The 60,948-nt window shown below is 38.7% G+C and overlaps 6 protein-coding genes and 3 pseudogenes across 13 annotated transcripts; 5 read left to right on the top strand and 4 right to left on the bottom strand.

Moving 5' to 3' along the window:
- Positions 1-448: 448 nt before the first annotated feature.
- On the top strand, positions 449-40,136 carry LOC116194545 (MADS-box protein SVP-like). 8 transcript variants are annotated; one of them, XM_031523388.1, is made up of 9 exons: positions 26,914-26,983; positions 35,576-35,776; positions 37,245-37,317; positions 37,866-37,924; positions 38,092-38,191; positions 38,377-38,417; positions 38,721-38,761; positions 38,950-39,085; positions 39,930-40,136. In XM_031523388.1, the coding sequence occupies exons 2-9, from the start codon at positions 35,595-35,597 to the stop codon at positions 39,946-39,948; spliced, it is 651 nt and encodes a 216-aa protein (XP_031379248.1). In that variant the 5' UTR covers positions 26,914-26,983; positions 35,576-35,594; the 3' UTR covers positions 39,949-40,136. The 8 variants fall into 8 exon arrangements, with proteins under 8 accessions (XP_031379250.1, XP_031379248.1, XP_031379247.1 ...); XM_031523387.1 differs by lacking the exon at positions 26,914-26,983 and adding an exon at positions 26,990-27,155; XM_031523385.1 differs by lacking the exon at positions 26,914-26,983 and adding an exon at positions 34,371-34,549.
- Positions 10,482-12,640, top strand: LOC116194541 (annotated as a pseudogene).
- LOC116194542 lies at positions 26,695-31,145 on the top strand (annotated as a pseudogene).
- Positions 40,137-41,195: 1,059 nt separating the features above from the next.
- LOC116198111 (guanosine nucleotide diphosphate dissociation inhibitor At5g09550) lies at positions 41,196-44,444 on the top strand. The gene is made up of 13 exons (XM_031528454.1): positions 41,196-41,378; positions 41,804-41,866; positions 41,961-42,044; positions 42,151-42,258; positions 42,348-42,520; positions 42,666-42,777; positions 42,860-42,940; positions 43,022-43,084; positions 43,228-43,329; positions 43,479-43,603; positions 43,690-43,900; positions 43,997-44,071; positions 44,205-44,444. The coding sequence occupies exons 1-13, from the start codon at positions 41,292-41,294 to the stop codon at positions 44,259-44,261; spliced, it is 1,341 nt and encodes a 446-aa protein (XP_031384314.1). The 5' UTR covers positions 41,196-41,291; the 3' UTR covers positions 44,262-44,444.
- Positions 44,445-44,620: 176 nt separating this feature from the next.
- LOC116198112 (nicotinamidase 1-like) lies at positions 44,621-46,195 on the bottom strand. Its single transcript, XM_031528455.1, has 5 exons — positions 46,009-46,195; positions 45,637-45,820; positions 45,386-45,519; positions 45,083-45,268; positions 44,621-44,975 (listed from the first exon to the last, which is right to left on the bottom strand). Exons 1-5 carry the CDS (start codon positions 46,147-46,149, stop codon positions 44,874-44,876), a joined length of 747 nt encoding a protein of 248 aa, XP_031384315.1. The 5' UTR covers positions 46,150-46,195; the 3' UTR covers positions 44,621-44,873.
- Positions 46,196-48,751: 2,556 nt separating this feature from the next.
- Positions 48,752-51,428, top strand: LOC116195375 (fructose-1,6-bisphosphatase, chloroplastic). The gene is made up of 3 exons (XM_031524524.1): positions 48,752-49,336; positions 50,074-50,470; positions 50,859-51,428. Exons 1-3 carry the CDS (start codon positions 48,923-48,925, stop codon positions 51,257-51,259), a joined length of 1,212 nt encoding a protein of 403 aa, XP_031380384.1. The 5' UTR covers positions 48,752-48,922; the 3' UTR covers positions 51,260-51,428.
- A 354-nt stretch (positions 51,429-51,782) lies between these two features.
- Positions 51,783-53,718, bottom strand: LOC116195377 (annotated as a pseudogene).
- Positions 53,719-53,849: 131 nt separating this feature from the next.
- Positions 53,850-55,358, bottom strand: LOC116195376 (costars family protein). The gene is made up of 2 exons (XM_031524525.1): positions 55,205-55,358; positions 53,850-54,301 (listed from the first exon to the last, which is right to left on the bottom strand). The coding sequence occupies exons 1-2, from the start codon at positions 55,283-55,285 to the stop codon at positions 54,119-54,121; spliced, it is 264 nt and encodes an 87-aa protein (XP_031380385.1). The 5' UTR covers positions 55,286-55,358; the 3' UTR covers positions 53,850-54,118.
- A 2,022-nt stretch (positions 55,359-57,380) lies between these two features.
- LOC116197262 lies at positions 57,381-58,486 on the bottom strand. The gene has a single exon (XM_031527346.1). The coding sequence runs from the start codon at positions 58,450-58,452 to the stop codon at positions 57,601-57,603; it is 852 nt and encodes a 283-aa protein (XP_031383206.1). The 5' UTR covers positions 58,453-58,486; the 3' UTR covers positions 57,381-57,600.
- Positions 58,487-60,948: the final 2,462 nt, after the last annotated feature.

Raw genomic sequence — 60,948 nt, 5'->3', positions numbered from 1 at the left:
CCTTTTATATTTATAGAATTCCTTTCTTTTCTTCTTTTGAATATTTTAGCTTTCGGTGTGTGTAAATGTTTGTGACTGGTCAGATTTTGTGACTCTTATGTCTTCCAGTATTCTTGGCAATATTTTCTACTCATGAGCATCTTGTAGGGAGTTCATTTGGTCTTTATATGAATAAAAAATGTCCTGCGATTATTTTCTAGGTTTATGAGATTTACTCACTCGCGATCATATCTGCCCTCATACGTATATAGATCTACATTTTTTAACTAGCAGCCATTCATCACCATCATGCAGAAATTACATGGGTCTAAAAGATGAGTTTTTCTTATATTGGGATTTAATCAATTGACAACGGCCATCAATATTTACCAATGCCTAACTACCATTTCGAAATTTTTTTTATATTTTGCTCTGATAGGATAATGTTTTATGATGTTATGTTATAGGTTGAGGAAGAAACGGAAGGATGACAAGGAAGAGAATAGAGATAAAGAAGATAGAAAACCTGAGCGCGAGGCAAGTGACCTTCACAAAGAGGAGAAGAGGGCTCATCAAGAAAGCTCACCAGCTCTCTACCCTCTGCGATGCCGAGATCGCCCTCATCATCTTCTCTTCCACCGGCAAGCTCTTCGAGTTCTCCAGCTCTAGGTATTTAAATTAATTTTTGCCATATCACTAATTCTCTCCCCTAGCTAGCTACTTAAAATTGTATTATATAGTGTAATTAGGCAATCTTTTGCTAAGGCTTCTTTCTTTTTTTCTTTTTTTTTTTTTTGAGGAAGGTACTCATAGTATTTTGTATATACGAATTCACAGATCTTATTCCGAAGAGTCTGAGACATAGAGGACCGGTCGAGGGGAAAAAAGAATTGTTAATACATATATATACATATTTTGTTAAAGCTATGTATCAAAGTACTGAATGAACAAATCAATGATCAAGACTGCCTCCCATATGTACTGAAGAATCTCTGGGTTTTGGTGAAGTTAGATCCTTAAAAACTGCTGATTTTAATTTCTCAAAAATTCTCTTGCATATCTTCTCTAGTTCTCTTTGTTCTAATTAATTTATCACCCAAGTAATCAACCGGAAAACTCGTTCCTGCTAATGTACTTTGTAATGTAATATTTAGAAGCTTGTGCTATTCTTAATCAATGATCTCAAATGATGAGATGTGTCGTCGATATGCACATAATGAGTTGTTCATCTGGATTTTCATAGATAATCACACAGTTAGTACAATATTTGGGAGTCCAGCCTGCTTATGCATGTTTACTTTCGGAGAATTTTCAATTTTCCGAGAAAATCTTCAAAAAAGTAGATGACTACAAAAAATATGTCTACTTACATAGAATTGAAATGATTTTTCTAAGAAAATTTTCTGTTCCACTATTCAAATTTGTGGAGATTAGAAAACTCTTTTTGTATTTCTCCAATTTTTCATTAGGCAATTCTCTTCTTTTCTAACTTTTTATGACTTCCCTTTCTTCTTTATCAATCATCATTTATTTTCACAAGATTTGAGCCCCAATACTAAATTAGTGATTGATTTACTATGAATTACGATTTTCTAACTTTAACATTAATAAACATATTTTTATATTTTTCAATGGAGAAATAAATTTAGAAAAGGAGAAGAAAAGTGAAAGTTAGTTTTCTAAAAGTAAACAGGCTTGTACGCTTCCCATATGTGCATAAATCATGCATTTTTCAGATTATGTTCAAATTATTCATATGTAGGGGGGAAATCTTAGAAATATATACCTTAGATGTAGTATATCATGTATATACAACCATTGTTAACTATTATGAAAAGTCTTATCACGCACAAAGTTTGCATTATATGGTTGTAGTTGATAATATTTCATATATAACATGCGTATACAGATATCTATCTTTCTGAAATTTCATTTTTTGTACTTCCAGCATTCATTTGTATTCATATTTATATGTGATTGTGAAACCAGTGTATATCTTGTCAAAATTTCTTTTATCGATCGATTTCTCAAGAGGTTTCGGCCGGTGGAAAGTAACCCAAAATATATTTAAAATTACGATACAAATGTTTCTCTTCTTGTTAGCTCTGATATCGATAAATAACTCGACTTGAGGGCTGAGCCATTCTTCCATTTTTATTGTCCTAGTATTGAACAGGTAATCGAGAGGCATATCAATCTGCAATCGGAGAAAAGCCTCAACCCCTCTGCTCAGCAACGGGTAAATTAAATTAATTAGGATTGCTTCACTCTTCTCTTCTCACTTACTGCAGCATGAAAATTTTCCGTGAAAATTCTGATCTGGTTACCAAGATCCGATTGATAGTCTAGTGTAAGTGGATTTTCACAGTCCAATACAGGTCTCATATTAATGAAAGGTTGTGTGGTTAAACCAACATGTTGGACTATGCATGTAGTGTGTTTTACAGAATTTCTTTCAAGCGTCACTGGAAATGACCTACTGACTAAAATCGAAATACCATAAACTACAATCTGTGTCTTCTCCTCTTATGCAAGACAGACGTTTAGAAATTCCCCTCTAGTATTACATACTGAAAGAATAATCTTCATGTAGCAGTGAAGAACTTCTCAAAAGCTGGTTCCAATGATGCAAAGGTTAATGTCATAGCTCTTCTGAGCTAGCCACCAAAGCTTTGGAACCCTCATGAGATTACTTTGGACAAAAAAATTCTGAACCTATACTGTGCCGGTCTCCACTTAGTTTGGACGAAAAAATTCTGAACCTATAATGTGCCGGTCTCCATTCGATCAGCTTATGTGCACAATTACGAGTTCCGGATTCAAATTTTCAGTAATTCTTGTTTTAGTACACAGTACAAAAAAATAAGGTTTAATATCTGAATACAAGGTCTCAGTTGCTGGAGTGGCGTTGTCTTAATGCAGGTAGATGATATCCAATGTGCCTTAAGGAAGGATCTCACCGATAGGGCTCGCGAGCTAAGGTATATATACTGTTTTCGAATATCTGTTGTTTGAAGGTTGCATTTGTTGTCATTACTGGAGACAATCGGTCCACGAATCAAGTATATATATATATAGACGCATGAAAATACGTAATCGTTCCTTACTTTATTATAAGCTAGTAGTTTAGCCTTTTTCACCGTGAAGTGAACCAGTGAAAATTCATTTATATGGGGTCGGGAAGGACAGGTACTTGAGGGGGGAAGATCTACATGAATTGAATCTTGATCAACTAAATCAACTTGAGAAGTCACTCGAAGCCGGTCTGCTCGGTGTTTCAGAAACCAAGGTATACGTATGTACATTTTATCATCAGCATCCCTATTTTCTTCCCTTTTTCTCGTTCGAGGCCTCATTACTTAGCCTGCTATTTTTTTTGTAAAGATTAATTAATGCACTGATGTCTGTAGCAGTTTGTTACTAAATATCTTTTTCTAACATGTGGGACGATGACTGCGTTTCTTGTCGCACACAGGCCGGAAGGATCATGAACGAGATCAGTGCCCTAAAAAAAAAGGTTTGTTATGTAATTAATTAAGCTCTCCATTAGGCAATCAAATGTCGGTAACCTTAACTAAGTTCGTAATATACGCAATTCTTTTAGAATTTCATTGTCATACTTCAAATGTTTTCTTTTCTATAAATAAACGAATATGTATCACGTATTTGAAGTCATATAATTCGTGTTATCCTAATTTTATTTATTTTTACCGTTGATTTCGGCCGTTGAAATTATGCAGGGAGCACAGCTTCTAGAAGAGAACAAGCAGCTAAAAATGGTATTAGAAAAGAAAATTTATTCAATGGTTAAATCGTAAATATATATATATATATATATATATATATATACACACGCACACACATCCATCTTGACAAGAAGCTAGATACTGCATATATTCTTTTCGATTTGCTGTTTTTATTATAGGCTCCTCCAGTTTTGTGGCTTTTTTCTATTATGCGCCAAGAAGAAAGGGTTATATATATTTTACAGATGGTGCAAATGCAGGAAGCAAAGAGAGTTCCTCGAAATAACCATTTGTCAGGAGATTATGATCACTCGTCAGCTTATTCCAATAACAACTTTGATACATCTCTCAAGCTGGGGTTAGTTTGCTCTAATTAATTGTTTTCTTGGGACGATTGATGTATGCGTGCGTCCCTCTTGAACATCTTCATAATCTCTCTTAAAATTTATTCCTGCACCTGTTTTCTTACTAGATATGAATATATAGCACAGTTGATTAGAGGTGAAGAAAAAGCAAATTCTCACACTAGCCAAGAAGATTATAACCTGTAGATTTTATGGATTTGGATATCACCACCTATCAACTTGTACTTTTAAGTTAGAAGTAGATTCAATCTCTTATATGTTTGGGCTAAATTTAACTCTTACTTTTACAATTTATTTATTACAATTAAGACGTTGTAATATGACTGTTCCTTGTGAACTTCTAGTTAACATCTCTAGTGGGGTTTCTAGGGTTACAATATATAGCATATTCTTATGTATATATATGTTGAATATATATGTTGGGAAAGAATTTTGGTTATTACAAAAGTTTAGATTGACATTGTGTCTGTGGCACGCAATTCCCCCCATTGAATGTGTCGGGGGCCCGCAGGATATTGTGACGTCCGATGGTGAGAAGTGTGATGTCACGATAGTATAATTTCGTACTAGAATTTCCCTACAAAACATATAGTCCACTGAAATTTTACCTGACAAAGCTTAGCTTTTCACTGTTTGCATAGTCTTCTCGTACATATATACACATGAAGGATTTTTCTTCGGACTTAAATTTTAAAAAAATGTCGTCGTCATCTGATGATGAGGACGACATTTTCTTTTTTTTATCTTCTTGGTTTACTTTTTCTCGACAAGGTCGAAAGCATTAAACCTGAAGCATTTCATGTTGGATTGCAGGTTGCCTTTCCCACAGTAGATTGTCAGATCAATGACGATGGATTTCCATTATTCCATTTGCAATTTAAAAGAGTCCTTCAACAATGCGTCAATAGAAGGATTACTATCGAGTCGTTATCTTATCGACGCATATTCGTAAGTCTCATAAATATATCAATAATTTCCTAGAGTTGTTGACGCAGCTACAACACGAGTAACCGTCACAGACCCGTTGATTCGCGCACGAATACCGAAACTACGACCTTCTATACCTGTTGATTCTACGAATACCAAGAAATAGGCATCAAACTCGAATCGATCCGAGATTGGACAAAGCACGAAAACTCTGAATTTTATTGATAATCCAAAAGACGACTCAACTCTCCTTTGCTTAGGGCTTACATCGTTTAAGTAGAGAAAACGAGAATATATCGAAAGAAATAAAAATATTCTTAAAGATAAACTATTACCTAAAAATATTCTTAAAAATAAACTATTTCCTAAAAATATTCTTAAAAATAAACTATTTTCTAAAAATATTCTTAAAGATAAATTATTTCCAAAAATAGAAAAAAAAATCCCTAATTAATATAAAATTGCCCGTTTGAGGCCTTAAACGATCGAATTCGGTCCAAATCTCGTCTTTTCACAGCCAAAGGCTGTGAGTTTTGCTCTGGAGGCCGTTTCCTTCGAGATAGGATTGTCAAAATCTATTTTTCTCCAGGTACTGACTTACCAGGTCGTTTGTCACATCATTCTCCCATGGGTTGAGAGAATTCGCCCTAGGAGTCTAGAGATAAAATCAGCAGCATGATTTTCCCCATGCCCATCGAAGTCAAAATCAAGAATATATTCCATTATCTCAAACTGATAAACGACATTGCTATCAAAAGCTAAACGTGGTCCAGAGCGGGTGCAGTCAAGGTTCCCACTATCAAGATTCAGCAAACATTCACCAAGATCGTGCAATTCCTTGATAGATATAGTTATCGTCACCGCTGCCCCAATCCCAATTCCTGTCACAGTCTCCTCCTCCTCGTCGAACTTGGGCTCTCCATCGCCTCCGGCTACAAAAAATGCTTCATCGGATGGATCCTCTTCAGAAAACAAAGTCGCGTCCCTTTCAGAATTGGAATCATACTCGATTTCTTCTCGATCAGGGTTAGAATTCGGATTAGGGTTTCTCCGATTCTGATTCTCCAAAAGTGCAGCCATCTGCTGTGTGAACTGCTCCATCATACGATCCATCCTCTGCTCCATCCTTTGATCCAACTGATCTAGCCTCTGCTCCAGATATCGCAGATTTTCACGGTCATGAACATCTTCCACACGATCCCTCCTCCTGGGCGGCATCATTGATCCAAGATCAACCGTAGGCTTTGATACCAACTGACGCAGCGTACAACGCGAGTAACCGTCACAGACTCGTTGATTCGCGCACGAATACCGGAATTACGACATTCTATACCTGTTGATTCTACGAATACCAGGAAATAGGCATCAAATTCGAATCGATCCGAGATTGGATAAAGCACGAAAACTCTGAATTTTATTGATAATCCAAAAGACGACTCAACTCCCCTTTGCCTAGGGCTTACATCGTTTAAATAGAGAAAACGAGAATATATCGAAAGAAATAAAAATATTCTTAAAGATAAACTATTTCTTAAAAATATTCTTAAAAATAAACTATTTTCTAAAAATATTTTTAAAGATAAATTATTTCCAAAAATAGAAAAAAAGCCCTAATTAACATAAAATTGCCCGTTTGAGGCCTTAAACGATCGAATTCGGCCAAAATCTCGTCTTTTCACAGCTAAAAGGCTGTGAGTTTTGCTCTGGAGGCCGTTTCCTTCGAGATATGGTTGTCAGAACCTATTTTTCTCAAGGTACCGACTTGTCAGGTCGTCTGCCGCATCATTCTCCCATGGGTGGAGAGAATTCGCCCTCGAATTCATCCTAGGAGTCTAGAGATAAAATCAGCAGCATGATTTTCCCCATGCCCATCGAAGTCAAAATCAAGAATATATTCCATTATCTCAAACTGATAAACGACATTGCTATCAAAAGCTGAACGTGGTCCAGAGCGGGTGCAGTCAAGGTTCCCACTATCAAGATTCGGCAAACATTCACCAAGATCGTGCAATTCCTTGATAGATATAGTTATCGTCACCGCTGCCCTAATCCCAATTCTTGTCACAGTCTCCTCCTCCTCATCGAACTTGGGCTCTCCATCGCCTCCCGCTACAAAAAATGCTTCATCAGATGGATCCTCTTTGGAAAACAAAGTCGCGTCCCCTTGACAATTGGAATCATACTCGATTTCCTCTCGATCAGGGTCAGAATTCGGATTAGGGTTTCTCCGATTCTGATTCTCCAAAAGTGCAGCCATCTGCTGTGTGAACTGCTCCATCATACGATCCATCCTCTGCTCTATCCTTTGATCCAGCTGATCTAGCCTCTGCTCCAGATATCGCAGATTTTCACGGTCATGAACATCTTCCACACGATCCCTCCTCCTGGGCAGCATCGTTGATCCAAGATCAACCGTAGGCTTTGATACCAACTGACGCAGCGTACAACGCGAGTAACCGTCACAGACCCGTTGATTCGCGCGCGAATACCGGAACTACAACCTTCTATACATGTTGATTCTACGAATACCAGGAAATAGGCATCAAACTCGAATCGATTCGAGATTGGACAAAGCACTAAAGCTCTGAATTTTGTTGATGATACAAAAGACTACTCAACTCCCCTTTGCCTGGGGCTTACATCGTTTAAATAGAGAAAACGAGAATATATCGAAAGAAATAAAAATATTCTTAAAGATAAACTATTTACTAAAAATATTCTTAAAGATAAACTATTTCCTAAAAATATTCTAAAAAATTAACTATTTTCTAAAAATATTCTTAAAGATAAATTATTTCCAAAAATAGAAAAAAAAAGCCCTAATTAATATAAAATTGCCCGTTTGAGGTCTTAAACGATCGAAATCGGCCAAAATCTCGTTTTTTCACAGCTAAAAGGCTGTGAGTTTTGCTCTGGAGGCCGTTTCCTTCGAGATAGGGTTGTCAGAACCTATTTTTCTCCAAGTACCGACTTGCCAGGTCGTCTGCCGCATCATTCTCCTATGGGTGGAGAGAATTCGCCCTCGAATTCGCCCTAGGAGTCTAGAGATAAAAATCAGCAGCATGATTTTCCCCATGCCCATCGAAGTCAAAATCAAGAATATATTCCATTATCTCAAACTGATAAACGACATTGCTATCAAAAGCTGAACGTGGTCCAGAGCGGGTGCAATCAAGGTTCCCACTATCAAGATTCGGCAAACATTCACCAAGATCGTGCAATTCCTTGATAAATATAGTTATCGTCACCGCTGCCCCAATCCCAATTCCTGTCACAGTCTCCTCCTCCTCGTCGAACTTGGGCTCTCCATCGCCTCCCGCTACAAAAAATGCTTCATCGGATGGATCCTCTTCGGAAAACAAAGTTGCGTCCCCTTGAGAATTGGAATCATACTCGATTTCCTTTCGATCAGGGTCAAAATTCGGATTAGGCTTTCTCCGATTCTGATTCTCCAAAAGTGCAGCCATCTGCTGTGTGAACTGCTCCATCCTTTGATCCTGCTGATCTAGCCTCTGCTCCAGATATTGCAGATTTTTACGGTCATGAACATCTTCCACACGATCCCTTCTCCTGGGCGGCATCATTGATCCAAGATCAACCGTAGGCTTTGATACCAACTGACGCAGCGTACAACGCGAGTAACCGTCACAGACCCGTTAATTCGCTCGCGAATACCGGAACTACGACCTTCTATACCTGTTGATTCTACGAATACCAGGAAATAGGCATCAAATTCGAATCGATCCGAGATTGGACAAAGCACGAAAGCTCTGAATTTTATTGATAATACAAAAGACGACTCAACTCCCCTTTGCCTGTGGCTTATATCGTTTAAATAGAGAAAACAAGAATATATAGAAAGAAATAAAAATATTCTTAAAGATAAACTATTTACTAAAAATATTCTTAAAGATAAACTATTTCCTAAAAATATTCTTAAAAATATACTATTTTCTAAAAATATTCATAAAGATAAATTATTTTCAAAAATACAAAAAAAAAGCCTTAATTAACATAAAATTGCTCATTTAAGGCCTTAAACGATCGAATTCGGCCAAAATCTCGTCTTTTCACAGCCAAAGGCTGTGAGTTTTGCTCTGGAGGCCGTTTCCTTCGAGATAGGGTTGTCATAACCTATTTTTCTCAAGGTACCGACTTGCCAGGTCGTCTGCCGCATCAGTTGTGCTATTAAGTTTTGATTTAACGAAATTTTTTCCCAATTTCAAGCGCATCTTTATGTTTGCTGCTGTTCAAACAAGTCTCGGATATTATTTATCATTATCGGTTGTTATTATGATGCCAAGATGGATTTCATATGCATCCTTTTAATTGACGCAGCGAGTGTCCACGTTGATGGAAGAGGAAATGAGATCAGCATGTATAATAATTCCACTCTGGAGGATTTTGACTTCAACAATTATTTATATATAGGGAAACAAATATACTATACATGGTTGAAGGGACATATGACATTGGTATCCGAAAAATAGGGGATAAAAAAAAGGAGGAAAAAGAAAAGAACCGCCAACCAATCCGTGAGTACAGCCATGGGTATAATTGTATATCCATGGTGTGCATGTACCAAATGCCCGAGTGAAAACCCATAATCTATAGGGCAATTTTTAGTTCAAACGGCTAAATATTCTGTCGGAATTTTCATACGAAACGTTATTTTTATTCTATGAAATGTTATTCTCTAGGTATAAAAATATTTCATACAAAATATCAATCAACTGATTCGTACATGCGGTCGGCTGATTATTTTGTATGAATCGTTATGCTCCTTGTAGGAAACTTTATTCTTCAAGTACGAAAACATTTTGTATGGGACACTATGACTGAATATCCAGCCGATAAGCAATCGCAAGAGCACCGGCGTGAATAAGCTTCAATATGCGGTAAATCTAAATCATACTTAGTTTCGACTTGCACCACGTGACTACTCGCCTGTGCATAGAAGACTTAAGTTATTTTAATAACTATTTGGACACACCAATCCTACAACCTCGCAAGACCCTTATAGACCCTATAACCGGAAAGAACCTGCAACAAGACGGTTGGTCATATAATGGTCATCTACATAGAACATTATCTTGTGTTCCACGGGGTGTCCGGATGTTTTGTTATGGACGAGGTATACAATGTTTCTATGGGGTGGGCTACCATTCCATGTGTACGATGAAGAGAGACAGGATCACCTCACGCTTCCAATGACCACTTCCGGATCACAACCTTCCCCCTAATGCCCAAATTTCCCTTTCTTATATTCTCCCGAATTTCTCTTCCTCCTTCCTCCTGTCTTTGTCAATCATCTGTGTCTGCCTGTCTGTTCATCATCTGACAGTGGTCGAACAAAGTATCCTCCATAGATCAAAATGGATGAAGAGTACGACGTGATAGTGCTGGGGACAGGTCTCAAGGAATGCATCCTCAGTGGGCATGTTACTGCATTGATACTGAGCTAAGGAAACTATTCAGAGATTATTTGGCCAAAAGGGTTTCTTCGAGCTCCATTGGAGGGGGCGCCAGACGTTACTGCTGTTCTTCTTCCTCTGCTTCTTCATCTGCTGTTGCTTCAGAGTCTTACCTCAGAATCCCGCATTTCTCCAATCGAGTATGTATCAATTTTCAGACGTCTCTCTCTTATATAATTGAATTTGGATACTTACTTATCGATAAAGTTTGAATTTTTTTCCTAATCTGTGTAAATTTTTGGTTGAAACATTAGGCAGCGGTTATACTTAACACTGACGTTTTCACTTGCTACTAAACGCGTCTAATTTTATTGAATAGTCGAATTTCACCACGCTGAAGCTAAAGCTTGAGTTGGTGTATGGAATAAATCTGGTTTTCGAAGGATGAAACTCGAAGACGGGATTGTTGAGAATCCATTTTACTGGTAAATATGGTCATCTTATTGGAAAGGCCGGGAAGGGATGCTGATCCTTTTATTCATACAAGAAGAGGAAACGTAATGTGCATCAAATGGGTCTCAAGGACAGCACAGGGGTTATAATTTATTGCAGCATGGAGTTTATTTCATTTGTTCTTGTTTTTATCTTGCTTTGTTTTGATCATTGTGATTCAAAGGGGAGACTGCTGACTGGAGCCACCATAGGATTGGTAATAGCGGGCGGAGCTTATGCGAGTACTGTAGATGAGGCAACTTTCTGGCACCTTTTGATCTCTGAATACCAGTTCAATTCTCTTTACCTTATTTAATCATGTTCTTCTTTTCCGAGAACTTTTCATTTAAGTTTTCCAGTTCCTTGCTATTCTTTGTTCCACAGCGGTTGGCTATTCTCAGCGACCAAACTCGTCAATCCATTGTTTGCTCTCCTGGATGCTGAATTCGCTCATACACTTGCAGTATCAGCTGCTGCACGGGGCTGGGTCCCTCCCAAGGGATAAACGGCCTGATCCTTCAAATTTGGGACTGGAGGTTTGGGGAAGGAAGTTCTCAAATCCTGTGGGTCTCGCTGCTGGATTTGATAAAAATGCTGATGCTGTCGAAGGTTTATTAGGGATGGGCTTTGGCTTTGCCGAACTTACTTTAGCACAGCAAGAGCTAACATTTTCTTCCATTTTTTCTTTTCTTTGGGTGAATCAAGGTTCAAGCTGCCCGTGATGAAATGCAATGGGCTGAGGACGGTTCACCTCCATTGCTTGTCAAGATTGCTCCAGACTTGTCCAAAGAAGACCTTGAGGATATTGCTGCGGTGTGTATAATTTATCTTTCCTTCTATAACACTTTTTCTCTTTCTCGGGAGCTGCTGTAGGTTGCCCTTGCTCTCCGCCTCGATGGACTGGTAATTCCGACCTCAATCATGGAACTGTGTAAAAGTTTATCATTTGTCACGTATTTTAGTTCCATCTTTATGAGCTGCTGACATGTCATGGTAAGAATCAAGTAAAAAAATTTGGAATTTGGAAGGAAAGAGTGCTTAACGACAGGCTTACGCATTGTTAACCTCGGTCTCTTTTAAGTTCTTGAATTTGTAACTTTTCCTTTGTGATTAGATCATATCAAACACAACAATTTCACGGCCGGATCCTGTCAAACAAATATCCTTAGAGAAATGTATATTTTAACGAGGGTATGCTCTCTTTTTCTCTCTCGCCTCTCGTTAGTACCTGTTAAAGAAGATAGTACATATTGGAAAATGAACTTGACGATTCCCCCCAACTTTTTGCTCCTGGGGAAGATTCCTCTGATCGGCTGTGGTGGTATAAGCAGGCAGAGGTGGTCTTGTTTCCATTTATTCAGCAATTATCTCGTTAGCACTCATACCATTTGTGTATTTTATTGCTTTAAATTCGTTACACTCTCCAAATCAGTGGTGAAGATGCATACAAAAAAAATAAGAGCGGGTGCGACTCTGGTTCAGCTTTACACAGGATTTGCTTATGGGGTCCTGCTCTCATTCCAAAGATAAAGGTACATCTTCTGTTGAATAAATTTACATTTAGAATATTGAATCATAAGGCCATAATACCGTTGAAGGTTTGCACTTTGCTTGTGCTTGGGAATAATGAATGAACCCTTTTAAAGCACAGACTGTTCATCCAAGACATTTAGTTGAAGGTAGTTACGAGATATTGGAGTTTAATGATAAATCAAAATTTTCTTATCATGTAAGTGATGCGATAATTGAGTTATTATAAGTTGTCCCTTTTGGTGGGGACTGCCCCTACTGTCCTGGATCAGACCGTTTGACCCCCTCAGACAGTCCCTCCCAGGACCTTAAAGTTTTCTCTCATGATACCACCAGAAACATTGGGAGCCCACCTCTTAAAAGTTCTAATTGAATGTGCTTGTTTGATTGTTTTAGTCTTACACCGAGATATCTTTATCCCATATCAGCTACGGATCCTTTGAAAGAAAATATCACTCTCTTCTGATTAATGTTTGTTTAAGGTTATAGCATGGTCGTATTGAATTTTATTCCAGGCAAAACTATCCGAGTGCTTAGAAAGGGACGGTTTTAAGAACATATTAGAAGCAATGGGGACAGATTGCAGATAGTGTTTGCAGGTTTCCCTTCACTCGGCCTCATGATCTTCACCCATTTGAATATATATATATATATATATATATATATTTACTCAACTTATGAAATGTTTTGACTTCAAATGTATTTCCATTTTTTCGTCATTCCCTTTTTTATTTCGCCCTTCCTCGTTGTTGGGCTGTAGATATTTCTCCTTTTGTATCATACGAGAATTTTGTTGTCCGTTAACAATGAAGTTGTGAAGGGATAATAGATTTGTGCTAGCAGATTCTTTGCAGTACCCTGCAAGATTAATTTCATGATTTGACATAGATTACATTGTACTTGACTGACTAGCATTGCGGCTTGCCCATGGTCTAGAAGAGGATGGGATGCACTCTCGATGGCCCAACTAAGTGGGACTGTGCTATTTTAGATTTCAAAAAGGGTGATCTAAGTTTGGACACCGTGACGAATATGGAGTGACGCCACTTGAAAGTTTTAAATGACTGAAATGACAAATCACACGGAAGATTGATGATAATCGATAACAAGATGAATTATGAGGAGCTGAATATGGTACCTAACTTGGAAAAGGATCGGTTATAAGGAAGAAGTGAGAGATGTCAAAATTCCTTCTCTCTCTCTCTTGAATTTTAACATAAGTTCTCGTAAACACCACATAAAAGTACACGTGGGTTGTACAGTGGGCTACGCTGTATGGGTCCCATGCCTCAATTTAATGCTAAAGCTGGCCCATTCGTGGGATGCAGGCTGGTTGGTACTGGGGCCCTGTATTGTGCCTATGAATAGTCTCTTTCTTTCATTTATCCTTACATCTTTTATATTTTTTTTATTATAATAATTTGATTATGTCTTTCGCTTTTTTTTGAAAAAAATAGGGAGTTTATTATAATGGACTATCACACTCTTCCTGGGCCCCAAAATTTTTATCCACATAACTACCCTCACAAGACGCGGCCCCCCATTAAGACACTTAGTGGACATCATGGGATAGCTTATATGAACTCCCCGATTCGTGTACACCCTCCTATAGATATTTCTAGCTACGTATAGAACTCATACATATTGAAAATCCAATGAGCTTACACGGGTTTGAGCCCATTTCCACTTATAAAGTCAAGCTGATAAGTGTTGGTACGCAAGTTTTATATAAACCAATATATTTTTATTCATCTTTTCAATGTAGAATTAATATCCTTAACACCTGCCCTCACGTGCAATTTGTGATCTATTTTTGCTTGCACGTTTTCACATACCCTTAAACACCTACCCTCAATAAATGACATTGAACCGGGGCTTCTTCTTCTGTACTCGAGTAATGGAGGACTTACACGAGGCGTCGTCTTAGCTGCACTCGGACATATTGGGCTTGACGTGGTGTGGGTGTGTATATGTGCGTTAGCACGCATATGCGTAGTCTAAACTCTGATACCATGTAAAATACTCACCAGGTCTATATGCAATGGGCCTTATCTCCAACCCAAAAACTCGAGTTGATTGGTTTTGGTATTCAATTTCTTATGAACTTGTAGAATTCCTCTATTTTCGAGACTTAACTCATTATTAACTCTCAACACCCATCCTCTTATATTTCTGATGTGAGACTTAACTCATTCTTAACTCTCAACACCCGCCCTTATGTTGCCATGTGCCCTTAAGCACCTACCCTCAACAACTGACCGCGAGCCGAGCATTGTTTTCCATCACAAAGAGATGTTAAACCCACACATGTGCGTGCGAAAGTATAACCCACTTATATGGATTTGGGTTCATTTCCACATAAAAGTTCAAACTGATAAGTATTGGTATCGAAGTATCATATAAATCAATGGATTTTGATTCATCTTTTTATTGTGAGATTAATATTCTCAATGTTACCTTGGTTGAACTGTAGTTGCATGGGAGGAGATTCGAACTCGAGACGCCCAACACAACTGTCCCAAGCCTTAGCATCAGGTTGTCAGGCCTTGATGGTATATGTCTTCCCCTTGACTTGGTCTTAGAGAGGGGGTCCCTCTGGAATCTGATAGGGTTTCTTATCCTCAGAAGTAAACGGTCCTGATGCCCTTTAACAACAATAAAAAAGGAAATGTATGTGTGTGTATATATCTATACATATATTTACCCACATAAATATATTATACTTTATATTGGCTTCCACTGGAGAGTGCAATTTTTCTAGAGCACTTTACCAATTTCTAAACTTAAGAGTGAATCATCAACTTAACGAGAAAAACAAGGAAATTATAATATATATAATTTGATATACTTTAAAAAACTACAATATATGAGAAAGGAGGTGTAGTGCAGTAGCTAATTTTTCTCACTTGGTAATCTAGAAGTTCCAGATTCGATTCTCATCAGTTGGACTACTCGTGCCCTTTTATTTAGATTTCATTTCCATTTTCTTGTACGAGGCCATGAGTCTTCTATTGTTACCGAAAAAAAAAACTACAATATATCTTCAATATTTTTAAGAACTTGTAGATTAAGCAGAGGTTATTCTTTTATGTTGTGTATGTAATTGTAGTCTATATAAATAAAAGCACCCTTCGCACTAATCATGTATGTGAGTATGAGTGTTTCCATTAATCTCCTTTCTCAAGTTTTTGTCCGGTATCAAAGTGTAGGTTGGATAATATATCGCACGCATTTAATAAATTCTGCGCTAATGGGCATTCAGAACTAATCAAGGCAAATATATAAGGGGAGTATTGGATACGAAATATATAAATCATATAACATTTTAGATTAGACGGTTATAATTAACCACATAGATGCTAGTTCCACCGGGCGCAACGGAAGCGAAAAGGAACAGAAATTCAAAATTTCATACCCGTGAAACTAATTCCAAGACCTACTAGAAGAGTAAGAGTAAATAAAAGCGTACCTGGAATATTTAAAGTTGTCGACCGAGCGTCCCACGCGTGACGCCTCTACTGGTATCCACACCGACTTTGTCGACGAGTTTTCGAGATCGGCGGTGCTAGCGACCAACACTCGAAAGAAACACCCCGATGCGACACCCGAAATTTATTAGACTAGTAGGATTAATTCAAATTGAACAATTCAACTTGAATTTCCTTACACTTATACACGTACACCCATATACATGTATATATATCTCTTATATCTAAACATGCATGCTGCCCCTTTTATAAGCAATATGGGGAAGACAAATTCAAAGCCCCACCGATGTGGGATTAAGAAGAATCAAGGCTCCAAGTGACATGTGTAAGTCTAGGTGACATCATTTAATTAGTCCATGTGTATAGCTAAGTGTTATCATACAATTGGCCCATGTTTCTTTCTATAATTGGCTCCAAGTGGTTCCATAAAAATAACCACTTAGCACACCATTAAATCTAATAAATCGGGTCTAATTAATCGGCAAATTTAATCTCATTAAATATCCGATTAATCGGTCGCACCATAAATCATTTAATCTTTATTAGACAATTTTGTTGTTTCAAAATATCTCGTCAAGTTAGTCGTAGTGTGTGACCCTGTAGGTTCCCAATTACGTTGATAGTAATATCGAAATCTCTATTTTAATATTACAAACAGTGAGCGGCATCTAGCAATGCATCACTGTTACTCAAGTAATCGGAAAGTCAATTTCTCGACGAACCTCGTGACCTATATTACCGTGTAATATAATCCATTGTCCCCTATATCTCTATTGAGCCCAAGGCATGGTCGATGACATCCTTGTATGGCTCAATATTTCTCTTTCTTGGTTTACCGGTTAAGTCTATCAGAACAAATGAGCTCGATATCGTTATATCGACTCATTTGGGTATGCATACACTTTTAGACTTAACCACCAAGTGGCCGTGAGATATCGCTCCCGTTTTGTAGGAGGGACAAATCCTATCTTGGTCACTCACATTCTTTTCCATGCTTTGTGGCATACCCAATAACTATCTTTATAACCAGCCAGTTACGGTGGCGTTTGACAGTATCAAAATATACGACATTACACGTAGGAATCCATGGTGACCTCAAGTCAAAGGACCATTACACTATAGTCACTTTGAGATATACTAATGACAGTCACGTAACAACCCATGTAGCAATCTCATGGCGGGTCAGTCCAATACACATTACTCTTAATGTATACATGTGGTGTGATTTGATATCTCCATATCCATGACCTATGAGATTTGGTCATCAATCAACACTCACACTAGTCTAACCGTATTACCGTTGTCCTAATTAACGATAATACTTTGACTATGGACATTTAGGAATAATGTTCAGTAATTATAGGATCTCACAATCAAGTCACACTTGATGCCTATTGAACCTACTATTCCAAGGACATTATTGTGTAAAATCATATTTAGCGCAATCTACACAATAACAGATATGCCTCGTAATATAATGAAATAGATATCATATTACAGAACTGATTATAGATTGCCTCTAGGGCATACACCAATTCCCAACAATCTCCCACTTGCACTAGAGCCAATCTGGCATCTGTCTAATGCCAATAGATCTAGTGTGAGCCTCGTGCTTGCGCTGCACAAGAGGCTTCGTAAGTGGATCTGCGAGATTCTCATCTGTTGGTATTCTGCATATCTTCACATCTCCTCTGTCGATGATCTCGCGAATGAGATGGAAGCGTCTGAGTATATGTTTGGATCGCTGGTGAGACCTGGGTTCCTTAGCTTGCGCAATGGCTCCATTGTTGTCACAATAGAGATCCACTGGGTCTACGATGCTAGGAACCACAGCAAGTTCTGTCACGAACTTCTTGATCCAAACGGCCTCTTTTGCAGCGTTAGAGGCAGCAATATACTCGGCCTCTGTGGTAGAATCGGCTACTGTCTCCTGTTTGGAACTCTTCCAACTCACAGCACCTCCATTCAGGCAGAACACATACCCTGACTGCGATCTACTGTCGTCCTTATCGGTCTGGAAACTAGCATCGGTGTAACCTCTTACAACGAGCTCTTCTTCGCCTCCATATACCAAAAACATCTCCTTAGTCCTTCGTAAGTACTTAAGGATGTTCTTTACTGCAATCCAGTGTCTTTCACCTGGATCTGATTGGTATCGACTCGCCATACTCAAAGCATACGAGACATCTGATCGAGTGCATAACATAGCATACATGATGGATCCAATAGCTGACGCATATGGAATCCTATTCATGCGGTCCCTCTCCTCTCGAGTAGAAGGACACTGAGCCTTCGAAAGGCTTATGCCATGTAACATAGGCAGCGACCCTTTCTTAGAATCCTGCATGCTAAATCGCCGAAGCACTTTATCTATGTATGCACTCTGACTTAGGCCAAGCAGTCTCTTGGATCTATCTCTATAGATCCTAATACCTAGCACGTAGGTAGCTTCGCCTAAGTCCTTCATAGAGAAACACCTTCCCAACCAAGTCTTCACAGACTGTAGGGAAGGAATGTCATTTCCAATCAGAAGTATGTCGTCTACATACAACACCAGGAACATTACTACGCTCCCACTAACCTTCTTGTAAACACAGGGTTCATCTTCATTCTTGATGAAACCAAACTCTTTGATTGCATCATCAAAACGAAGATTCCAGCTCCTAGAAGCTTGCTTCAGTCCATAAATAGACCGTTGTAGCTTACAAACCTTTCCGGCACAATGTGGATCGACAAAACCCTCAGGTTGTGTCATAAACACATCCTCGAGGAGCTTCCCGTTCAGGAAAGCAGTTTTGACATCCATTTGCCAAATCTCATAATCATAATAAGCTGCAATTGCAAGCAAGATCCTGATGGATTTAAGCATAGCTACCGGGGAAAAGGTTTCGTCATAGTCAACACCATGAACTTGTCTGAAACCTTTTGCCACAAGTCGGCCCTTAAAGGTAATCACATTACCGTCCATGTCAATCTTCTTCTTGAAGACCCACTTACACCCAATGGGTTTTGCCCCTTCAGGTGGATCAACCAAAGTCCATACTTGGTTAGTGTACATGGACTCCATCTCAGATCTCATGGCCACCAGCCATTTCTCAGAGTCAGAGCCTATTACGGCTTCCGCATAGGTTGTAGGCTCATCATTATCTATGAGCAATACGTCATTATCTTGAGTCACGAGAAATCCATATCTCTCGGGCTCATGACGTATCCTACCAGACCTACGAGGCTCCTGTGTCACTTGTGCAGAAGATTGTGCCACAACAACTTGTGGTACTTGTTCTGCAACATCGCCCGTCGATTGGTCAATGTCATTTTGTGGTAGAACTTCCCCAAGTTCTAATTTCCTCCCACTAGTTCCTTTGAAGAGAAACTCTTTCTCAAGGAATACCGCAGTTCGAGCGACAAACACTTTGCCCTCGATGGGATTATAGAAATAGTATCCTCGAGTTTCCTTAGGATACCCCACAAAGTAACATTTGTCCGATTTAGGGCCAAGCTTATCCGAAGACAATCTCTTCACATAAGCTTCGCAACCCCATATTTTTAGAAAAGACATCTTGGGACGCTTCCCATACCACATCTCATATGGTGTCCTTTCAACTGATTTCGACGGAGCATTGTTTAATATGAGAGCAGCTGTCTGTAGAGCATATCCCCAGAAGGAGTCAGGTAAGTTTGCATGACTCATCAAAGATCGAACCATATCTAATAAAGTTCGATTCCTCCTCTCAGCTACACCATTCCATTGTGGTGTTCCAGGTGGAGTCAGTTGAGATAAAATCCCACACTGTTTAAGATAGTCAGCGAACTCATAGCTCAAATATTCACCTCCTCGATCTGATCGAAGAACTTTAATGCTCTTACCCAACTGATTCTCCACTTCATTCTTAAATTCTTTGAACTTTTCAAAGGATTCAGATTTGTGTTTCATCAAAAACACATATCCAAATCTACTGAAATCATCAGTAAATGTAATAAAGTAGAGATACCCACCTCTAGCAAGCTTGTTCACTGGTCCACATACATCGGTATGTATGAGAGCCAAAAGATCACTAGCTCGCTCACCTTTTCCGGTAAAAGGGGCCTTAGTCATTTTCCCCATTAAGCAAGGTTCGCATGTCTCGATCGATTCTAAATCAAACGAGTCCAGTAATCCATCCTTATGGAGTCTAGAGATGCGATTCTCGCTAATATGGCCTAAACGACAATGCCAGAGGTAAGTCGGGTTCGAATCATTAGATTTGAGCCGTTTGGTTTCCACATTATAAATAGGCGTATCTAGATCAAGAACATACAGACCATTACTTAAATGTGCACTGCCATAATATACATCATTCATGTACATAGAACAACACTTGTTCTTGATAGTGAAACAAAATCCCTTCTTGTCCAAACAAGAAACAGATATTATGTTTCTACTAATAGCAGGTACATAATAACAGTCGTTAAGATCTAATACAAGCCCAGTAGGCAAAACTAGGTGATAAGTCCCTACAGTTAATGTAGCAACTCTTGCTCCATTTCCAACTCGTAGGTCCACCTCGCCCTTTGTCAACGATCTACTGTCCTTTAGGTCCTGCATATTTCCACAAATATGAGCACCACATCCGGTATCTAATACCCAAGATGTAGAAGTAGTAGATACATTAATCTCTATAACATGGATACCTGAAGTGGAAGTCTCACTTCCCTTCTTCTTCTTCAACTCTTCTAGGTATATCTTACAATTCCGCTTCCAATGTCCAGTGTTGCCACAATGGAAGCAGTAATCATTCTTCGCCACCTTGGCTTTAGGCTTCAACGCACCCAAGTCAAAATTGGATGCACCTTTAGCCTTCTTGCCTTTACTCTTGCTCTTGCCCTTTCTTTTGGTCCCTTGGACCATTAGAACGGACGTCCCCTTGCTGATATCATGCTCAGCTGTTCTCAACATGCTAAGCAGTTCAGGCAATGGTTTATTGTAGTCATTCATATTATAGCTCATAATGAACTGACTATAACTGCTGGGCAGCGACTGTAGGACTAAATCTGTGGCCAACTCTTGACCAAGAGGAAATCCCAGTCTTCCCAGAGTCTCAACGTACCCAATCATCTTGAGTACATGAAGACCCACCGGGCTACCCTCAATCAACCTTGCCTGAAAAAGTGCTTTAGAGATCTCGAATCTCTCATGTCGGGCCTGCTCTTGATAGAGCTGCCTGAGATGCACGATCATATCGTACGCCTTCATGTTCTCGTGTTGCTTCTGAAGCTCCGAGTCCATGGTGACTAACATGAGACATCCAACGTTTACGGCATCATCATGATGCTTACTATAAGCATCTTTCTCAGCTTGGGGGGCATCGTCAGGCGGTGGCGCAAGAAGAGGTTGCTCTAAGACATATAGTTTCTTTTCTTGGGTGAGAACAATTCTCAAGTTTCGATACCAACCAAGGAAATTATTCCCTGACAGTTTGTCCTTATCAAGGACGGATCGCAAACAGAAAGTACTAGAAGTGCTCCCTGCCATGGTAACTACCATAGAAATATACAAAATAAGTATTATGACACAACAATATTTAATGAGGACTTTATAAATATTGCTCCCACTATTTATATCAAATCAATGACCCTCAACATTGATTCAGAGAATATCATTCTCATAGTAGCTCAAGATCCATATCTCACCAAGCTCTGAGTCAGCAAGGGCTGATTCACCCAGAACTGGCTATTTAGGTAGGGAACTCACTTTCCCAATTGCATCACATGCAACTCTTGATTTGTTGGGTGAATAACTCCTTATTCAAATCTATCTTATAGATCGATGCCCAACTACATGCCTCTGAACTCCTAATCCTATTAGGCTTGCTCAGTTAAGTCCGACCCACTGGTAAACACAACGTCTTACTAGGATAGATAAGGGCATCCTGCGAAGGCAAGGTCTACACACTCATCGATCTTGGTCTTGACGAGCGTTACACGGTGGAAGGATATGGACTTAATATTTTGAGGGATTTGATTAACATTTAATCGATCTCACTATACACTATTATGTAACTATTACATAATAGTCCACACGTATAACTATTATACTAACACAACTAGGACATAGTCCATGTCTAACAGTCATGCACCGCAAATATCAAACATAATCATACCAGTACCAAGCATAAAATCATATTTTATGCTATTATCTACTCAGATTCTAACTAGCTAGGCTCTGATACCAATTGCTAGTTCCACGGGGCGCAACGGAAGCGAAAAGGAACAGAAATTCAAAATTTCATACCCGTGAAACTAATTCCAAGACCTACTAGAAGAGTAAGAGTAAATAAAAGCGTACCTGGAATATTTAAAATTGTCGACCGAGCGTCCCACGCGTGACGCCTCTACTGGTATCCACACCGACTTTGTCGACGAGTTTTCGAGATCGGCGGTGCTAGCGACCAACACTCGAAAGAAACACCCCGATGCGACACCCGAAATTTATTAGACTAGTAGGATTAATTCAAATTGAACAATTCAACTTGAATTTCCTTACACTTATACACGTACACCCATATACATGTATATATATCTCTTATATCTAAACATGCATGCTGCCCCTTTTATAAGCAATATGGGGAAGACAAATTCAAAGCCCCACCGATGTGGGATTAAGAAGAATCAAGGCTCCAAGTGACATGTGTAAGTCTAGGTGACATCATTTAATTAGTCCATGTGTATAGCTAAGTGTTATCATACAATTGGCCCATGTTTCTTTCTATAATTGGCTCCAAGTGGTTCCATAAAAATAACCACTTAGCACACCATTAAATCTAATAAATCGGGTCTAATTAATCGGCAAATTTAATCTCATTAAATATCCGATTAATCGGTCGCACCATAAATCATTTAATCTTTATTAGACAATTTTGTTGTTTCAAAATATCTCGTCAAGTTAGTCGTAGTGTGTGACCCTGTAGGTTCCCAATTACGTTGATAGTAATATCGAAATCTCTATTTTAATATTACAAACAGTGAGCGGCATCTAGCAATGCATCACTGTTACTCAAGTAATCGGAAAGTCAATTTCTCGACGAACCTCGTGACCTATATTACCGTGTAATATAATCCATTGTCCCCTATATCTCTATTGAGCCCAAGGCATGGTCGATGACATCCTTGTATGGCTCAATATTTCTCTTTCTTGGTTTACCGGTTAAGTCTATCAGAACAAATGAGCTCGATATCGTTATATCGACTCATTTGGGTATGCATACACTTTTAGACTTAACCACCAAGTGGCCGTGAGATATCGCTCCCGTTTTGTAGGAGGGACAAATCCTATCTTGGTCACTCACATTCTTTTCCATGCTTTGTGGCATACCCAATAACTATCTTTATAACCAGCCAGTTACGGTGGCGTTTGACAGTATCAAAATATACGACATTACACGTAGGAATCCATGGTGACCTCAAGTCAAAGGACCATTACACTATAGTCACTTTGAGATATACTAATGACAGTCACGTAACAACCCATGTAGCAATCTCATGGCGGGTCAGTCCAATACACATTACTCTTAATGTATACATGTGGTGTGATTTGATATCTCCATATCCATGACCTATGAGATTTGGTCATCAATCAACACTCACACTAGTCTAACCGTATTACCGTTGTCCTAATTAACGATAATACTTTGACTATGGACATTTAGGAATAATGTTCAGTAATTATAGGATCTCACAATCAAGTCACACTTGATGCCTATTGAACCTACTATTCCAAGGACATTATTGTGTAAAATCATATTTAGCGCAATCTACACAATAACAGATATGCCTCGTAATATAATGAAATAGATATCATATTACAGAACTGATTATAGATTGCCTCTAGGGCATACACCAATTCCCAACAATAGATACTAGTCAATTTTAGATATAAATCTACAATACATTGAATAGCTGTTGGGCGAAATCAATAGGTACTCCATAATAGTTAAAATAACCACAATTATTGTGATTTTCTAGAAACCTATACAAGAATGATCACCATTGTTAAGAGATTTTTGCTATGTTTGTTTGCAAAATGATATTTAATGTAGGTTAACTTTACTTTGTTTTTCCCTAAATTAAACAATATAATCATTACTTTTCTATATTTTTCTTCAAATTTATTTATTTGTTGGTTTTGTTTTTTCATGAGAGTGAGAATGTGAATCACGTGGGAATAGTTAATGGAGTAGAAAATGAGATAAGGGAGGAGGGCTGGGGAACAGGACAAGGCGGGTACGATGAGGGTGACGTCTGTGTCGCCATTACATCTTGTGGTCCCATTAAATGTCAGCATGGCTCCCTTATTTACGGAAAAACCCGATATTGATATTGTGACGGGAAGTACAAATCCTTATTTTATCGGAAAAAAGCATATGAACTCTCTCGTGCTCGCTCATGTATCTAGTACGAGATAGAAAATGAGAAATAAAAATTCATATTTACTTAACTTTTGTATCTCTTTATTTCGGATCGGGATGATGAATACAATACTTTACCGAGCATCTTTTAATTTCTCAGCTTTGTAAATCTTTCAAAAAATTAAAAATTAAAAATTAAAAGTAAAAAGAAAATCTATCATCGATTAGTAGGTTGTGGGCTTCACTTCCAAATACATTTTCATTCGAGACTTGCAAACTTTTAATTTGAGATAATAATTATGATGACTATATTGACGAGATAGTCAAGGATACTCCACTGAGTACACATTGTTTTAACTGTACAGGTTTTCAGTTCATCTCTATTGAGATTTTAAATCCCACATAGAATAGTTAAGGAAAATTTAATATGTTTATATAAAATCGGGTATTACAATCTATTAGTTGGAATTTTGAGTTGGAGATGAGTCTAATCGCGTATAGACTAAGTGAAAATTTTAGATGGCATCAAAGTACTTGTGGCTCACACTATGCCACTCATACTAGCCAAACATAATTATGGAACTCGTGGTCGTCAATTAAATGGGCTTTTAAGAGATTTGACACTCTGAGTGCTTGCAAATTACCGCGGTGATTGCAAAGAATTCTTCCTGGCAATTGGCGTATGGATATGCCGATCCTATTAAGAGTGTTAATCAATCTATGGTTATTTTATTGCTAGATAGAGCTAGGATATATGCTCGGAGTCACAATAAACGAGAAACAAGAAAGAAAAGAAAAATCTATACATTTCCTAGCTACTAGTTGCACCAACTTGCTGAGTAGACTGTCAATTTTGTCATTAACTTATGCAAGTTGTATCAATTGGGTCCCTCAAAAAAGTGTTACATAAATTCAGTCTCAAGTCACATCAATTTCGTCCATGATCATATCAATTTAGTCCTTGCGCATATTAATTTCGTCCTTGATCATATCAATCTGGTCATCGTCTACATCAATTTGATCCATTGTCACATCAATTTAGTCCATCTGCTTGGTCACATCATTTTGCTCATTGTCAACGTCAATTCTTTACATAAAAAAGATCCATCTAGTCTCTCCCACGTTTTTACTACTATTGTCTCTGAGCCAATTACGAAGTATTCATTCTCATTGCTCAAACATCTAATTCTTGTCTTAGTGGCTATAAAAAACTTATACATAGCACTACTATTTAAGATTAGATTTCGAGCCAAAAAACAAAGAAAGAAGTTAGAAAAATACAGTTGAAATTCGATTTTCACAAGGTAGAAATTTTATAAAGCCATATTTCTTCAATCGCGTAACGAAATTACAAGCCATCAAGTGTTGTAGCTTCCTTACGATATGAGGAATCTGTCTATATAAATTTTTGGACCAATATTGACTCTATAAGAATTTGCCATTAATGATCTATAAAATTTTCTCTTTATAAAACATATGAACAAATTTTTATAGAGTCAATATTGATCAAAAAAATTATATAGACAGATTTCTCATAGTATAAGGAAGTTACACCACTTGTTGGCTCATAATTTCGTTCTACTGTTTAAGAGATATTACTCCCTGAATTTTTTGCATTGTGAGTGAAAACCAAATTTCAACAACAGTTTTCTAACTTATTTCTTTGCTTTTTTCCTCGAAACTTGATCCTAAGTAGTAGTACTATGAATAAGCTTTCTAGAGCCACCAAGAACACAAGAATCAGAGGTCCGAGCAATGAGAATAAATGCTCCAAAGTCGGTTCGGAGACAAGAATAGTAAAAGGAGGGAGAGGCCATAGTGACATTTTTTTATGTAAATAATTAATATTAACAACAACAAAAAATGATGTGACCAAGTAAGAACTGAATTGATGTGACCAAGCGGAGAGACTAAATTGAAGTGATCAAGGATCAAATTAATATGATCAATGACAAAATTGATGTGCTGAAGGACTAAATTGAGGTAACTAAAGACTAAATCGATGTGATCATGGACGAAATTGATGTGACTAGAGGCGAAATTGATGTAACTTGAAATCGAATTGATGTAATATTTTTACCAAGGATGCGATTAATACAACTTACATAAGTCATGGATGAAATTGATGTGACTAAGAATTAAATTGATGTTATCAATAATAAAATTTATGTGATCATGGACAAAATTGATTTGACCTAAAATCAAATTGATGTAATAATTTTTCAGGGACTCGATCAATATAACTTATATAAGTCAGGGACCAAAAAGAGGGTTTTACTGTCAACTTGCTAAAAACAAGAGAGAGGGTTTCCTGTTGGGCCATAAAAGGAATCCGCTCTTTCTATCTATCTATCTATCTCTTGGTTCAGTCTCGCTGTCTCTCTCTATCTTTACCTGTCTCTCTCCCTATTTATTTCCTTTCTTTTAACAAGAGCAAAGGTTGTTCCCTGTGGCTGGCGGTGCAGTACTCTCTCTATATCAGCAGCAAGAAGCAACAAAACAAGCTAAGGAACAGAAAGAAATTTATAACAAGGTAATAATTTAAATAAATTTATAATTTTTTGCTGAATCACAATGTATATGTCCTCCCCCTTCCATTTCCCCACCCCCTGCAACTTGCTCTGAGTCATGAAAGCTGTGATTGACTCCTCTTCTTTGGTATCTCACTTCGCTTTATCCTCTTCTTATTCTTCTTCCTCCTCCTCTTCTTGATCAGCTAAGCTTGGCCCATGATCCATGGACTCCATTGCCTGCTGTTCCCCTCATAAAGTTCTTCTTCTTCTTCTTGTCTGCGAGCATATATGTCAAGTTAGCTAGCTAGGGTTCTTAGGTTTGTTTCGTAATTTTCTCTGGATACATCGGATCTTGTCGTTTCTTTCCTGCAATCTGAATCCTGTGTGCTTCTTCCATTGTTCTCCTTTCATATTTATAGAATTCCTTTCTTTTGATTATTTTAGCTTTCTGTGTGTGTAAATGTTTGTGAATGGTCAGATTTTGTGACTCTAATGTCTTCCAATATTCTTGGCAATATTTTCTCCTCGACTCATGAGCATCTTGTATGGAGTACACTTGGTCTTTATATGAATAAAAAATGTCCAGTGATTATTTTCTAGGTTTATGAGATTTACTCACTCGTGATCATATCTGCCCTCATACGTATATAGATCTACATTTTTTAACGGAGCTTAATTAAACTAACAGCCATTCATCACCATCATGCAGAAATTAATCGATTGACAAACGGCCATCAATATTTACCAATACCTAAGTACCATTTCTAAATTTTTTAAATATTTTGCTCTGATGGGATAAGGTTAATTTATTTGTGTGGATCTCGGATTTTATATGTGCCAATCCATGGTAATTGTATCTTTCCCCCCATTTATTTTAAACCAACATGTTGGACTATGCATGTAGTGTGTTTTACAGAATTTCTTTCGAGCATCACTGGAAATGACCTACCGACTAAAATTGAAATACCATAAAACTACAATCTGTGTCTTCTCCTCTTATGCATGACAGACGTTTAGGAATTCCCTTCTAGTATTACATACTGAAAGAATAATCTTCATGTAGCAGTGAAGAACTTCTCAAAAGCTGGTATCCTCCATAGATCAAAATGGATGAAGAGTACGACGTGATAGTGCTGGGGACAGGTCTCAAGGAATGCATCCTCAGTGGGCTTCTCCCCTTTGATGGTCTCAAGGTCTGTATCCAATTCCAATCCAATCCACATTTTCAATTACCACTTCCATTTTCGTTATATCAGGAGTATTACATACCATGCCCGTGTCAATTGTCAACTGAGCTAAGGGGTTCCAATTTAATGGACGTTGCCGAACCATTATTCAGCTCGAAATCATATGACCATTCTCTTTCTAGGCAAAGCTCAAAACGTGGAAAAATATTCCAGCATTGTTACTGCATTGTTACTGAGCTATGGCTGCGAGGAAACTATTCAGAGATTATTTGGCCAAAAGGGTTTCTTCGAGCTCCATTGGAGGGGGCGCCAGACGTTACTGCTCTTCTTCTTCTTCCTCTGCTTCTTCATCTGCTGCTGCTTCAGAGTCTTACCTCAGAATCCCGCATTTCTCCAATCGAGTATGTATCAATTTTCAGACGTCTCTCTCTTATATAATTGAATTTGGATACTTACTTATCGATAAAGTTTGAATTTTTTTCCTAATCTGTGTAAATTTTTGGTTGAAACATTAGGCAGCGGTTATACTTAACACTGACGTTTTCACTTGCTACTAAACGCGTCTGATTTTATTGAATAGTCGAATTTCACCACGCTGAAGCTAAAGCTTGAGTTGGTGTATGGAATAAATCTGGTTTTCGAAGGATGAAACTCGAAGACGGGATTGTTGAGAATCCATTTTACTGGTAAATATGGTCATCTTATTGGAAAGGCCGGGAAGGGATGCTGATCCTTTTATTCATACAAGAAGAGGAAACGTAATGTGCATCAAATGGGTCTCAAGGACAGCACAGGGGTTATAATTTATTGCAGCATGGAGTTTATTTCATTTGTTCTTGTTTTTATCTTGCTTTGTTTTGATCATTGTGATTCAAAGGGGAGACTGCTGACTGGAGCCACCATAGGATTGGTAATAGCGGGCGGAGCTTATGCGAGTACTGTAGATGAGGCAACTTTCTGGCACCTTTTGATCTCTGAATACCAGTTCAATTCTCTTTACCTTATTTAATCATGTTCTTCTTTTCCGAGAACTTTTCATTTAAGTTTTCCAGTTCCTTGCTATTCTTTGTTCCACAGCGGTTGGCTATTCTCAGCGACCAAACTCGTCAATCCATTGTTTGCTCTCCTGGATGCTGAATTCGCTCATACACTTGCAGTATCAGCTGCTGCACGGGGCTGGGTCCCTCCCAAGGGATAAACGGCCTGATCCTTCAAATTTGGGACTGGAGGTTTGGGGAAGGAAGTTCTCAAATCCTGTGGGTCTCGCTGCTGGATTTGATAAAAATGCTGATGCTGTCGAAGGTTTATTAGGGATGGGCTTTGGCTTTGCCGAACTTACTTTAGCACAGCAAGAGCTAACATTTTCTTCCATTTTTTCTTTTCTTTGGGTGAATCAAGGTTCAAGCTGCCCGTGATGAAATGCAATGGGCTGAGGACGGTTCACCTCCATTGCTTGTCAAGATTGCTCCAGACTTGTCCAAAGAAGACCTTGAGGATATTGCTGCGGTGTGTATAATTTATCTTTCCTTCTATAACACTTTTTCTCTTTCTCGGGAGCTGCTGTAGGTTGCCCTTGCTCTCCGCCTCGATGGACTGGTAATTCCGACCTCAATCATGGAACTGTGTAAAAGTTTATCATTTGTCACGTATTTTAGTTCCATCTTTATGAGCTGCTGACATGTCATGGTAAGAATCAAGTAAAAAAATTTGGAATTTGGAAGGAAAGAGTGCTTAACGACAGGCTTACGCATTGTTAACCTCGGTCTCTTTTAAGTTCTTGAATTTGTAACTTTTCCTTTGTGATTAGATCATATCAAACACAACAATTTCACGGCCGGATCCTGTCAAACAAATATCCTTAGAGAAATGTATATTTTAACGAGGGTATGCTCTCTTTTTCTCTCTCGCCTCTCGTTAGTACCTGTTAAAGAAGATAGTACATATTGGAAAATGAACTTGACGATTCCCCCCAACTTTTTGCTCCTGGGGAAGATTCCTCTGATCGGCTGTGGTGGTATAAGCAGGTAGAGGTGGTCTTGTTTCCATTTATTCAGCAATTATCTCGTTAGCACTCAAACCATTTGTGTATTTTATTGCTTTAAATTCGTTACACTCTCCAAATCAGTGGTGAAGATGCATACAAAAAAAAATAAGAGTGGGTGCGACTCTGGTTCAGCTCTACACAGGATTTGCTTATGGGGGTCCTGCTCTCATTCCAAAGATAAAGGTACATCTTCTGTTGAATAAATTTACATTTAGAATACTGAATCATAAGGCCATAATACGGTTGAAGGTTTGCACTTTGCTTGTGCTTGGGAATAATGAATGAACCCTTTTAAAGCACAGACTGTTCATCCAAGACATTTAGTTGAAGGTAGTTACGAGATATTGGAGTTTAATGATAAATCAAAAAAAAATTATCATGTAAGTGATGCGATAATTGAATTATTATAAGTTGTCCCTTTTAGTGGGGATAGCCCCTACTGTCCTGGGTCAAACCGTTTAGTCCCCTCAGACAGTCCCTCCCAAGACCTTAAAGTTTTCCCTCATATTGCTCTCCAGCAAATTAGAGTACAACACCAGTTTCTGTTGGAGTCTCCGATGATACCACCAGAAACATCGGGAGCCCACCTCTTAAAAGTTCTAGTTGAATGTGCTTGTTTGATTGTTTGTCTTACACAAAGATATCTTTATCACACAACAGCTATGGATCCTTGGAAAGAAAATATCACTCTCTCCAGATAAATGTTTGTTTCAGGTTGTAACATGGTCGTATTGAATTTTATCCCAGGCTGAACTATCCGAGTGCTTAGAAAGGGATAGTTTCAAGAACATATTGGAAGCAGTGGGGACAGATTGCAGATAGTGTTTGCAGGTTTCCCTTCACTCGGCCTCATGATCTTCACCCATTTGAATATATATATATATATATATATATATATATTTACTGAACTTATGAAATGTTTTGACTTCAAATGTATTTCCATTTTCTTGTCATTCCCTTTTTTATTTCACCCTTCCTCGTTGTTGGGTTGCAGCTCTTTCTCCGCTTGTATCATACGAGAATTTTGTTGTCTGTTAACAATGAAGTTGTGAATGGATAATAGATTTGTGCCAGTAGATTCTTTGCAGTACCCTACAAGATTAATTTCATGATTTGCCATATATCACATTGTACTCGACTGACTTGTATTGCGGCTTGCCCATGGTCGAGAAGAGGATGGGATGCACTCTTGATGGCCCAACTAAGTGGGACTGTGCTATTTTCGATTTCGAAAAGAATGATCTAAGTCACACACTCCCTAAGTCCTAGAGTTTTTACCTGACATAGCCTCACAGGGCGCGGCCCCCTACTAAGACGCTTAGTGGACAATAAGGGACCGCTTACATGAGCTCCCCCGGTTTGTGTATACTTCCCTACAGATAGTACGTACATAATTGTTACCTATTGAAAATCCAATGGGCTTATACAGGTTTGGACACATTTCCACTTAAAAACTGAAGCTGATATGTGTTAATATACAAGTTTCAGATAAACTAATGGATTTTGATTTATCTTTTTAATTTGAGATTAATATCCTCAATACTTTCCCTCATATGCAATGTGTAATGTATTTCTGCCTACACGTTATGAAATACTCTTAAATACCCACTCTTAACAACTGACCTTGAGTGGGGCTTCATTTTTCGTGCTCGGGTGTGATGGGACTTACACGAGGTGCATTCTTGGCTGCACATGGATATATTGGGCTTGACATGGTGTAGGTGCGCGTACGCGTGTAAACACGCATATGCGTAACTTGGGTTCTGATACCATGTAAAATATCCACATGACCTATAAACGATTAGCCCCATCTCCAACCCAAAAGTTCGAGTTGATTGGTTATGGTACTCCATCCCTTATAAACTTGTGAAATTTCTCTTTATATTTTTTATGTAGAACTTAACTCATTCGTAACTCTCAACATTTACCCTCACATTGCCACGTACACTTAAATACCAGCACTCAATAACTGACCACGAGCCGAGCATTGTCCTCCATGCTCAGACAAGGGACGACAAATCAAACTAACCACGAGTTCCACACTCGTGCCTAACTTAACATGATGCACATTCATGGCTGTCTCGAAACTGGATCTAACCACACTCAGGCCAACACGAATGCATTTTTCAGCTACCCACACACACATACGTTAAACCTGGCGTGGTGTGAGTCTACATACGTGCATTCGAAAGTCTATAACCTACTGTGATACTATATTGAAAATCCCATGGGCTTATACGGACTTGGATTTATTTTCCCTTAAAAATTCAAACTGATAAGTGTTGGTCCCAAGCCTCATATCAATTAATCAATTTTGATTTATCTTTTCAACGTGGGATTTATATTCTAAACATTATCTTAGAAAAATTTTAATTGTATGGGATGAGACCCGAACTCAGGACGTTCAAGATAATTGTTCCAAGTCTTACTACTAGGCTGCCAGGCCTCGACGGTATATTTCACTTGGTCTTAGAGAGGGGTCCTTTTGGAATCTGATAGGGTTTCTTATCCTCAGAAGTAGAGGGCCCTGATGTCCTTTTTTATCAGCAACAAAAAAGGAAATGTGTGTGTGTATATATCTATACATGTATTTACCCACATAAATATATTATACTTTACATTGGCTTCTAAAGAGTGCAATTCTTCTAGAGCACTTTACCAATGTCTAGGCTTAAGAGTGAATCATCAATTAACCGAGAAAAAAAGGATATTATAATATATATAATTTGATATAATTTAAAAAACTACAATATATCTCCAATATTTTTTAGATCTTGTATATTAGTAGAGGTTATTCTTTTATTCGATGAATGTAATTGTAGTCTATATAAATAAAAGCACCCTTTGAACTAATTATGCGTGTGGTTGCGAGTGTTTCCATGAATCTCTTCTTTCTAAAGTTTCTATCCGGTATCAAAGCACAAGTTGGATAATGTTGCGCACGCATTTAATTAATTTTGTGCTAATGGGCACTTAGAACTAATCAAGCCAATATATAAGGGGAGTACTTGTTAAGAAATATATAAATCATATAACATTTTAGATTAGACGGTTATGACTAACCACATAGATATCAGTCAATTGTAGATATAGATCTATAATATATTGAGCAATTGCGGGCGAAATCAATAGGAACCCATAATAGTTAAAATAACCACAATTATTGTGATTTTCTAGTAACCTATACAATAATGATCGCCATTGTTAAGAGATTTTTGCTATATTTGTTTACAAAATGTACTTTTTTCCATAATAGTTCAAATTCTCTCGCATATTTTTTACAATTATTTTTTGCCTTCATCTCCTCAAATCAAACTTAATTTCGGTACCAAATGCAATATTTATGGCTTATATTCATAGCTTTCAATTTTATTTATTGTTTGGTTTTGGTTTTTCATGAGGGTGAGAATGTGTATCCCGTGGGAATAGTTAATGGAGTAGAAAATGAGATAAGGTAGGGGGTCAGGGAACAAGGCAAGACGAGTACGATGAGGGTGACATCTGTGTCGCCATTACATCTTGTGTCCCCATTAAATGTCGGCATATCTCCCCTCTGTATAGAAAAGCCTGATATTGAAATTGTGACGGGCAGTGCATATCCTTATTTTATTAGGAAAAAGCATTTGTACTTTCGTACACGCTCATCTGAATTTTCTGCATTGTGAGTGAAAATCAATTTTCAATCACATTTTTCTAACTTATTTATTTGCCTTTTGCCTCGAAACTTGATCTTAAGTAGTAGTACTACGTGTAAGATTTCTATAGCCGTCAAGAACACGAGAATTAGAGGTCCCAGCAATGAGAACAAATGCTCTAAAGTCGGCTCGGAGATAAGAGAAGGAAAAAGGAGGGAGATGCCACAGTGACCTTTTTGATGTAAAGAATTGATGTTGACAATGACCAAAATGATGTGACAAAATAAGAATTGAATTAATGTGATCAAGCGAGGGATTAAATTGATGTGATCGAGAATCAAATTAATATGATCATGGACAAAATTAATGTGCTCAAGGACTAAATTAAAGTGACCAATGACTAAATCAATGTGATCATGGATGAAATTGATGTGATTAGGGATGAAACTGATGTGACTTGAGACCGAATTGATGTAAAATTTTTCTCAAGGATTCGATTGATGCAACTCATATAAGTCATGAATGAAATTGATCGTTTAAGGTTTTAGGGTATAGGGATGAAATTGATCGTTTACTCCCAACGTGCTATAACAGGAGAGAGGGTTCCCTGTTGGGCCATAAAAGGAATCCTCGCTTTCTATCTATCTATCTATTGGTTCAGTCTCTCTGTCTCTCTCTATCTTTACCTGTCTCTCTCCCTCTTTACCTGTCTCTCTCCCTATTTATTTCCTTTCTTTCAACAAGAGCAAAGGTTGTTCCCTGTGGCTGGCGGTGCAATACTCTCTCTATGTCAGCAGCAAGAAGCAACAAAACAAGCTAAGAAGCAGAAAGAAATTTACAACAAGGTAATAATTTAAATAAATTTATAATTAATTCGATATGAACTGAAGTGTCGCCACAATGTATATGTCCCTTTTTTTTGCTGAATCACAATGTATATGTCCTCCCCCTTCCACTTCCCCACCCCCCTGCAACTTGCTCTGAGTCATGAAAGCTGTGATTGACTCCTCTTCTTTGGTATCTCACTTCACTTTATCCTCTTCTTCTTCTTCTTCTTCCTCCTCCTCTTCTTGATCAGCTAAGCTTGGCCCATGATCCATTGACTCCATTGCCTGCTGTTCCCCTCATAAAGTTCTTCATCTTCTTCTTCTTCTTGTCTGCGAGCATATATGTCAAGTTAGCTAGCTAGGGTTCTTAGGTTTGTTTCGTAATTTTCTCTGGATACATCGGATCTTGTCGTTTCTTTCCTGCAATCTGAATCCTGTGTGCTTCTTCCATTGTTCTCCTTTCATATTTATAGAATTCCTTTCTTTTGATTATTTTAGCTTTCTGTGTGTGTAAATGTTTGTGAATGGTCAGATTTTGTGACTCTAATGTCTTCCAATATTCTTGGCAATATTTTCTCCTCTACTCATGAGCATCTGGTATGGAGTACATTTGGTCTTTATATGAATAAAAAATGTCCTGTGATTATTTTCTAGGTTTATGAGATTTACTCACTCGCGATCATATCTGCCTTCATACGTAGATAGATCTACATTTTTTAACGGAGCTTACTTAAACTAGTAGCCATTCATCACCATCATGCAACAATTACATGGGTCCGAAAGATGAGTTTTTCTTATATTGGGATTTAATCGATCTGAAAGCTGAGTTTTTCTTTACCAATACCTAAGTACCATTTCGAAATTTTTTTTATATTTTTCTCTGATGGGATATGGTTATTTGTGTGGATCTCGGATTTTATATGTGCCAATCCATGGTAATTGTATCTTTCCCCCCATTTATTTTATTACCTTTGATTACTTCGCGGCCAAAGAGCAAATATAGCTGAGTGTTCTAATATTTTGTTTTATGATGTTATGTTATAGGTTGAGAAAGAAGGGAAGGATGACAAGGAAGAGAACAGAGATAAAGAAGATAGACAACCTGAGCGCGAGGCAAGTGACCTTCACTAAGAGGAGAAGAGGGCTCATCAAGAAAGCTCATCAACTCTCTACCCTCTGCGATGCCGAGATAGCCCTCATCATCTTCTCTTCCACCGGCAAGCTCTTCGAGTTCTCCAGCTCTAGGTATTTAAATTAATTTTTGCCATATCACTAATTCTCTCCCCTAGCTAGCTACTTAAAATTGTATTATATAGTGTAATTAGGCAATCTTTTACTAAGGTTTCTTTCTTTCTTTCTTTCTTTTTTTTTTTGAGGAAGGTACTCATAGTATTTTGTATATACGAATTCACAGATCTTATTCCGAAGAGTCTGAGACATAGAGGACCGGTCGAGGGGAAAAAAGAATTGTTAATACATATATATACATATTTTGTTAAAGCTATGTATCAAAGTACTGAATGAACAAATCAATGATCAAGACTGCCTCCCATATGTACTGAAGAATCTTTGGGTTTTGGTGAAGTTAGATCTTCAATGTTTACACATACACACACACACACTCAACATTGTTTGGGTATATCAGTGTTTGTAAACAGATATCCCCTTAAAAACTGCTGATTTTAATTTCTAAAAAATTCTCTTGCATATCTTCTCTAGTTCCTGCTAATGTACTTTGTAATGTAATATTTAGAAGCTTGTGCTATTCTTAATCAATGATCACAAATGATGAGATGTGTCATCGACATGCACATAATGAGTTGTTCATCTGGATTTTCATAGATAATCACGCAGTCATTACAATATTTTCATACAATTTTCAATTTTCCGAGAAAATCTTCTAAAAAGTAGATGACTACAAAAAATACATCTACTTACATAGAATTGAAATGATTTTTCTAAGAAAATTTTCTTTTCCACTATTCAAATTTGTGGATATTAGAAAACTCTTTTTTTAGTTCTCTAATTTTTCATTAGGCAATTCTCCTCATTTCTAACTTTTAATATATGACTTCCCTTTCTTCTTTATCAATCATCATTTATTTTCACAATATTTGAGCCCCAATACTAAATTAGTGATTGATTTACTATGAATTACGATTTTCTAACTTTAACATTAATAAATATATTTTTATATTTTTCAGTGGAGAAATAAATTTAGAAAAGGAGAAGAAAAGTGAAAATTAGTTCTCTAAAAGTAAACAGGTTGCACGCTTCCAATATGTGCATATATCATGCATTTTTCAGATTATGTTCAAATTATTTATATGTAACGGGGAAAATCTCAGAAATATATACCTTAGATGTAGTATATCATGTATATACATCCCTTGTTAACTATTATGAAAAGTCTTATCACGCACAAAGTTTTCATTATATGGTTGTAGTGGATAATATATTCATATATAACATGCGTATAAATATATCTATCTTTCTAAAATTTCATATTTTATACTTCTAGCATTCATTTGTATTCATTATATGATGTCAAAATTTCTTTTATTGATCGATTTCTCGAGAGGTTTCGGCCCGTGGAAAGTAACCTAAAAAATATTTGAAAATATGATACAAATGTTTCTTTTCTTGTTAGCTCTGATATCGATAAATGACTTGACTCGAGGACTGAGGCACTCTTCCATTTTTATTATCTTAGTACTGAACAGGTAATCGAGAGGCATATCAATCTGCACTCAGAGAAAAGCCTCAACCCCTCTGCTCAGCAACAGGTAAATTAAATTAATTAGGATTGCTTCACTCTTCTCTTCACTAGATTGATAGTCTAGTGTAAGTGGATTTTCTCAGTCCAATACAGGTCTCGTATTAATGAAAGGTTGTGTGGTTAAACCAACATGTTGGACTATGCATGTAGTGTGTTTTACAGAATTTCTTTCGAGCGTCACTGGAAATGACCTACCGACTAAAATCGAAATACCATAAAACTACAATCTGTGTCTTCTCTTCTTATGCATAACAGACGTTTAGGAATTCCCTTCTAGTATTACATACTGAAGGAATAGTCTTCATGTAGCAGTGAAGAACTTCTCAAAAGCTGGTTCCTACGATGCAAAGGTTAATGTCATAACTCTTCTAAGCTAGTCACCAAAGCTTTGGAACCATCATGAGATTACTCTGGACGAAAAAATTCTGAACCTATAATGTGCCGGTCTCCACTCGATCAGCTTAATAATTCTTGTTTTAGTACACAGTACAAAAAATAAGGTTTAATATCTGAATACAAGGTCTCAGTTGCTGGAGTGGTGTTGTCTTAATGCAGGTAGATGATATCCCATGTGCCTTAAGGAAGGATCTCTCCGATAGGGCTCGCGAGCTAAGGTATATATACTATTTTCGAATATCTGTTGTTTGAAGGTTGCATTTGTCGTCATTACTGGAGACAATCGGTCCATGAATCAAGTATGTATGTATAAGCTGGTAGTTTAGCCTTTTACACCGTGAAGCGAACTAGTGACAATTCATTTATATGGGATCGGGAAGGACAGGCACTTGAGGGGGGAAGATCTACATGAATTGAATCTTGATCAACTAAATCAACTTGAGAAGTCACTCGAAGCCGGTCTGCTCCGTGTTTCAGAAACCAAGGTATACGTATGTACATTTTATCATCAGCATCCTTATTTTCTTCCCTTTTTCTCGTTCGGGGACTCATTACTTAACCTACTATTTTTTTGTAAAGATTAATTAATGCACTTATGTCTGTAGCAGTTTGTTACTAAATATCTTTTTCTAACATGTGGGACGATGACGGTGTTTCTTGTCGCACACAGGCCGGAAGGATCATGAACGAGATCAGTGCCCTAAAAAAAAAGGTTTGTTGTGCATTTAACAATGATCTACATTTGTTTCTCTATTGGGGATGGGCTATGTAATTAATTAAGCTCTCCATTAGGCAATCAGATGTCGGTAGCCTTGACTAAGATCGTAATATACGCAATTCTTTTAGAATTTAATTGTCATACTTAAAATTTTTTCTTTTCTATAAATAGACGAATATATATCACATATTTGAAGTCATGTAATTCGTTTTATACTCTAAAAGACATGTACTATCAGTAAAAAAAATCTAATTATTATTTATTTTTACCGTTGATTTCGGACGTTGAAATTATGCAGGGAGCACAGCTTCTGGAAGAGAACAAGCACATGAAAATGGTAAGAGCAAAGAAAATTTCATCAATGTCTAAATCGCAAATATATATATATATATATATACATATATACATACACACACATCCATCTTGACAAGAAGCCAGATACTGCATATATTCTTTTCGATTTGCTGTTTTTATTCTGGTCTCCTCCTCCTGTTTTGTGGCTTTTTTCTATTATGCCCCAAGAAGAAAGGGTTATATATATTTTGCAGATGGTGAAAATGCAAGAAGCAACGAGAGTTCCTCGAAATAACCATTTGTCAGGAGATTATGATCACTCGTCAGCTTATTCCAGTAGCAACTTCGATACATCTCTCAAGTTGGGGTTAGTTTGCTCTAATTAATTGTTTTCTTGGGACGATTGATGTATGCGTGCTTCTCTCTTGTGAACATCTTCATAATCTCTTAAAACTCACTCGTGCACGTGTATTCTCACTAGATATGAATATCTAGCGCGGTTGATTACAGATGAAGAAAAGGCAAATTCCCATTCTAGCCAAGAAAGATAATAACTCTTAGATTTAATGGACTTACACATCACCGTCTATCAACTCGTACTTTTAATTTAGAGATACATTCAAATTCTTATAGGTTGGGGCTGAATTTAACTCTGACTTTTACAATTATTTTATTACAACTAAGACGTTGTAATATGATTGGTTCCTTGTGAACTTCCGGTTAACATCTCGAGTGGCGTTTCTAGGGTTGGATCACATGCAACATGGCCTGTTAGTTATTTTACAATATTTATGCATATTTATATGTATATATATGTTGAGAAAGGATTTTGGTTATTATAAAAGGCCAGAGTGACATTGTGTCACTGTGACACGGGATTCTCCCCCATTGAATGCACCTGAGGCCCGCGGGGCATTGTGACACCCGATAGTGAGAATTGCGGTGTCACAGTAATACAATTTCATACTGTAACTTTCCTACAAAATGTGTAGTCCATTGAAATTTTACCTGACAAAGCTTAGCTTTTCACTGTTGCATGGTCTTCTCGTACGTATATATACACGTGATGGATTTTTCTTCAGACTTAAATTTTTTTTTTAAAAAAGTATCGTCAGGTAATGATGACAAATTTTTTTATTTTTAATCTTGTTTTCCTTTTTCTCGACAAGATCGAAAGCGTTAAACCTGAAGCATTTCATGTTGGATTGCAGGTTGCCTTTCCCACAGTAGCAGATCAATGACGATGGATTTCCATTATTCCATTTGTAATTTAAAAGATTCCTTCAACAATGCGTCAATAAAAGGATTACTATCCGGTCGTTATCTTATCGACGTGTATTCATAAGTTCCCTTATCAATAATTTCCTAGTTGTACTGTTAACTTTTGATTTAACGAAATTTTTGCCCAGTTTGAAGCACATCTTCATATTTGTCACGGTTCAAACAGGTCTCGGATATCATTTATCATTATCGGTCGTTATTATGATGTCAAGATGGATCTCATATGTATCCTTTTAATTGACGCAGCGAGTCTCCACGTTGATGGAAGAGGAGATGAGATCTGCTTGTACAATAATTCCATTCTGGAAGATTTTGACTTCAACAATTATTTATATATAGGGAAAAAGTTATACTATATATGGTTGATCGGACATATGACATGCGTATCCGGAAAAAAAAAAAGGTAAAAGAAAAGAAAGACGCTGCATATATAGATGTGATGGATATAATCATGACCTGAAAGAACCGCCAACCAATCCCTGAGGACAGCCATGGCTATAAAATGTATATCCATGGTGTGCATATACCAAATGCCCGAGTGATGACCCATAATCTATAGGGCAATTTTTGGGTCAAATGGCTTAGCCGTTGAACCCAAGAATTTCTCATAAAGTACATCGAGTGATATATCATGTAATAAATTGCTATTCAATTAGACTGTGCCGCGAAAGTGGATTTTCGGTAATCTTTTCCTCTGGGATGGTCACAATAGTAGCATATGCACACCAAAAAACATCCCAGCCGATAAGCAATCGCAAGAGAACTGGCGTGAATAAGTTTCAATCTACGGTAAATCTAAATCATACTTAGTTTCGACTTGCACCAGGTCGCTACTCACTTGTGCATACAAGACTTAAATTATTTTAATAACTATTTGGACAAATCCATCCTACAACCTCGCATGACCCTTATTGACCCTATAACCGGAAAGAACCTACAACAAGAAGGTTGGTCATACAATAGTCATCTACATAGAACATTATCTTGTGTTCCCAAGGGTCTAAATCGCAGGTACTTACATGGGGGTGTCCGGATGTTTTGTTATGGACGAGGTATACGATGTTTCTATGTGGGGGGCCACCATTCCATGTGTGCGATGAAGAGAGAAGACAGGATCACCTCAAGCTTCCAATGACCACTTCCGGATCACAAGCTTCCCCCTAATGCCCGAATTTCCCTTTCTTATATTCTCCCGAATTTCTCTTCCTCCTTCCTCCTGTCTTTTTCAATAATCTCCGTCTGTCTGTTCATCATCTGACAGTAATCGAACAAAGTATCCTCCATAGATCAAAATGGATGAAGAGTACGACGTGATAGTGCTGGGGACAGGTCTCAAGGAATGCATCCTCAGCGGGCTTCTCTCCGTGGATGGTCTCAAGGTCTGTATCCAATTCCATTCCAATCCACATTTTCAATTACCACTCCCATTTTCGTTATATCAGGAGTATTACATAACATGCCCGTGTCAATTGTCGAATGAGCTAGGGAGTTCCAATTTAATGGACGTTGCCGAACCATTATTCAGCTCAAAATCATATGACCATTCTCTTTCTAGGCAAAGCTCAAAGCGCAGAAAAATATTCCAGCATTTTTATATATGTATACGGAAATGGAGTCAATTTATACAAGTACATGAATTGCATTGTACGCCCATTTACGTCTCGAGTTAAAGGCAGCCACGCCCAGCCCTGAACCGATAAATGTACATTGATCTGCATATGAGAAAATCGAGTTTTCTAGGGACATCAGCCAAAGGATTTCTCTAGTTAGTTAGGTGGCTGAAATGTTTGATCCATCAACACAGGTGTTACATATGGACAAGAATGACTACTATGGAGGAGAATCAACCTCTCTCAATCTCAATCAGGTAACACTCTAGCTCTTATCATACCCCGAATTTTCAAAATCACCCGAGTTTCCTCTGACTCGACCGATATGGAATGTTTCCTCTTTGCCTATAGCTCTGGAAGCATTTCAAGGGAAGTGACAAGCCCCCGGAGCACTTGGGCCCCAGCAGGGAGTTCAACGTAGACATGGTGCCGAAGGTAGCCATGGCTATCCGTTCTGGATCTTCACAAAATAGAAGACAGAATGTTTTTCCTTTTTGCACTTTTCCTAAACTTGGGGGTTTCGCCTGACGTGTTTTGGCAGTTCATGATGGCCAATGGAGCTTTAGTTCGAGTCCTTATCCACACTGATGTCACGAAGTATCTAAACTTCAAGGTTGTCGATGGCAGTTTTGTGTACAACAAGGGAAAGGTAATAGAAGTTTCAAGTCCATTATATTCAGTGTGTGAGATCCTTAACTGTTGTGGTAACAGAATGACAAAGAACTATCTTTGTTGCAGATTTATAAAGTCCCAGCAACCGATGTGGAAGCTCTCAAATCTCCACTCATGGGGCTGTTTGAGAAGCGACGTGCGAGGAAGTTTTTCATTTATGTGCAGGACTTCGAGGAGGACGACCCGAAGTCTCATGAGGGTCTGGACTTGCACAAAGTCACTGCAAGGGAGCTCATCTCGTACGTCTCTACTCATTTTATCTTTATTCTGCATTACCGTATAAATTTATGGCTAAATTTGGCTTGTTTGATCTTCTTGTCCTGTTTGGAAATCAGAATTCTGAAAAGATGGTAGCTTATCTGAGCAATATCTGTGTTTCTATAGGAAATATGGGCTCGAAGATGATACAATCGATTTTATCGGGCATGCTTTGGCCCTTTATATCGACGATAAGTACTTGGACGAGCCTGCAATTGACTTCGTGAAGAGGATGAAGGTAAAACTATTTCCTGTTTTCTTCCATTTGTTTGAAGCTTTATCATTGCTCCTTTTCTAATTGTTTCTTTCGGTATGTGAAGCTCTATGCAGAGTCTTTGGCACGTTTCAATGGAGGCTCTCCTTACATATATCCGCTGTATGGACTGGGAGAGTTACCTCAGGTTCGTGCGTCTCACTGAGCCTCCACTTCAAGTCAAAGCGCAAATTTTCTTTCCCTTGACTGGGTTGATTTTGTTTTTTAGGCCTTCGCACGTTTAAGTGCAGTTTATGGTGGAACTTACATGCTTAACAAGCCACAGTGTAAGGTCAGTAATCTTATGCTTTACAGATCTTAGAAAAGGAAAAAGTTTATGGGGGAATTGGTTTTCCGAACTTTATCCACTATTAGCTTCTTGGAACAGAATTTATTTCTGATCTTTCTCATTTGAATGAATCATTTCAATGAAAGGTGGAATTTGATGGTAGCGGAAAAGCCATCGGTGTGAGCTCGGAAGGAGAAACTGCTAAGTGCAAGAAAGTTGTCTGTGATCCCTCATATTTGCCCGACAAAGTAAAGCTTTTCGGACTCTAGTATCAAGTAGCTTAGCCTGAACATAACTATGGTTGCATATCCTCCTAATCCATTATTAGAAACGCCCATAAGCCTACAGAATATTTACCATTCTGAGGTTACTTTTTATTGCGCTCTCAACAAAACAGGTCAAGAAGGTCGGGAAAGTTGCTCGTGCTGTATGTATTATGAGCCACCCCATCCCAGATACCAACGATTCTCATTCAGCTCAGGTCATTTTGCCACAGAAGCAACTCGGTCGAAAATCAGATATGTACGTCTTCTTTCCATATTATTGTTCGAGAGCAGATAGGTGACCTGCCTCTAAATTTATGTTCCAAATTGTTAATATTGTTACAGGTACCTCTTCTGCTGCTCCTATGCTCATAATGTGGCATCGAAAGGGAAGTACATTGCTTTCGTTACTGCAGAAGCAGAGACTGACAAGCCTGAGGAGGAACTGAAGCCCGGCATAGACCTGCTCGGACCTGTTGATGAGATATTCTACGACACTTTTGACCGTTATGTCCCCACAAACAACTATGAACTGGACAACTGCTTTATATCTACGGTGAGTAGGAAGCTTTCATGTTCCCATGTTGATCGAAGTTGACAAGCTATACATCAAAGCTTTCTGGAGATTTAGCATTGATTGGGTAATTTGCAGAGCTACGATGCAACTACACACTTCGAGTCTACTGTGAAGGATGTGCTCGCAATGTACAGTAAAATAACTGGAAAGGTAAAACAATTCAAGATGGTATATATAAAGCAAAGCAGAGCAGTTAGAACTAAAATATAAAACTGAATCTCGATAATCAAGTTTTGTGAAGTTCTGTTCACATGTTTACTGGAGTTCTTTCTTGATGGTTCAGGCTCTTGATCTTTCTGTGGACCTGAGCGCTGCAAGTGCTGCAACTGATCAGCAATGAGATGCTTCAGCCCGACTCGTTCATCTTAGCTAGCCTGTGGACCAGCCCGAAGCTTTACTTCGACCATCTGGCAAAATTATAGTTTTTCTTCGTTCCTTAATAAAGTATAGACATTGCTATATGTTCGTGTTCAACTGTTACAATTTATTGCTTTTACAGAACAGTGTTAATTTTCCCACTGCATTTACTTATGGATCTTCCAATTTCTTCCTCGAAAGAACAATTCAGATGTATTAACACTAGGTGACTCTTGCAATACAAGTGATTGGTCTTACTCTTATCCTAGTATTGTGTTGGTTTCTGATTGAACAGTCCCAGAGCCTTGCTCTGACGCAGAGTTCATAGGATAGACAGTTCTCTTAGCTCTCACATTCGAGAAATCCTTTACTAGCATAAAGCATAAACAGGGATATGTTAGCAATGATCATTTTAGCAGTGTGATTGATCACAGCATTGAACAAAAGCTACCAAGTGACTTATCGAGGTCGATTTCACAATGGAAACACACCATGGTATGAGGCAACGATTTCTGACAGAGCGACGCGACATGCCTTATTGATGCTTTTACATGTACAGATTTATATGCTTACTATATTGTGATGGAATGTGCTTTCATATGGCTTCTTCTATGGTGCTTCCATTGATGAACAGCTTGTTTGCTACCTTAGCTCCTCTTTCTTTGGCCATGTAAAGGCCCACGTGATGCATCAGCTCCTGCAATAACAAGAAGATGAGCATAATGACTCGGTAATTGGTAAATGAAAGAAGACTACGTTTGTTATGGATTAGTCGGCTGATTCAAAAATTTGCAAGCACGCTACCTGAGGATGAGGCATAGCACCGTTGGTGCTCCTTGCAATATGAAGAGGCACATCAAAGGTTGCACAGCCTCCGGAGTAAACTGCCACCTCCTCCAACGGCTTTAGAAATCCGAGATTCCTCGCACATAATGTCGAGCACACGAAATCTAGCACGCATATATCCGTGCATACTCCCACAACCAGAATCTGAAATTTTCACCCATAAAAGGAGAAAATGAAAACTGAAATCCATCATTTGTTGGAGGCAAAAGTAAGCAGCGTTGTTAGAGTTAGAATGATATACAATAATTTCCGAGGACTTACAGTTTTGATCTGATTGTTCCTCACCCAGTTGACGAACACGTTCGAGCCGTCACTCTCAAACGAGCCCAAGTACCCATCATAACAATCTTTGCGTCTGATCGTGACATTCGGCTCATTCTCTATCCATCTCAAGGCTGAATTTTAAAGATCAACTCATCAAATAATATGAAGACAGCGATTGCTAAGAGGAAACAAGTCCTGCGGCGACTGCTTGCCATTAAGAAAGCTGACAGGAATACTGCTTTATTTACCGGGGACAAGGTTTGACTCGTCGGTGCCGGAAAGGCAGTGAGGAGGATAAGGCTCCTCGGGCTTGTCGGGGTGGTGAGTGTCAAGGAATGCCATAACAGGCCATTTCTTCTCACAGAAGAGCCTCGCCAACTTAGCAGACTCATTCACCATGTTCGATATCTGCTTATTCTGCTCTCTTGGAGCCTGCCCGCAAGAACAGAACGCCAAAATCAATCAGAGAGCATACATATTCACCGTAAATCGATGCAGTTCCTAATACAGGCTAGCTACCTCCTGCTTTGACGGGACAGATCCAGTCTTAGTGATCGGACAACAGTTATCCGAGGAACATGACGAATCGAATTGATACGGTCGGGGAGTTAAGCACGTACCAGGTTTCCAGCACCAACAGTGCAGAAGCCATTGACGATATCCACAAGAACGAGGCCGTTCACCCGGTCTTCTTGCAGGGTCACCTGCTCTTCCTCCAGGGGAAGCTCAGCCTTCAAGAGATCAATCTTTTGAGACGACATTTCTGCAATTCCTGGAATTTAGTTTGAGCTCGCAGGCTTAAGACAGCAGACATATAAGTTTGGTTGGAGAGTTGAAAGTAATTTTAATTTTGATTATAAAAAATGATAAATGTTGTGTAGTGTGTTGAGTTAAAGTTAAAGTTAAAATTATTGATTTAAAAAATATATATTTTATTGTGTAATGAATTGAATTAAAATTAAAATTAAAATTTTTATAATTTTAATATGAAAACAAACTATCAATAATGTCTGCTGCAATAAAATCTATTGACAAAGCGAGTGCTCCATCATTGTTTGTTCCAAGAAAGAAAAAAACATATCTTTGTTAACTTTTTGTGGCAAAAGTCAAAAAAGGATAATGTGATAATAATCGGGCAAAATCGTAAAGGTCTGTCCAACTTTCAGCGAATTTACCGTCGACTTTTCAACTCTCTTGGTCAGTATGTGGCACCTACAAAGTTCGAACGTGTCATTTACATTATCTTGCGTAACTTATAGGTTTATATTATTACTTTTCAAGCTCAGAATAACTCAAAGTTAATTACCAAGAAAAACATTATATTTATATTTTTTTTTAAATATAGCACAATTTTTATAAAATAGTACAGAAATACTAATATTTGCCGTTTTTCTTAGTATAACATGATTTTTAAAAAATAACACAAAAGCACGACCTTCATGTTTAATTACTACTCTAGTACGATCTTAATTATTCATCGATTGCAACGATAACAACTAACGGCGTCTCGTGACATAGTAAGATTAGACGAGTGGGTCTCACATATTTATTTAATTAAAAAATAATTCTAAAAATTTAAAAAAGAAGATTATTTCTTAAAAAAAGAAATGAGCGGATTGTAGATTGCGTGAAGGGCAATCAAGACCCTACCGATGAAATGAAAAGCCTCCAATTTTGGAGCTCTTTTGATTCCGACGGTGGGTGTCTCGATTATGATCATCACCCACATAATTGCAGTCCTACTGCGGTTGGCGATCCCAATTAGAAGATGACAGCAATCGACATAGCCAGCACCATCGGCCCATTCCCTCTTTCCCCTTATTAAGTTGAATCCCCATTTCTTTTCTTTTAATTTTTAATTTTTTTTAATTAGATAAAAACATGTGTGATCTATTCGTCCAATCATATTGTGTCACGTAGCATCATCAGCTTCACATTAGTCGTTATCATTATAATTTGACGAAATAATTGACGTCGTGCTATATGCGTAACTAAATCGGAAGGTTGTGTTTTTCCGTTCTATTTTTTAACGGTCACGCTATATTTAGAAAACAATGCAAATATCTTATATTTCTCTACTACTCTCCAAAGTTCATGGTATATTTAGAAAAAAATACAAATATATTTTTTTTTTTAAATCGTGTTATATTGATTGGAAAGCGTAAAAGTTGTGCTCTTGATTAATCCGAATAACACATGTGGGGGAATAACTAAGAAGTACAATGTGTTGGTGGCTGGCGACAGGCACGTGTTAGGCGAGCTTGGGTTGCATTGTCGTGTCAGATGTCCTTGGCACTCCTCATCTGAATACTCACATCACATGTTCCATCGACTGAATTAGAACCTAGAACTACGAGGTTCCAGTGGTTTTCTATGGTCGTCAGTGGGCAGGGCTTTGCCCTACGGCCTATGAAGTAGCGCGTTTTCCAAAAAGCCGACGCTTTTTGACGAATGGGAACCCGAGCCCGACCAGGGCCCGAGAAGATAGCATTATTTGCATTATAATATAGAGTAAATTTTTTTAAAAAAACAGACTTTTAATTTTATTTTTCAAATTTTAATGCAAACTTTTAATTTTATCCAATAAAATCACAAACTTAGTAAATGATTTCACGTTTAGCATGCCACAAGCTCACCCGATATTTCTAACGAAAAAAACTTACGTGAACCGTTAATGGTGCCGACGTAGATAACAGCAATTCACGATTAATTGAAAATTTGAAAATTTTCCCTTTATTTAGGACTGAAAAGTCACAAATCTGCACATATTCGTGCACTAAATGTCATAGAGCACTGCTGCTAAAATGTCGAGTGAGAGCTCAAAAGTTATCAATGTCGGTAAATTTGAACTACCGTTATCCACGTCAACGTCGTTAATGGTCCACATAAACTTTTTTCGCTAGAAATGTTGGGTGAGCCCACAACGTGTCAAACGGAAATCTTTTGCTTAATTTTATATTTTATTGGACAAATTTAAAAATTCGTGTTTACAAAAAAAAAAAAAAAAAGAAGGTGAAATGTTTGCCATTTTTTCCTTTTAATATATTGAGTGTAACCTTTTTCGGGCCATGCCAGGTTTCACGAGCCTAGCCCGAGATAGTATACTGACTTGGCCCGATTTGCTGACCAGCCGACCCATTCAGTGCCGGGCCTGGCAGGCTGAGCTAGTGAGCTGCCTTTCAATCTACTCTCCGTCGAGGGTATAAACGAGCCGAGACTAGTCCGAATCTACGAGGCTCAAATGTGCTCTGAGTTCGGGCTTGGGCTCGACATTGATTGAATCTGAACATCCAAGCTTGAGCTCGGCTCGTCAAATAAATCGAACACTCGGACTTGGGATTGGGCTCGGCAAGAAGGGAGTCCCTCCTGCCTTCCTGTTTGTGGAGAAGAACGTCATCCTCGCGTTGTCTGCTCTTTGCTGCTTCTGCTCTTTGCTGCCTTCCCTTCTTCTTCCTCCTCATCTTCATCTTCCATCAATGATGTTCATCCACCTTCAGGACAGAAGCATCTCCTCCATGTGCGGCAGTAACTAATATGCAATCTTCAATTACAGCCGCATGCTCCGCAACCCCATTCCTCCCGCCAAGAACCCACCTTCCCTCAAAACAGCCATCTTTCAATTCCCTTCTGCAAGCCCGGAGCAGAATCTACCGGCCCATCAGAAGAATGTCATCCTCCCACGGCCTCTCCTTCTCTGTCAGGTCCCAAGCAGGCAATAGTGACGACGGCAATGGGTTTCGTACTTTGACAGAGTATGCGGGTAAGGGAGGAATCGATGTGGGGGACGACCTGGTGGTTCTGTTCGATCATATTCAGTACGCTTGCAAGAGAATCGCTGCCCTTGTGGCGTCTCCGTTCAATTCAAGCCTCGGGCGGCAGAATGGTATCGTGGGAAGTGTCGATGGTGGGACTGGAAGGGATGCCCCGAAGCCCCTTGACATTGTAGCGGTGGGTTTTGCTCAAAATGACTGCATTTCCAGTTCTGTTGTATTTGTTAGGCATGGCTTGCTCTTTTTTTTTTTCTTTTTTTTTTTTTTTTGGCAATTGGCTTCAATGTGTTTTATTCGAATCTCGTCATGTCCGGATTGTTTGTATGGCATGCAGAATTTTGTTCAGTGGACATTGTAGCTGGTTGAACTGTGGGATAAAGCTGCGCGCAGTATTTTATCAAATCATTCAGTCCAGTTTCCATTCTTGATCTGTTTCATTGGGTCCTGAGTGGTTCCATCTGCATTTCGGCCGGAAGGACACCCGCATAACAGTCCACATACTTGATGATAATTATACTTGAGACCTACCCTAGCGCATCTTGCTTGTTCCTCAAGGTCTTAGAATAAATAGGTCATGAATTATGCTGAAGTCGGAGTTTTGAATTTTTTTTAGTATGGTTCGGCTTTGTGTTTAAATGATTAATATGAAGTCATCCCGATCGTATTGTTTTGGTTTAAGCCATAGTTATGTTTCTGTTATTATGGCTTATCTCCTTGACGTGCACTATATGTTTGACAACAGACAGCCACATTTGGTCAAGAGATGCTCAGTCAATGGCCTTGCTTCATTTTAGAATTTGCGGTTTGATGGGTTTGAAGATATTGTTGAGCGCAGAACGCATATAGAGGGAAAATTTTTGTAAATCAATAATCACTTCATATTTCAATATAACCATAACAGTTCCTGAAATGCAGAATGAAATCATTCTGTCCTCTCTCCGGAATTCGGGGAAAGCAGCAGTCATGGCCTCAGAAGAAGATGATGCCCCAATTTGGATCTCCAATGATGGACCTTTTGTCGTGGTGACAGATCCCCTGGATGGGTCCCGTAACATTGATGCCTCTATCCCTACTGGAACCATCTTTGGAATTTATAACCGCCTTGTGGAACTCGACCATCTGCCCACAGAGGAGAAGGGCCCGTTGAATTCACTTCAGAGCGGGACCAAGCTTGTAGCTGCTGCCTATATTCTCTATTCTTCAGCCACAATTTTCTGTGCCACCTTTGGTTCAGGAACACATGCTTTTACGCTGGACCGTACCACGGGAGATTTTATTCTCACTCATCCGTATATCAAGATTCCTCCTAGAGGTAAAGTTAGGTTTTGATACGATAACTCGCAACATTCTGCCTTTGCTGGGTTTAAGTTGATGTTGCTGATGTTTTAAGCCTTCTTGAAAGGGTTGAGGAGTTCTGAATGGATTGAACCTTTTGGTACATAATAATTTTCGGGCTTTCTTTTGAAAAGCAAAACTTGTTATAGAGTAATTTTGTAGGTTTTTGCGGATTCCATTTATTGTTGTATGCACTTGTGTGATCCAACCTGATTTCCCTTGTTTGTATTATCTTCCAAGAGGAAAATGAAATGCTGAAAAGTTTGTTTTGGATGGATTGGGATCTTATACTTGCTTGAGAAGGGCTTGTCCTAAACAGAATTAACATTATTTTCCTGGATTTTTATGCATTCTTTCTCTTTCAGGGCAAATCTACTCTGTAAACGACGCAAGATACTTTGATTGGCCAGAAGGGTTAAGGCGGTATATTGATACCATACGTCAAGGAAAGGGAAAATACCCTAAAAAGTATTCAGCCCGTTACATATGTTCTCTGGTAGCTGATTTTCACAGAACTTTACTATATGGAGGTGTAGCAATGAACCCAAGAGACCACCTCCGACTTGTGTATGAGGCAAATCCACTGAGCTTTCTTGCAGAGCAAGCTGGGGGCAAGGGCTCTGATGGTAAGAACAGGATTCTTTCACTTCAGCCTGTCAAACTGCATCAGAGACTGCCGCTCTTTCTGGGGAGTCCTGAAGATATAGAAGAGCTGGAGAGTTATGGAGACGTTCAGCAGAAAGTGAATCCTGGATATGAAGTTTAGGAGGAATGTGGTCAAGTTCTGATATGAGCGGTACTAGATTATTTCTCCTGTAAGAGCCAGAAAGACTTACGACTTTTCTTGTGTGTTTCCATTGTCTTCAGATACTGTACGCTTTTGATATGTACCTTTTACCGAGTGAATACAACTTCTTTTCCTGGAGTTTTTGTGACTTCATGCCTCTGGAATTTTGCCCCTGGTGATCTTATCCAATTCCTTGTACCTGGAGGGCTCGGCAATCGTTGCAGTGGTAAAGCTGATAAATGTTGGTAGATATTGCGAAGGCTGTTCTCAGCTTATTTAAAGTGAGCTATTTCTTGAGATGAGACTACCTATTTGTTTACTGGGAAAGCAGCTCAGAAGCTCAAATTTGTTGAGATTTATCCATGGAAATTTTCAATGACCAGCAGCTAGTAATATCCAATACAAGCTAACGGAAGGCTAAGGTGATGGTTCTGTTTTTCCCTCTGACTCTATTGCCTGGAACTAGGTATTGCATCATATCAGAAAAGCATTGTTCAGAGTATTGCCAAACAAAACAGAAGTTAATTGATTTCATTTATATATATTACTGTAAACTCGGAAACTGACCTCGTCTTAATTTATGAACTGAAAAGACTAACGTACTACCCTGGCTCTCATTGTTGAATCCATTAGAAAACTCTAATAGTTTATCCTCTCAATACTTTAGATAATCAATTGTTCATACTCTTTCCAAATTTAACAGATATGTGGATGTAATGATTCATTTTCTCTTTGCAGCAGGTACTCGATGAACTTGTTTACGTAGCTATTGTGAAGATCGTGGTTGGCAAAAATTGTTCTCATACACGCCGCCTTTGTTCTCAGGGTCTCTCTTTCCTCTTCTGTCACCACAAACCTAATGGACTGGGCGACGACTCCTCTTGCGAATGACCCGTCTTCTTTTCTCGGCACTTCGAACCCAATTCCCTTCTCGACCAGCAGTTTTGAATTGAGCCCGTGGTCATCCACCATGGGTATGAGAATCTGCAGGAGACCAAATCCCAGGGACTCTATGATTAGACTCTATAATACAGGCACCCTCCAATCGCTGGGTGGGACAGGATCTTCACCTGTGAGACCCACCTTAAATGACACCAGCCTGCGGCCTGCCGTTCGTGCCCATGAAACCCGCCTGGGAACATCTGTGAGCTGTCAGTTCCTTCAGGTTCTCTTAGAACCCGGAGGAATGCAAGCCTGAGAGCTCGAGCACGGGCATCTTGTACTCGGTCCCAAATCCAACATAGAGTACCGCCTTTCTCGGTTGATTGTCCAACCACTTTGAAGTATCGGACCAGGCTGAGTTGATTGAGTTTGTGCTCTCTTCAATACTCTGGGTCAGTAACCTGACAGGAAAAACTGGCTTTCTGTGGAGTTTCTTCGAAAGTGCAAGGTACTCGGGCTCGAACTCCAGGCAGCTTCTCACAGCTACAAAGTCGGATCCCAGTAGAGTGGCCACCTCTGGCCGCTCGACAATCCTGTAACATCAGGAAAGTTGAGGTTCTTATACATTCTCACTGGCTGATGAGGGCTTTCAGAAACGAGGGAAGTCAAGGGAAACCACTTCGGGGGCACTGCGAGATCCTCGGGCCTCTCTCTCTGGCCTGTGGTCCTGAGCTCAGAGGGTGGCCCGACAAAAGCCAGTGCAGAAGCAGTGTATGCACTGAAGAATGCCAATCTCACATAGAATCTGGCTGCAACTTGTGGGACCCAGTACTGGATGAAGTTGAAGAGGATTATGTTGGGTAATTCCTCGAGCAAGAGTTGCTCCAATGGCTCTCTCAGCCCATCACATGCCTTCTTTAGGAGCTCTATTTCTCAGGCTGCAAGTCTATCGTGGCCTCATAATCTTCAGGCAATCCTGCAACTAATGGCAATGGAAGCTTGACAGGATTTATATCTCCTGACAACTCTGGAGAAATTGGTGGCAATCTTTGGATGTTCCTTGGAGTGGACACAAAGGTAACTCTGAGACCCTTTTGCAGCCAGGCGCTTTGCAAGATTCAGAAATGGGAGCATGTGGCCGAAAGGAAGACATGGGAACATCATTACATGGCATTGTTTAGAATGCATATTTGCTTTCTTCTGCCATGATCACGAAAAGTTATCGAGTTGGGAATTGGTTTAGTCGATATCTTATGAGCAGATGAAAGCTGTTTATATAATGTGTGTCTGGTGAATTTTTCTTTTTCTGTGAGGAGTTTTTGGCTGAAGACATATACTTTCAACTTACAGACCACAGCCTTTCCATGACAGATGTCTCCTAAATATTCTGAATTGCCATAAAACTCTCAAATCTCAGCCACTTTGTTCAGAAGGTTTATGCAGTTTGCACTGCTCTTACTGTCTTTCTAGTCTTCGGGAGTTTAGCTTTGAAGGCTTTACTACCCGAATAAACCGAGCATCATCTTTAGGTTCCTGCACAGGCTCGTATACCATAGAAATTTTGGTTAAATCATAATCGTCTAGCGAAAAGATGCTTGAAGAAAATGCACAAAACAGCGGATCACTGAAAGCGAAATCTATCTTATCACAGAAAATGCAATAACTGAATATTCTTCCACGACAGCCATCTTAAGAATGCTTTCTTGTCCAAAGATTCCCGAATAAAGAACTAACCATGATGCAAGCACTTGTGAAATACAGGCAGAGATTGAAAGTTCACTTGAACGGCATTAAATACTGAATTACACAGAGCTTCACATAGTGGATTACAGGGCATTAGAGGGAGACCCAACCTTGAACTCCCCGAACATAGTAGTTTGTTACAGGGCGCAATATCACAATACGTAGAAAGAGGAAGCTTATACGGCTTCCTCCTTTTCAACTCTCCATATAAGCTCAAGATGTAGCAGCCGGTGGAAGGGGCATGAGCGTGATCTCGACGTTATCATGGACACCTTGCAGCAGCAGCTCGCCATCATACGACAGGACTTTGCGTTTCTTCGCCGCTCTAAGGGTTCCCACGAGTGCTTCAAATATGTTGGCGCATCTGTCGTCGTTGAACAGCACGCCAAATGTCACCTTGAAACAGAGGAAATAACTCGTTTCAGCCAATAAGAATTTCATGGTAACTTCTGAGACTGAGACATACGTGTGGGCTATCCTATGTTAAGTTGTAGACATTCACAAAGCTTTTATCCTGTAGAAAAAACACTTGGGGGATCGGCAGCCACATTAACCTTGACCTTCGGTGCTGTATATATACAGCCCACTGCTTACAGTTGGTACAAATTCACAACTCCGGTCAGTCAAAACAAAACGAGGACTGCACACAGAAACATAGAAACCGTAAACAATCGGGGTTCTCTTACAAGGAAAACAGAACACTGATTCGGAAAGTGCACAAAAATGACATATTGATATCTTTCAGCAACTTGAAAACCAGACGATATCTTAAGGAAGAAAAGAAAAACAGCAAACTTCCTAGTCGGGTCGGCAAACATGAATATATGTTGCGGTGTCGAGTCGAAGATCGGAAGAACGTATAGATAATGATATAATTTACAATAACCTTGTCATTCAGAAGGAATGAGTAGTTATTCTGAGGAAGTCCCCTTTCCCTAACTTTCTGAATTTCCAATAAAATTGAGCGTTCTTTTGCTGAGCATTATCATTCCAACAGTTTCACTAGCTTATCTTACTTTCACCCTCCGTAGCTCGCATCCTATCCAACTTGTCTAGCTGTTTCAGAAATTCTGATCCGATTCATCATTCTTGAGCATGTTCTTCGATCCCTACTGCCGGAACAAAACTACGAATCTAGGCATATGCGCACGGACAGGACAAGACACAGAGAGTATCTCGGAAACTACGGATCCGAATCAACGAGCAATTCAAATGAGATCCATGCTGCAAGTACATGTGCGGATCCCTCTCGAACGATAACAAGATCGAATATTGAAGGAAGCCCAGGTGAGAATGTACCTTGTAAGAGCCATCAGACTGGATCGTGCCCAGTCTCTTGATCTCATCCTTGAGCCGCCCGACCTCCTCTTCCACGTTCATGGTTGGGTTGTCTCTCCCTCTGTCTGTCTTTCCTGATATATATCTTGTCCAGACCTCTTACGTTGTTTTAACGGTTTCTATTTCTCGTATATGTATTTGTCCAATCCAATAGAAGATCCAAGGGTAGATTTTTTAGGGACGCGAGCCCACTCGAGAAAATCAGAGATTACCGGAAACTTCAATTACCATATGCTGCGAAATGGTCACGGTCTGAAAAGAGATTGCACTAAAGAATTTCACCGAATTGATGGATTGAATGTCGTTCCCGAGTTTGGTGGGCCTAATTAATCATGCCATCCACGGTCTTAGGGCTTTAGCTTGAGGCTTTGTGGAGAGGCCCGTACAGGCCCAGTTCTGAAAGCCCATTGTGGAGTTCGAAGAAAATTATTCTATAGGCCTTCCCTACTTGATGGGAATTTTTTTTTTTCCTTTTCCGATTACCCAAATAATTCAAGTTCGAGTCTAGATCGATCCACTAATGAGTAAAACACTTTCAATCATTGACTTTCTTTATCCATAAGACTCGAATCCAAAATTTTCTTTAAGGAAAATAAATGTCAAACTAGTTAAATCGGTTCGGTTCAGTTCATAATTGTGCATAGACAGAAATATGATATGTAAAATTATTATTATGGGTTAATTCCGTACAAGCATAGACAGAAAAATGGAAAAATCCTCCAACTACTGACAGTTCATAGCTGTGCGTGATTTATAAAAGAACTTAACGACATTGAAAAGACAAGTTAATATTCTTATAATTTCGAATGCAGGAATTTATTGACAGGTGATGATAGTCGCGTGTAAGATATTATTGATTGAGCCACTTGGACCTAATAATAAGCCGGAGTAAGTACCGGTGCGTTCGCATATGCTGCCTTGAAAGCGTCCCAGTGAGAAAGAAAGCTCTTCCCGAGAAGCTGCATGAAGAAGTCGTCGGCGTAATGGACTCCATTGTTTCATGCGGTCACTATGTGTGTGTGTGTGTGTGTGTGTGTGTGTGTGTGTGTGTGTGTGTGTGTATAGGATATGGAACGTCTATTCCATGTGACCACCTCTTCCATATGGCAAAGCGGCTGATTCCGAAATTTTGTATGTTTTCCTATTAGAAATTAGAGACTAATCCTATTCCTACGTTATGCTTTGAATTGTGACTTGATTTGAGAAGTAAAAATATTCCCTAGATGGCGATGATAACTAAGTAGAATATCAGCATATCCAACTTGGATATTATAGCTTGACGATTATAAATATTGAACCGTTATGAAAAGCACAAGAGGAGGCATTAATCTTTCAAAGTCGGAGCAAACGATTTTATTTTCTTAGGAAAGGAAGGTCTGCTATACGAATTGATTTTGTTTTAGTTAATTAGTTAGAACATTGAAAAGGGATATGGTGCACTGATACAAATCACCAGCTCAAATCCAAATGATTATGGATTTGATCTTTAGTAGTGAAGATTTTCCTTGTTTCCTTGTTTTACTTTTCCCTCACCAGTGAGAATTAAGCATAAATTACTTGCTCGGAATATAAAAATTATGGGTTCAACTTTCATCAATGAAATTTCTATATAATTATATATTTTATATTCTTTTATAAAATCCATAGGCACCTATTAAAAAAAAAGATCCATAGGCCTCTCTTAGAGTTGAAAAATATATAACTTGAATAACAATGACTACTACATGTCTATACGCGGGATTATTTATTTAAGGACCAATATTATCTTATTTTCCTTTTTCTCTATGAAGACAAGCGTAGGTGAATACTGCTAGGCAATCCCGACATTAAAATCTCATTTCTTGGAAATTGTTGGTTTAAAATAATCTTTCTTTGGAATCTTAACTTTGTGTTTTTTTTTTCCTTTTAATATAAGCTTTGGAATTGGAATTTTAACATTGTGGTCAAGGCATATGAAGGCATTTACAGCGGGCCCTAGTAATTATTTTGAACAATCGTTACAACTTATGATAATGTGCATTGTTCTTAATAAGTTTGGTTATCAGTTAAGTTCTAGTCAAGTATGAGAATCTAATCGGGTATATATACACACTCAGAGGTCAGAAGCTATTTGTCGTGCTCATGAGATCTTACCCTTCATCGGCCAACAACGAACGACAAATGGGCATTCCATAACATAGTTTATTAGATAGGGCTCATCTACTGATGTAGAATACAGGAACAAAAGAAGATTAATCCACTTTATCACTCATTATCTTCCACAAGTAACGATGAGTAGGCTTCCGTAGCAGCAAAAATAGTAACAGTGAAACACAATCACGAGTTTTTTTTTTTGGGTAATTCTACGATCACCAGTTTTAGTACGACGGGGATGGTGGCATGGCGGTGGGTGCAGGTGCAGGTGAAGGTGACGGAATGGCATAGGCTAATTTGTACTCTAACCATAGTTCATCGACACTCTTCCCGAGTATCGACACGAAGAAGTCATCGCTGTAGTCATCCTTCATCATGCCATTCAGCTCTGGAACAAATCCTTCTTTGATCGCATTGCAATATTCCAGGAAGTAGGCTGTGATATCATAACCCTCATCCCACCGGTTACCCGAGCCCCGATTCCCCCAGTTCACAGAGGGCCAACCTGCCTTCAACCTCATATAGTCCGCTATGCCATTGATAAGCCCAGCCGGAGCCATTCCATTCCCGTTCCACTGCCAGACGTGTGTGCTCTCATGGTACATAATTCCAGTGAATTCGTATTTGACGTCTCCGTTGAAGTGTTGGATGTAATCGGAGTTCAGGCGGATGTTGTTTCCCACAGTACTGGCCACTGCAAGAGGATACTGTCCGATCCTGGCCTGGTTAAAGCTCTCAATGACAACTACCACCTCGGAGTAGTCCTTCCCATAGTGTGGCATCTGTCCCTGATACAGGGTGCCCACGACATACTGACTGGCGGTTGCCAGGGTCTGCACACCGTAGGTGCGGCCGATTTCTGTTTCGAACCGGCTGTTTCCGGGGCTTGTCGAGTTGTCTTTGAGTTTGTATATGATAAACGGGATCTGCTTGGCAGGAGGAGCATATGCAGCTGCTTTGGCTCTGCTATTGCTCCAACTGGTGGTAGTGCCGAAGATTGCTGCTGATCGAGTTGCCAAGCCGGGATTGAGAATAGTGGCAAGAATGAGAACAAGGAAGAGCTTCATGGAAGACATTTCGGCCTGGCAGCAGAGAGAATAAGGTGTTTGTGCGTTGCCTTATGTTTCGAAAGTCTCTTGCTCTGATGCTATTTATAGAATTAAGAACCATAAGGTGCGTTCGGTGAAGGTCTTGTTATCCAGAAAGCTGTTCTTGAAGGCCTGCAACCATTTTGGTTGCTTTTTCTTGGCTGTTGCTCATTGATATTTAGGAAATGTCCTGAAAAGGAGACGAGATTGAGCTGTCTGTGTTGCTTCTTTCGCCAAACAGCTAAGGGTTTTTTGTTTTGCATAAGTTCATTTTGCATCAGTTGCTGCGTGAGTTTTTTCGAATATCGGCTTATTATACATCTGTACGATTTATTCCGACATCCGTCTATCTAGAGGAAAATGATGTAAAAAATTCCTGGTTATGACTGCATCTGCATCCATTTGGAAGGTCGATAGATTTGAGACTGTACAAAGAAAGTATGCAAGAGACGTTATATCACCAAACTCAATCTAATCATTTCGCTGAAGTTTCTCAAACCGAATCAATGAATTTGACAGGCGATATTAGTATTTAATATGTTTGAACGAGGTTTGCTTTTCCGCAGCCAAATAATTTATGATCACAATGATCTTCACTTGGCAATTTTGGCAGGTAGTAGGTGTCCTACATGAACTCCAAATGGAGAAGCTGTGTGAGAGTCAAGAAATTGAAAAGTCATCAGATGGCCACATATGGCATGAAAATCAGGGGAGAAGCTAGGTTCAACACAAGCCCGAACTCAATGTGTTAATCGTATCGTTCTTTCTCTGGGCGTCCATTGAATTCATGAGTAGCGAACATTCTACAATTGTTATCAGCTGAATCAAATAGGCAGACACGAGTTTCCCAACATTAGAATTGCAGATCTTTTCTTGTTCTTCTTTATAGAGCTTTTGCAGCAGAAAAGTTCTCGGTCATATGGACATATTGTTGCCGCTTCCAGTGACAAACAACCAATTCGATCATCACAGACAATCGACGAATCCTTTTAACAACTCTTCATGAGTTTCATGCTGTTGCAGGTCTTAGAATATGGCTCACGGAACTCGTACAAATCTTTCAAACGTTAACACACTTGTTTTATTGACAGAGGTGCTGTTACTATGATCAGAAGCTTTTAGGGCATGTTTGGTTTCATGATCAGATTTTAAAATTACGATTTTGATTTTAACTCTACCCACTACACAACAAAAACACACGATTCTCAAATCAAATTTATAATACTATCTCATTTGTCTTTTTCCACGATTAAAATCAAAATCAAAATCAAAGTTACTTTAACTCTGAAACCAAACGCCCCTTTAGGGTCTGTTTGGTTTCCCAATATTATTTTAGAATCACAATTCTAACTTAACTCTACCCACTACAAAACAAAATAATTCATACAAAGTCAAAGAGTGGGTCCCATTTATACCACTTTTTTCCACAACAAAACAACATAACTCATACAAAGTCAAAGGGTGGGCCTCATTTATACCACTCAAAATCAAAATCAAAATCAAAATCTGATTTTAAAATTTTACTATGAAACCAAACGTAACCTTAATATCAAGGAAATTTGCAGGTCGGTTCGTGAGAAATGGAATGATACTGACAACATTCCTTGTGAAGCATATGCATAGTTGGGGATACTGTAATACCCCCGGTTCCTGGCCCCCCGAAGATCTCAAATCCGGAGAGTTATATAAGACTCAAATACCAATGCAATTTCATAAAATCTATAAATAGTCCAGTCCAATAATACAAATATTTTCCATCAATAATTCACAATCACAATTTCGAATCATTAAACGTACATGTGTTTCCTCTACGTACTCTCATCTTAATTCAAACCAACGCCCCCAAGAAAATCCAACTGAAAAATAATGCAGATGAAGGGGTTGAACTTGACAACCCTATGTGTAATGTACATCTAAACTAGCCGAATACACGTATGGTTTTGATATCTAAAAGAAATTATGAAACAAAACATTTAGTGGCAGCTGAATAGATCCTCCCCGATCCCAACCCTTCTTAGCTCCCTCATTGTATTGGTGACTGCACATTTGGCAGCCTCTTTGTTCCAGTTGAGTCATTTCCTTCTACCGAGGTGGATTCACCAATTTCCCCAAAAAATATCATACTTATAATGTCCAAAATCATTTCACTTTATTTAAAAAAAAAAAAAAGATACATACATTACTTGGATACCAATATGGCCATGACAATAAATTTTGAACATTTGTATTCATATATTTCAAAAATCCCTTATTTAGGATAAATTACTCATCACTCACCCAAATATTCAATACATATAAATAAAACTTAAGAGTCCTCATGCTTTATAGAACGATCATCACCTCATTTCAATTCTGTATGTTCTCTCTCTATTCACTCCCCCTGATTTTAAAATAAACTAGATGAAAATCCTCGCGTTGCTTGGACGATTACTAATGAATTTAACGATGGAAATATTGAAATATCAAAAACTTATTCATATTGTT

The sequence above is a fragment of the Punica granatum genome, chromosome 2 (assembly GCF_007655135.1).
Source record: "Punica granatum isolate Tunisia-2019 chromosome 2, ASM765513v2, whole genome shotgun sequence".
Classification (NCBI taxonomy): Eukaryota; Viridiplantae; Streptophyta; class Magnoliopsida; order Myrtales; family Lythraceae; genus Punica; species Punica granatum.
Note: the sequence above shows the minus strand (reverse complement) of the source record. Positions and strands in the feature narration are given on the sequence as shown.

Coding starts and splice junctions, on each gene's coding strand:
- LOC116194545 (XM_031523390.1), top strand. CDS start 467: ATGACAAGGAAGAGAATAGAGATAAAGAAGATAGAAAACCTGAGCGCG. Junction 649..37,244: donor TTCGAGTTCTCCAGCTCTAG/GTATTTAAATTA, acceptor TTATTATCTTAG/TACTGAACAGGTAATCGAGA. Junction 37,925..38,091: donor GATAGGGCTCGCGAGCTAAG/GTATATATACTA, acceptor CGGGAAGGACAG/GCACTTGAGGGGGGAAGATC.
- LOC116198111 (XM_031528454.1), top strand. CDS start 41,292: ATGGATGAAGAGTACGACGTGATAGTGCTGGGGACAGGTCTCAAGGAA. Junction 41,867..41,960: donor CCTCTCTCAATCTCAATCAG/GTAACACTCTAG, acceptor CTTTGCCTATAG/CTCTGGAAGCATTTCAAGGG. Junction 42,941..43,021: donor GACTGGGAGAGTTACCTCAG/GTTCGTGCGTCT, acceptor TTTGTTTTTTAG/GCCTTCGCACGTTTAAGTGC.
- LOC116198112 (XM_031528455.1), bottom strand. CDS start 46,149: ATGTCGTCTCAAAAGATTGATCTCTTGAAGGCTGAGCTTCCCCTGGAG. Junction 45,821..46,008: donor CTGTTGGTGCTGGAAACCTG/GTACGTGCTTAA, acceptor TCTTGCGGGCAG/GCTCCAAGAGAGCAGAATAA. Junction 44,976..45,082: donor GTGCTATGCCTCATCCTCAG/GTAGCGTGCTTG, acceptor TTGTTATTGCAG/GAGCTGATGCATCACGTGGG.
- LOC116195375 (XM_031524524.1), top strand. CDS start 48,923: ATGCAATCTTCAATTACAGCCGCATGCTCCGCAACCCCATTCCTCCCG. Junction 49,337..50,073: donor AGCCCCTTGACATTGTAGCG/GTGGGTTTTGCT, acceptor CCTGAAATGCAG/AATGAAATCATTCTGTCCTC. Junction 50,471..50,858: donor TATCAAGATTCCTCCTAGAG/GTAAAGTTAGGT, acceptor TTTCTCTTTCAG/GGCAAATCTACTCTGTAAAC.
- LOC116195376 (XM_031524525.1), bottom strand. CDS start 55,285: ATGAACGTGGAAGAGGAGGTCGGGCGGCTCAAGGATGAGATCAAGAGA. Junction 54,302..55,204: donor AGTCTGATGGCTCTTACAAG/GTACATTCTCAC, acceptor CTCTGTTTCAAG/GTGACATTTGGCGTGCTGTT.
- LOC116197262 (XM_031527346.1), bottom strand. CDS start 58,452: ATGTCTTCCATGAAGCTCTTCCTTGTTCTCATTCTTGCCACTATTCTC.